At 37.9% G+C, this 72,089-nt stretch overlaps 2 protein-coding genes across 4 annotated transcripts; one reads left to right on the forward strand and one right to left on the reverse strand.

Annotated features, from left to right (window-relative positions):
- The first annotated feature begins 6,920 nt into the window (after positions 1–6,920).
- Positions 6,921–42,343, forward strand: fbxo11a (F-box protein 11a). Of its 2 annotated transcripts, XM_079635392.1 has the most exons (23): positions 6,989–7,324; positions 14,062–14,204; positions 24,195–24,322; positions 25,032–25,113; positions 25,208–25,352; positions 27,002–27,131; positions 27,507–27,590; positions 29,967–30,099; positions 30,637–30,743; positions 31,384–31,495; positions 32,516–32,622; positions 32,712–32,849; positions 33,701–33,918; positions 34,458–34,638; positions 35,937–36,059; positions 36,215–36,300; positions 36,774–36,850; positions 36,951–37,094; positions 38,749–38,859; positions 39,756–39,863; positions 39,942–40,050; positions 40,133–40,231; positions 41,099–42,343. In XM_079635392.1, the coding sequence occupies exons 2-23, from the start codon at positions 14,183–14,185 to the stop codon at positions 41,226–41,228; spliced, it is 2,574 nt and encodes an 857-aa protein (XP_079491518.1). In that variant the 5' UTR covers positions 6,989–7,324; positions 14,062–14,182; the 3' UTR covers positions 41,229–42,343. The 2 variants fall into 2 exon arrangements, with proteins under 2 accessions (XP_079491517.1, XP_079491518.1); XM_079635391.1 differs by lacking the exon at positions 14,062–14,204 and having other exon boundaries at positions 6,921–7,324.
- msh6 (mutS homolog 6 (E. coli)) lies at positions 41,415–56,390 on the reverse strand. 2 transcript variants are annotated; one of them, XR_013800224.1, is made up of 12 exons: positions 55,970–56,336; positions 55,030–55,235; positions 54,048–54,223; positions 48,790–51,352; positions 47,640–47,929; positions 45,698–45,815; positions 45,534–45,623; positions 43,967–44,121; positions 43,560–43,759; positions 42,365–42,526; positions 41,742–41,787; positions 41,415–41,551 (listed from the first exon to the last, which is right to left on the reverse strand). XR_013800224.1 is itself a non-coding variant. In XM_079635389.1 (10 exons), the coding sequence occupies exons 1-10, from the start codon at positions 56,200–56,202 to the stop codon at positions 42,445–42,447; spliced, it is 4,113 nt and encodes a 1,370-aa protein (XP_079491515.1). In that variant the 5' UTR covers positions 56,203–56,390; the 3' UTR covers positions 42,312–42,444. The 2 variants fall into 2 exon arrangements, 1 of the variants encoding a protein (XP_079491515.1); XM_079635389.1 differs by lacking the exons at positions 41,415–41,551; positions 41,742–41,787 and having other exon boundaries at positions 42,312–42,526; positions 55,970–56,390.
- Positions 56,391–72,089: the final 15,699 nt, after the last annotated feature.

The raw sequence follows: 72,089 nt of genomic DNA on the forward strand, positions 1-72,089 counted from the left end.
CACACAGCAAAGAAAGGAGAAAATGAGACCAGTTGATGTTTGCTGACTATTGATCGAAATATAATCATCATAATAATCTGATTCTCTGATCTCATGTTAAAAACTGATCAATAAAGTGCTGTGCCATTAATACATGTTGCATGACCAACTCTGTGATATTCCAGCATGTGATGAAACCGTGTTGCTGCTGAGAACCGTTATTATGAGGGATTTTTACATCAACTTCATTACTGTGAAGTCACATGCACAGTTTCTATAAGACGATAATGACTGAATCTTCAACAAGTAGATATGAACAACACTTTCATCTGATGAGGACAGAACAATGTAGACTATTAGAGTCTGCGACCAGAATAACACTGAACTCTTCAACTCTTCTTGTGCCAATAAGAAACCACACAGAACAGCAAAGAAAACACACATATGGGCAACAATGAAAGATATTCTCTAGTCTAGTTGGTGTGTTGTAATACGGTGATCTCCAGGGACATCTAGTGGCCAAACTATAGAACAACATGCCAACTCACAAGGTCAGAAATAGTTCATCTTATCTGAAAGATTTTCGTTTTACAGTTTTTTCCTATTGCTAACACACAATCCTGCAAAATGAAGCACTGCAACTAAACCATATAGCATTATCAAAATCTAACTTTTGCACGAAATGGTACTTCATTCATATTAGCAGATTTGTGTCTAACCAACTACACACTGTTGGGCATAATGAAAAGCACTCTCATCTTTAGTATGCTTTACCATAATACTGAAATAGTTCAAATTGTAGAAAATTCTTCAGATTGTTCACATGCACAGAAATATTACACATGCTGTTGAAACAAATTTTTTTTCTCCAAACAAGTCAGTGCAACATATGCACAGCAGATATATTTACATTAGACTGAACAAAAATATACAAAAAAAACAACAACAACAACAACAACAGTAAACTGAAAAAGAAAACTGAGGCAATATATAAATATACAAAAAGAGGCAAGAAAAATAATAAAGTGGTCTTCTCATAGTGCTTATCCTGATTGAAGTGTTAACATTACCGATTGAGGTGTTTGGAGGTGTCCATGCAGAGAACCGTGTTCAGTGCCGTTTTGAACTGCAAAATGTGTGTAAATCAGAAAATGCTCTCTGTGTGTCAGTTTAAATAATTGTGCTGTATATGTCATTTTAGTGTGTTAGCAATTGGGAAAAACTGTAATGTGTTGACAACATCAAGTCTGATTATGAAAAAAGTTGGCTTTTGAGTCGCACTTCAGAACACAGCGTCTCGTCGCCATGATGTTTTCCCCTGGCCTTGGAGCGCAATAAGTGGGCGTATCGTATTCAAATAACTTGACAAGTTGACGTCATCTAGTCAGAGAAAAAGCTTCGGTCTTCTAACGATTCATAAAAATGACTCAGAGTCGACTCTTACTTTTGAAAGACAATAACTTTATATACGGTGCACTTTCATATTTCAAACTTTGCAGGATGTTTTTGTTCACTTAGATCTATGTTACACACTACATGAAAGGTACATTTCAAAATTCCATAATAGGTGCCCTTTAATGTTTTTTTCTTGTAAGTGGTTATCATTGAAAATTCTTGAGTAACTAATATTTTTTTACTTATCTTGTTTATATTGTTACTTGCATCACTATCATAATTAAACTTACATGATTGATTGATTGATTGATTGATTGTTTGATTGGTTGATTGGTTGATTGGTTGATTGGTTGATTGGTTGATTGGTTGATTGGTTGATTAATGATTGACTGACTGACTGACGGACGGACTGACTGACTGACTGACGGACTGACTGACTGACTGACTGACGGACTGACTGACGGACTGACTGACTGACTGACGGACTGACTGACTGACTGACTGACTGACGGACTGACGGACGGACTGACTGACGGACTGACTGACTGACGGACTGACTGACTGACGGACTGACGGACTGACGGACTGACTGACTGACGGACTGACGGACTGACGGACTGACGGACTGACTGACTGACGGACTGACTGACGGACTGACTGACGGACTGACGGACTGACTGACTGACTGACGGACTGACGGACTGACGGACTGACGGACTGACTGACTGACTGACGGACTGACTGACTGACTGACGGACTGACGGACTGACTGACTGACTGACTGACGGACTGACGGACTGACGGACTGACGGATTGACGGACTGACGGACTGACTGACTGACTGACTGACTGACTGACGGACTGACTGACTGACGGACTGACTGACTGACGGACTGACTGACTGACGGATTGACGGACTGACGGACTGACTGACTGACTGACTGACTGACGGACTGACTGACTGACTGACTGACGGACTGACGGACTGACTGACTGACTGACTGACTGACTGACTGACGGATTGACGGATTGACGGACTGACGGACTGACTGACTGACTGACTGACTGACGGACTGACTGACTGACTGACTGACGGACTGACTGACTGACTGACTGACTGACTGACGGACTGACTGACGGACTGACGGACTGACTGACTGACGGACTGACTGACTGACTGACTGACGGACTGACGGATTGACGGACTGACTGACGGACTGACGGACTGACTGACTGACGGACTGACTGACTGACTGACTGACGGACTGACTGACTGACGGACTGACTGACTGACGGACTGACGGACTGACTGACGGACTGACTGACGGACTGACGGACTGACTGACTGACTGACGGACTGACGGACGGACTGACTGACTGACTGACTGACGGACTGACGGACTGACGGACTGACGGACTGACTGACTGACTGACTGACGGACTGACGGACTGACGGACTGACTGACTGACGGACTGACGGATTGACGGACTGACTGACGGACTGACGGACTGACTGACTGACGGACTGACTGACTGACTGACGGACTGACTGACTGACGGACTGACTGACTGACGGACTGACGGACTGACTGACTGACTGACTGACGGACTGACGGACTGACTGACTGACTGACGGACTGACTGACTGACGGACTGACGGACTGACGGACTGACGGACTGACTGACTGACTGACTGACTGACTGACTGACGGACTGACGGACTGACGGTGACGGACTGACTGACTGACTGACGGACTGATTGATTGATTGATTGATTGAACAACAGACATGTTGTTTATAAGAAGGCTGATGCATTATTAATTTCTCTCAAAACATATATGATTTAATTTTGTGATTGTAAATTACTGCTATGTAACTATCACCTGCTGCGCAAAGGGGGCACAAATGACTGCAACATTAATATTTTATGAATAATAACATTACCATTAGCAATCTGTCATTTTGTTTCTAAACATAAGGGTTGGGCTAAATTCTCAATTGTAGAATTGCTCTATTTATTGGGTGTGAATTTGCATTGAATCGGCCACAACACACAGGAAGTTGAATTGGAATTTAAATATTTTTTTTTATATACGTTTATCAAACCTTTTCAAATAACAAAAGGGCAGCATTATCATTGTTAAACAGTTACAATAAATTCAAGCAGCATACAATGAAAAATTACATACAAATAATGCACATAAAAATACGGTATAGAAGCAATTTTCCAGTAATTTAGAGAGTTTTAAGGTACTCTTATTTTTCAGTTGCTTCCTGAGTGACAGAAAGTGGAATTTACTAGAAGACAATTTAAAAAATCATTAAAAGCAATGCATTCTGGGCAATGATGTGTTTTTCAGATCCGGCCCACACCTGACACGCGTGTGCAATGATGATCCGGCCCCAAAAGAGACGAGCGAAAACAACTACAACTGACTTATAGACACACAACCTTGGATGAAATCAACCGCAAATAAAGAAGATATTAAACACCAAGATCTGATGCTGTACAAGACTCCATATGCAGCATTAACAGCTTCACTCACTACAAACCAGTACAAACAAGACTACAAAAGTTCTTATTGAGAATTACCAGGGGTTTCGATCTATAAAATGTTGATGTTTTATTGAATTTGAAGTCACCATTATGGTGATTAGCATATGCTTTAGTTCAGCTCTTAACCCTTGACCTTTTATATTTGTCTTGTTTGGCCGCTGTAATGGTGTTTATAAAACATATTTGCCAGAGCAAAGAAAGGAGGAGAAAATGAGACCAGGTGATGTTTGCTGATTGATTGATAATCTGATGATCTTATCACATCTGAGGCCCTGTTTACACGAGAACGCTCGCGGGTGAAAGCGTAAAAATATTTAATCAGATGTGCCTTTCGTTTACACGGCGACAGCGTTTTTGGGGCTTAAAAACGCAAAAAAGTGAAAACACCCTCCAGAGTGGAAATCTTAAAAACGCTCCACCATCACATTCCCGTCTAAAGGGTAAAAACGCAAAAGTCTGCTAGACTCTCACGTTTTTTAGCAGTTTACGTCACAGGCATGCCCCAGTACAGGAAAATAACAAAACATTATCAAACTAAAATAGTATTAATTTCATTGACAAAAAAACTAACAAAAATCTGTCATTTTTGAGCGACACGTGAAGAGCACAGAGGGTTACAGCAGCAGCTTTACCGTATTAAACATGAAAAACTGTGTCAGCGTCTCTTTCACTTTCAGTGCTCCACATCGCCACCTAGCCGTCTGGAGTGCACACTACATCCAATGTGTACTCCCCCCCCCCCCATAACGCTCGTCTAAACGCAGAATAAAAAGTGATAACGCAACGGCACTTTTGCGTTTTCTCTTCAGATCGTTTCCGTGTAAACATAGCTTTAAAAATTGTGCCATTAATACATTTTGGATGACCAACTCTGTGATATTCCAGCATGTGATCCAGCAGTGTTGCTGCGGCAGAGGTGGAAAGTCCAGGTTCAGAAAGTAAAAGTCCTCCTCAGTATTTTGTTCCAATCATGGATTTGCTAATAAGCACAGTTTTTCAGCCAGGAGATATAACTAATTAGTGAAATCAGCTGACTGAGTTCATGGGTGGAATAAACATATGGCAGGACTTTTACTTTCTGACCCCTGGACTTTCCACCTCTGGCGATCAGTTATTATGAGGGATTATAGAAATGTGCACAAAAGTTTTGAGCTACTGTATCATTCATGAATATATGATATGAATCTCAACAATGGTGACAATCAACAAAAAGCTTCATGCTGCAATGCATGCTGGGTGCCAGCGTAGTACAAAACTCCCAGCATGAATAAATGATGGAGCTGAACTGTCCGATTATTTGTTGTTGTTTTTCTTGTGACTTGTTAGTGGCTTGTTTTATGATGATCTTTATCTGGATATTCTGTCACCAGTGTTAAGGTTTGCATGATGAGATGTCTAAATGTGTCCTAATGCCTAACTTCTGTTCACTTCTTCATATATTGATGTATTACTGTGATATTTATATCACAGCAGCTTTAACAGTTCAGAAACATCTCAACCTCTGAGTAAATCATCAAATTACAGAAAAACAGTGAAAAAAAGTGATTAAACCATTTTATGACACTCCTTCAAATGTCAAGCATTCAACTCCAGCTGTTTTTCCCCCTTCAATCTCTTTAACGACATAAGTGCCTTTAATAAAACACTTTTGTAATTGTTGGAAGAGAATTAACTTCAAGGATCAAGAGCTCATCTAATGGAAACACTGAAATTTTGAAACACAAAATTAAACATTTTCAAAAAACCATCAACATTATCTAGATCTAAACCGCTGTTAATTCTCACTAAGAACTTTTGAAGACGAATGACAGAAGTAAAATCAAACTGGTTTGTAGTGAGTGAAACTGGTAATGCTGTTTTTGGAGTTGTGTAATCAGATCTTGAGAGATTTAATGTGTTTTATTCGCAGTTGATTTGATCTGAGGCTGTGGCTGGAAGTCAGTTCCTGCGTTTCTGCGCGTCTCTATTTCTGTTCTCTTCTTTCCTTCAGTGATTCTGCTTGTTAACAGGCACTTTTTAAAGCTTTGTGGCTCAGATAAGGTCCGGTTCTGGTTTATTTCTCTGCTCTTGGCTGACATGTGGCTTTGCTTTGGCCCGATGGGATTTGGTTCTGGCAAACAGGAGCGCCGGATCAACATTTCACACTTGTCAGGTGTGGGCTGGATCTGGGCCGACACAATGTTGCTATCCGTCTCGTAAGCCGATGTTGAAACTATCATGCCAATGGTTTCTACTATTGGCTTACAATGCTTTTGGAAATGCTACCCAAAAATGAGAACCACACTCTTCTTCTTTGTCTTGTCATAAAAAGTACCTTCTAACCAGCTGCAACTTGTTCATATCAAACAAATACATGCTTGTCTTCATACTCAGATCACAGTTTTCATATAAAATAGTAAAACCCTCCAGCCTACATCAACGGCTTATTATTCAAAGGTCTGTACAAAAGTCTGTACAAAAATTACATCAGATTATTTTAGTTCATGCACTAAATATGAAAGATCTTAAACATATGAAACTAGTTTGTAGTTTTGTAGACAAATATAAATAGATGGATGAAGATGCACCTCATGACATTGCATTGTTTACTAACAAACTAACTTGATAATCTAAATATAAATATAAAGTAGGCTATTAGAATTGTATATATCAATATCTATCATCATATATAAAATTGTATATATCAAAGTACTATGCCTTACCAGTCCATTACTTGGTACTCACCTGTACCATGTTTCTGCCATAACAAAACGAACTATGGCACTATGTTTTTTTGGATTACTGTGTTATTTGGACATGTAGGCCTACTTTTTGGGGGGGTATACAGGCTTCAGTGTCATGGTGTAGTCACAGTGTAAATTGTTATTGCTATAATGGCACATGGTTGGCAGTGGCACCATGCTAGTGAATGCTTACCATTTTCCTGTATTTTCATGGTATTTACTATAGTATACTATGGTAATACTATGGTATTACCATGGTAATTTTTGTAAGGGTAAAATGTACTGTGATTGGTGGTGTGCAGCACCATGTGGTTGTTTATGGGAGTGTGTGAGTGTGTGTGTAAGTAAGTGTGTGTGAGTGTGAGTGTGTGTGTAAATGGCTCCTCCTGCCACTGAAAATCGAAATCGGAGCTCTCGGACCGGAGCTCCTGGACAGTAAAGCCTTTTCTCCGGAGCCTAGACCAAGCAGATTCTCAGTGCAATGCACTTTAGACTTTTATTTACATTTCCCGAGCGCAGCACAGTGTAAGGATACAGAGGAAAGGGCTGCAGCGGTGTGTGTTTTAAACAGAAACCCGTCAAATGAACTCCGTCAGAGCGACTAACCGCAGACCCCGGCGAGTGTCGAGGCCGCGCCCGGTACCGCCAGACAGAAACAACGCAGAAAGGGGTGAATATATCTCTAACAAACACCAAGCTGGGCTTGATTCACACCAGTCCCTCTTCTTTTAGACGGCTTATGTAGATTCCAGCAGCATTCGGGTGGCGATGTTGTATTTTGAGGTTATTTGTGTTAATGTTCATTCGTCAGGAAACACCGAGGCTTCTGATCCCCCCGCAGGCCGCGCTTTGTTTAACGGGGCTTGATTTGCTCTCCTGTCTACCATAAACCCCATTTAACGTGTACATTTTGACCACGTACATTTCAGAATGAACTAGTCGTGATTTAAAATCTGGCATTAATCTAAATGGTGGCACCGACGATTATATATTTGTGAGAAATGGCAGCGGTCAGTTGTTCAACAGCCCTGTGATGGTTAGCATCTGGTGTTAGCAGCATAACAGCTAAGCCAACAAAATAAAGCACAAACCTGAGTAAATACCACTATCACACCATTATTTATTAGATTATAACGTAAACTCCTTAATTCTTGCATTTGCAGTGAATACACCTAACACAACCAGAAGTACCATGGTAATACCATGTTTTTACTATGGTATTGTTTATGTATTTTGAATTACTATGTAAATGCCGTTGTACATGAATGTGTTTTCTTCCAGTACCATAATATACTTCCATGCACCATGGTGTTTGTACGTACCATGGTAATAATTTCCTTTACAAAGATGTACTGTGGCAGTACCATGGTATGCCTACAGTGTCAGTGGTGTGTCAAATGATAATACTATGGTACTTTGATATTTACCATGGTACTGACATTTGTATAATATGGATTTCCAGGGTTGTACCATGGTACGTGTCCAAGAAACTTTTGAATTACCACAGTATGTCTAAAAACAATGGCAATCTATGGGGCTTTTTGTAAGCAAGACATTTTGTGGACGTTCCATGGTATTAGAGGGGTATTCTTTGAGTTTCATGTAAAATCATGGTATTTATTAAGTGCACCATAGTATACATATTTATATTATACCATCAAAGCACAATGATTCCATTACAGTACTCAATTTGTAAGGTCTATGTCAAAGTTCAACACTACTGCTATGTTTTGGTTTGGGTATTTACCATGGTAATTTATTTTTCAACTAGTGTCATGGATGTACCATGGTATTCTTTGAAGTATGTAAATTATGAGTGCCATGCACTTACAAAAAAAGTACGGTGGCAGACTACCATAGTATACACATGATACTTCCAATCCAAGTGCACCATAGTAAATGCCCAAAAACATGGTACGCTATTACTTTTTTTGCAAGTGCTTCCTGTTTACTTTTTCCCTTGGTTTAATTTGTCAGCTGTGCTGGATGTTGTAAACTTGATGCCCTCATTAACTTGTTTATTGTTGTTGGGGGTTGATAGGCTTGTCGATGAGTTGTAATGATGACTAGTTAACAGTTTTGTTTGACCGGCATGGCTCTGGTGTTGACAGTTGGGTCATGAACCTTTCTGATAAACAGTGTTGTGTTGATCATGTGCGTTTCATATATGCACACATAGTCATTGATGGGTTATTTTTTATGGTTATATGACTTCGATAGCTAAGTGCCATGGTTGTTTGACCATCCAAATGTTTTCAATGGTTGTCCAATAATCCCTGATGCACCTCTAGTCCTTTTGGTCACCCAGTCCAGCAGCTGTAATAGTTTGGTAATTTGTTATGCAAATCTAACAGCAGGACACCTTGTTTGGGATTCAGGCAATCAAACTCGAGATCTGTTTGTACTAACCACATCTTAACTTGTAATTAGAGTGTTGTCATGGGACTGAAGACTGAAATTGAAGGATGGTTTCAGCGCATAGGCCTAGAGCAGCTCTGGGTATGTAAATGAATGGCTGCTGTCAGCTTATGGGAATGTTCTGTAATCAAGGTTGTAAGACAGGTGTTGCATATTGAACACTTCTTTAAACGGCCTCCCTCATGCAGTTGTTGAGGTGCGCAACGACATTTTGAAGATGAGAATGTCATTGAATACAATACAAAACAGTTGTCCTATTTTTTCCCAGTTAGTCAAGTGTTCCCTCTGCATTAGCAGATTCTTCTTACAAAATGTGCCAACTATTTGCAATTTAATTGTGACTTTATATAATATCTCTTGGTAGGGTTGTCACAGTACTAAAATGTCAGTAGTTTGTACTAATATCAGTAAAATTGTGTGGGTCTTCTTGGTACCAATTTCAGAACTTAGGACAAAAACTGTTGAATGAAGTACTTCATTTTTTTTCTTGTCCAATCATCGCGATTTCCGTTTCAGTCGTGCATGTAAATACGGTTGTCAATCCAGGAGCTTTGCAGTGTACTTGGCAGCATTAAAAACTAAACTGGTATTCAGATTGTGTATGGGTTATAAACAGAAAGCAAAAGCACCGTTTAAAACCAGTCAATCTCTAAAGCGCAAGCTCACTGAATTCTGCACACTCTCAAAAACTCCCATTATAATAAAAAAGCTGTCTTAATTGTACAATGAATCTCTTATTTACATTGTGTTTACACTTTTTTGGTTATAATGAAAGAGTGTGTGGCTCGTGTTGATCAAAATACCGCAGATACATGCAAGCAGTTATGAACACAACTCGCTAAATTGCATGTTAAGCGTTTTCTTTAATGGAGGAAAGGAAAAACTATGCATGTTGCGTTCATATTCTAGGCTATTCTGCTATGCATTATAAAGCTATATACAGAACTTGAGGCATTAAGCATTGTTAAGCGTTTTCTTTATGGTGAAATACATATTCTGGGCTCATTTGCTTGCTTGTATATAGTATGGCTACAGCCAATTTATATGCGCTTCTCATTACATATAATGAAGATGTTTGGCACATGTTGTGTTTTTAAATACACATTATAAGTGACGCAGACTCAGAGCAGATGGATAGATAAATGTGGACACTGAAAACACTGGATCATGACCTGCTCGTGTGTAAAGAACACAGTCTGTGCTTCTCTCTGAAACACACAGCGCATATATTTCATTTACTCGCAGCTTTTTCGATTTTATAATTGCTTTGTAAAAATAAAAAAATCGCTACAAAATATTGATTTCTCAATTTTAATCGATTCTCATTTTGATTATCCAATATCCCAAGAATCCCAAATAAATCACAAGAATTTTGTTCAGTTGATGAATGAACAGATATTTGTGGTGTGCCTCCCATTTAATAAACAAAGTGAGTTTTATTTAATAAGTGAAAAGCAAAGTTAAGTACTCTGATACCACAGCAAAAACTACTAGCCTAACTAATAAAGTTAAAACAATATTAAAGGCGTGAAACGTTAATCTTGCAATTGATCACATGCGTGCCGAACCGTGGGGCCTGGTCTGTACGAATCACGGATCAACAACGATCCGTTTGACCCCTACAGTTAATTTGGTTACACTTTATTTTGTCATTGTTAGTGTAATTATATATTTAAGTACTGGGTAATAATAATTAACATGTACTTACTATAGGGTTAGGATTTGTTTTTGAGGGATAGTTGCATGTAATTATGCATAATTTACTGTTATTGCTATGGTAAGTACATGTAACAAGGACACTAAAATAAAGTGTTACTATAAAGCGTAAATAAATAAAGCGTTTATTTTAACCACTAACGTTATAGTGATGAACCAACAGGGTTTCCTGTATAGTTTATAGCATTTGAGAGGGATTTTTTCCCTTGAGAAAATTTGCCTTGTACTTTATATAGCCTATCTCTACAAAATAATCAATATTGAATTGAGTAGAATTGACTAATTTCAAGGTTGTGGATTGAAATCAAAACAAATTGTGAAATTTGTGGCAATATCCAGCCCTAATAATACCACAAACTATATTTATTTAAAAAAAAAAAAAATTTGCAGACATAGTTTGTCCTACGTTTTTTCCTCCGCATTAGCAGAATCTCTTATAAAATGTGGCAACAGTTGGCATGATATAATGTAGCTCAGTCCTAATGTCCCATAATTCCCATATCTTACCACCATAATCCAAAACACTGAGATGATCAACAGAAGGCCTTCTCATAGCAGGTGCTTCACCTTCCAGAACACTTCCTTGAAAACTAAATGTACCGTGGTGGAAATACTCCAGGACGTGTGTTTTTTTGTCAGATGTGTTTATTGCATTGGTGGTGTGCCGCAGTTCGCCCCGGACACATCTGTGGGGTTTGTAAATAATAGTATTGATGCTACAGGAACTCTCACAAGGCATGTTAAGGTATTTTTATTTGGTCGGCTCCACTGGGGCACTGCAAGGGGATGTTTGGAAATAAGCTGGAATGTATCTTTCTAATGAAAACTGGGTCAAACTGCAGAGCTTTAAAACAGGATGGGCCTGAATTGGACAGAGTTACCCGTAACTTAGTGTGTGTGGTGTTTTGTGACGGCACGGTTTGCAATGGAGTTTGTGAGTTCTTGCTTAAATTGGGGGCATGAAGTTCACACTAGGGGCTTGGTAACTACCAGTTAGATGTTTCTTCTGTTTCCCAGTGGTAATCTTTTGTGTTGTGCATTGCGCTAGCAAGATCATGGGTTGATTCCTAGGGGAATGCATGAACTTATAAAATGTATAACTTCAATGCAATAAGTCTCTTTGTATAAAAGCATCTCCTAAATGTTTATCAATAATGTTAATTTCCACACAAACTCGTAATAATACTTGCTTTGCTGATGAACTACTGCTGTAATGAACCAGTGAAGCTCACAAGCTTCATTCAGTCAGATAGCTTGAGCTGATAACATCTAAACCCCATTCTACATCTATTCATGCGTGTCCTGTAGGGGGTCATGTATGTCTTTGAAGCTTAGTGGCTGTAGTCTGAAAAGAATATTAATGAAAGGTGGGGCGATCCAGTATTGTGATTCAGACATTACAGATTGTTTAAACGCTATTCAGTGAAGCTTAACATGCTGTCAGGCGTACTCCCAGCGTGAGACTTTCTCAAGAAAAGGGACTTTGATAGAAGCTCTTTTAGTCAGTAGGGTTAGGCTAAGTGGGATTTACTAGGTTTCTCTTTTTTCCCTTCTGTTTTTGGATGAATGGGTTTAAATTATCAAATGTTGCTTAAACGGCTAAAAGCAACACAAATATTTTAGTAGAATTCAAATTTGCATTTGTATTGGCCAAAATCTGACTAGCTTTTTGTGAGATTTTATGTTTTGTCTAGTCACATGTCCTGTGCATAATTTTTTGCACATTTTCAGCACTGATTATGTGAAGTTGCTAAAAGTTAGTCCTACAATATGTAATTTTTGGCCTCTACGCGGTAAAAAAAAAAAAAAAACCTGCATGCATTTTACTGAAGATCATTGTTTTGGTTGTGCTTCGGCTCTGCGTGACTGTGCGGATGATTATGGTTCTTATTAGAGGTCGGCCGATTCATCGGTTTTGCCGATATATCGGTACCGATAGTTGATTGGTGGAACTATCGTTATTAGGAATGTCATGATTCTCCAAATCCTCGATTCGATTACATTTTCGATTCTAAGGTCACGGTTCGATTAGATTTTTACTTCTTTTTTTTAAAGCACAGGTTGCTATGCCAATTTTAAACCAGGCTTGCATGACCTTTGTTCGCAATGTACCACACTACATTGTCAAATTTAAAACATTTATTAAGAACATAATGTAACAATAACTTATATCTTCAGTCAATTGGAAACTTGCGCAAAATAACCTGCCATCTAGTTTCTCTTTTGTAACTGGAGTCTTCTTCACAGAAGATGACATTCAAGTTCACAACAAAACAAACAAACAGTTGTTGGTTTAACGGATAGATCCGTCGCGCAGCGCCACGTCTTTAATTCTGCGTCCTGTGTGAAAGCAAGTCCCTTGACTCGCAGCACTTCAACAAGCGTGTTTTTTTCCGCTTGACAAGCCGACCGAACGTGACATGGGGGCGTCGCAGCATCGACGATTTCATTTTTTAATTCAAAGTTCGAGATTGTGACTTAATTTCAGTGACACCCTTAATCGTTATCTGCAAAAATCCATACCGATAGTTTTCCCGATGTTATCGCAAATGCAATTAATCGTTCAGCCCTAATTGTTACCATCTATTTGTCACATTTAAGCATTCATTAGCCAGCGAAGTTGCATATTTAAAGCTAGCGACGTGATTGCTTTCTCAGCATTGATATGTTCATGCAGCATCAGAAACACATTCAATTCTTTTTTATCACTGCAATACATATTGTTATTTTGATTAGATAATTATCAAGTGTTCAAATATAGAAGCAAATAAATTGAGAGACTACATTTATGCAATTTTGATGGTCTGGCCTTTGCAAACAAACACACACATATGTGTATATGCATGCATGCATATATATGCATACATATAATATAAATATAATAATATATACACACAAATATTATATAAACAAAAATGTTTGTTATATGCAATTAATTTGACAGCACTATATTCAACATTAAATGTTACATAGTGTACCTTTAATATATTTAAATGTTGTGGCCCTTTGTAAATATAATCCATGTAGTCTCTTAATTAATTTAAGGTCTTCAAATGACATGGTAATGATAAATAAATGATAAAAATGCTGTTTTAAATACTTCTTAGATGCTGTGTTGGCATGCTGCGGGACACTGCTCAATGTCAGTTGCCTAATATCAGACGTTTTTATTCAATAATAACATTTCCACAGTTTAAAAAAAATAATTATGGAACACCTGAGTGTGGATAATCTTTGTTTGGAGACAACATGCTGTCTGTTGTGTTGAACTAGTTGGTGGGACACCGTGTTTGTAGTGGTTACTGGACTAGTAGCCCTGGAGAGCCCCCGGTGCAACCAGAGCAACCGCGCTGCGTTTGCCGGATTCTCATTCACGGATGATCCTCCGTGCAGAATGGCATTCAACTCACCTGAAGGTAAACTAGACTTACTACAGATTATAATGCTTTATTAATAACATCCTCCCACAACATGCTTAGTGTAATAAAGAGCGTGTCGTGTTACAGCTGAGCATGTGTTTGGCGGCAGTCTTGTGGTAATATTGATGCTAATTTGAAATGTGGCGTTTGGATGACTATGACTTTCACCGTGATGCCTGTGAGAGTCTTTAACCACGCTGTAAATTTCACTTGAGATGTTAGTGGTGAATATTAGTATCGCTTTAAGTGTCTCTACCTGACCCTGGGCTTTCAATGCATATTATTTGTTGAGTATTTCCACTTGTCTCATGGTGTACGGATGCTCTCTTGGGTTGTGTCTGTCGTGTGTATTACTGAACCACACTGCACACATATGCTAGCTACAGATTTGAGATGTCAGACTGTCTTGGTGTTATTGATGAGAATGATGCTAAATTTGAGTGAATCGCTTTGTACCTCAATGCTTAACCTTTGTCCCGACGCTCATCTAAGTGTATTGAGTTACAAATGTGGCTGTTGGATTTGTTTGCTAATAGCTGATCGTTAAACAGCATGTTTATTGTCTAAATGCACTTAGAGCTGAAAACTGAACTTGGCAATCCACAGTGCAAATTTAGAAATGCATTATGTGGTGATGTGATGCAAATCTGTGCTAACAGACTTTGCCACTGAGGTTGTTGTAGGTTTTGGGTGCTATTTCACTGTTACTTTTCACTTGGAAATCATCATGAATGAACAAAACGTCTCTTAAATGCAGAGCCTGATATTTTAATACTGTTATAAAATCGTGCATGCATGAGCCATGAGGCACTTGCCACACTTTCATTGAAATAAATGTTTCTTCTTATCAGTTATGTTCATTAGGATTTTATGTTACACGTCTCATGTTGTTAAATTAATGTGTATTGTAGTGTTGAGTATGTTACCGTGATGGTGTTTGACACCACACACCTTTTATATTAGTATTTACCTCCGCTTCAGGAAAAAATACTTTATGAACTTTGATTCATGAACTTCACCTGTGCTTTTAAGGTGATTGTCAGTATTAAATAAGTAAAACAGATTTTTTTGTAAGTTGGTATAGGCTATTAACATGATTTCAGTGAATGAAATATGCCTTTTTTTTTTTTTTTTTTTTTTTACTATAGATTAAAGTCCCTATGAAATCAAATTTGAAGTTTTTTGGCTTTTAGTTTGAAGTTTTTAGCCTTACTGTTATCTATATGCTAGTGTGCTCCAAAACAATGACACAATTCACATTTAGAAGATATAAGCACTTAGTCTCTCACTTCTGACAGTATGAATGAATGATTTTGATGACTTCACTTCAGCTTCTCATCAGATTTTCTGTCCAATCAAATGCTCTCTAGAATCTGAAGCTCCGCCCCCTACACTATCAGTCACTCTTCACACATTTACTATTTTCTATATTGTGAATGGTACATACAAAGTGCACTATATAGGGGATAGGGAACGACACACTCCGGTCCAGAGACACGATACACAGAGCGGATCATGTGATCGAGTCGCTCAGACCAGAAAACATCGGATCCGTTTGAATTCTGCACTGAATGCTGTATGTTAAAGTGATATGGAGATTAGGAGAAGAAACGGTTGGAGATTAGGAGGAAACTGTGGCTTTACCGTTGTAATATAAACTAACCGCTATTGGCTATTTAAAAAAAGGGGAGGAGCTACTTGATATGTCCCGCCCTGTCTTCCTGTTTCAGTGGAAATTACATCAACACATTGAATAATGCTGTGCATTTCAAGGCACTTTGTTGGGACTTTAAAATGTTGCTAGAGTTCTGGTAACTAGCTTTTTTTTTTTTTACAGGTTCAGCCAATAACTAAGAATAAAAGATTAGATTTTTCTGTGAAAAGGTTGGATTTTTATGACCCTTAAACTTAAGCAAATCCAGTAACTAGCTCTCTTGTTGTAGACACACACAACTGATTACTGTTACTGAAAACATGTGCCAATCAGATTGTCCATGGTTAATTTTTGCTTTAATATTAATATGATAGTCTGTCAACAGATATTTAATTTAATCATGAGTCTTCAGCTTTAGCAGCTCTTCATGTTTCATGTGTCGGATGCTGGACAGTTTTTGGTTTCTGAGCGGTCTGTTGTCTTAATGATTTGAGGAAGCTCTTTTAAATGCCATATTAGAGGACATGATGTGGTCTAGAGACTTATTTACTGCATGACATTGTGATATGGGTTTGAAATCCCTTGTTAGTCTTGTTATCATCCGTTTGATTCGATTACTCTAAAATGTTTTGCTTTCAATTTCTTCACAACAGCAGTTGGTTTCACTTTCAGTTCGAAGAAACCTCATTTTGTGAAATTAAAGACGTTTAGAAAGTGTGAAGACCGTCCAACATACACTCAAGTCTTCATCCACTTTGCTCACAAAGTTATTATGGGGGTTTAAAGACAACATGATATCAAAATGAACCCTGTTTTACTGTCTTTGATTGTTCCCAGCTCTTATTGTGCTCCACTGATCAGTAAACGTCTTTCATTTCAACATTATAAAACAACAGCCGAGCGCTTGGGGGCAAAGAATATCTTAACTAATACTTGATGGTTTTATTAATTTGTGACATTCCTCAGTCTGTATTTTTACACTGACTGCTAAACTGCATAATCGACAATACGAGTTTCATGTCTCTTGTTCTCTTTTGATGGAATACATTTAAAGGGGTGGTAAAGTATGATTTCACTTTTCTAACTTTAGTTAGTGTGTAATGTTGCTGTTTGATCATAAACAACATCTGCAAAGTTACAACGCTCAAAGTTCAAAGCAAAGGAAGATATTTGCTTTTAAAGAAAAGGAATACAACAAACGGCTGGTAGGAACTACACGACATTCCTCACGGGTTAAGGCCAATTTATACTTCTGCGTCGGGTGCGCGCAGTAGGTACGGCGTAGCATACGCATAGACGTGTACCATACGGCGTACCCTTCGCCGTACCCTGGCGCACACCTCCTCAAAAATGTAACTACACGTCGCGACGACGCGGACCGCAAGATCTGTGATTGGTCGGCGTGGTAGCATTGCGTTTCCTCCTACGCGTTTCCGGCGTGTTCTTCTGCACCGCCCGGCATTTTTAAATTCACAAGTTCTGTAAACTCAGAAATTTCACTAAAATGTACTGTTTTTCCAACTCGATAAGCTCCAGCTCCAACATGATCCGCTCTCTTTCAGTCGCCATTGCTTGTAGTAGCCAAATCAAAACAGCCACAAGGAATCTGTACACAGTGGAACATTAAAACCCGCCCCCACCAACTAGCGTTTCGGCGATGTAACTGCAGAGCAACGCAGACATAAACGCAGAAGTATAAATGCTCACGACAGCGTCGCCTACGACGTACACTACGGCGTACACCCGACGCAGAAGTATAAATCAGCCTTTAGTGACATCACCAACCCTAAAATGTACATAAGCCCCGCCCCAGAACACGCAGTCCATGTTGAGAAGAGGAAGAGTTGTTGTAGTCGAGCACATTTGTGAGTCAGCTCAAACTTTAGCATCCATCTTTTCACACGCAATAGAAAGTCTCTCTGTGCATCTCACAACAGTTCCTATACGAGCGATTTATAGATTATCATGACAGAATATGCTAATTGAAGATAGTTAACTCCACATCAGTAACATAAATTCATCAACTAACCATTCAGAGACGTCCTGTTGCTTCTACATGTTGTCACTTCTTCTGGAGTCTCTCCATCTTTGTCTGAGTCCGTTTTAACATTAAAGACAGAATAGTTTCTGTCATTTTAGTGTGTGTGTGTGAGGTAATCGCAGCTGCTAACACACATGAGCTCTTGAAGCTCCGCCCCCTGTGCCGGGAGCAGCAGCTCATTTGCATTTAAAGGGCCAGGCACAAAACGGTGTGTTTTTGCAAACCCTCAAAAATGATATATAAAAATATCTGTGGGGTATTTTGTGCTAAAACTTCACACACACACACTCTGGGGACATCAGAGATGTATTTTACATCTTGTGAAAATGGCATTTTACCACCCCTTTAATTTCCAATTAGGGCTGTGCAATTAATTGAGTTTCGATTTCAGCTCCCAACGATCACCAAAATAGTACAATCGAGTAAAAACTATTATTTTGCCATGTGCTGTTGTGCAAGAACACTTATCGGTATTTTGTCTTGTGTATTTACATCCGCCCCCTCCCGAAGACATGACTTCTCTCAGCTTAAATGTTTAAACTGATAAGTGAAAATGATCAAGTTATGATGCAATTCTGGCCCGATTGTGCAAGATTTGACTGCTAAACGTGAGACTGTAGTTTCGACGCTTGCCTTGTCCAACCCATTTTGAGAGACAGAGGCTGCGTTTACACTTGGCATTAACATGCGATCACCATGATCCGGATCATTAGCCAATCAGGACACGGTGCGTTTACATTTGTTCATATTAAGTAGCCTCTGTATCTGGATAACCGATCGGATTTCTGTTTTTGCATAATATTTAAATTAGGTCTGTAGCACGACACCAAATTAAGAGTAAAGATGATACAGATTAAGCAATGTCCCGATTGCTTTCACTCACTCTACTTTACTTTCCTGTGCAGTCTCCAGTCTTAGATCAAATTACGTTTTTTGAATTAAGAAATACTTCCAGAGTTGATAATACACAAATGACTGGGTTGATCATGTTAAACAAGTCACATCATCGATCATCGGGGTTTAAGATTATAGCGTGCAATGACTATATGGGAGATTAATAAACATGCTGAAACAATAAAAACATTAAACATTTAAAATATTAAAAAATAAAGTTTATTCCCATTATTCCTCTGGCAAAGCAGCGCACGCTGTTCATTAAGATCTCATGATCACAGCGTTCTGATAATGTTGCACAATTAAAATGAAAAATGACACACACAGTATCATGTAAGTCTAAATAAACCGTTTTAAATATTGACGTTTATTGTAAGGTTCAAATAAGTTTAATTTCTTGTCTAAACTGCGTCTGGCCAAGTGGGGAGACTGCAGGGATTTATATGACGTCCACCTGTGAATGCACACGCACGCATACCGGTTGTCAATTTTTTTTTAATTTTTTTATTTAAGCAAATTTATTTGTTTGTTATTTTGTTGACACAAAATCACAAGATATTTTAAATGACAATATCCTGGCCGGATTACTGTTGTCAGTGATATAAGTATTTGAAATGAACATGATTTCTTAATGTCTACTTGCATATCAGGGCCATTTTATGATTAATTGAAATACATATCTTACATGCGGTTCCTTTAAACAAAAAATATCTGTAGCCATTTGAAGTTAGAGGAAATCACTTCATTTTAATCATGATGCAAACAAAGATGCTTTAAAAAAAAAAAACTTTTTTTCAAATTTGTTTAAACTGTCTTTATATACCAATACATAATTAAAATGCAAGTACTCTGAAATAGAGAGTATAAAAAACTGAGTGGCTCTAGTGTATTTAATCTTCAATAAACACAGCTCATTAATTACATTCACTCCCTCCTAAAAACGGGTGCGCGGCTGCGCGCATGTGGGCGGAGCCAGTAATAGCGGCGGTAGTCATGGCGACGGAGAGTGACAGTCGCGCAAGCCAATCACTTGTTTCGTCCCGGTAGGAATTAATGAGCTGTGTTTTTTGAAGATTAAACACTATAGTCACTCAATTTTTATACTCTCTTTTTCAAAGTACTTGCATTTTAATTATGTATTGGTATAAAGACAGTTTAAGCCAATTTGAAAAAAAGTTATTTAGACAATTCTTACCTACACAACCTTTAATGCAAACAAAAGAAAGGTCTAACTTTTACTTTGTGAAATTATGTCACATAAGACAGAAGTACAGAAAACAGCAGACGGACTGAATGAAAATGCACATTCACTCTCTGACAGTAGGTGGCGCTTCTGGAACTGCAATATAGCGTTTCCTTGGTTACCTCTGTACACAAAGCAACACTACATTTAGAAACACTGCTGTATACGGAGGTAAGAGGAATTTAAATGCTATAAACACACTTCTCTTGATAGATACGTTCATAAACCCCTAACCCCCATGTCAATATTTATATTTTTCTTCCTGTATTTCGCACAGTGAGCTTGCTGTGCTTGATAGGCTACAGTATTTGCTCTGCTAGCGCGTCGTTGCTCTCTTCTTCGTATCCGTCTTCACCGTGTCCCGTCTCTGCATCACATGTATAGAACAGATAGTTTGTAAAAAGGCACAACATGTGGTAATCAATGGTGTCTACTGATCAGTGGTGCTTCTCAGAAACGTGACAAACGCTGGCGATTGCTGTATGCCAGTGGTTCCCAAACTTTTTTTGTCTGAGACCCCCTTTTTCCCCAAGAAAATATTTTAGGGCCCCCCTTCACATTTAATGATATTATCGCTCTTGTAAGCTTGCAGCAAGGATGACAAAATATGTTGTTTTCAAACAAACGGTATGTTTACTATATGACCAGATATGTTTATGCACAAATAATAGCCTATAATATTGAAAATACAATAACAAAAACATCAGTAGGCCCTTTGTAATTTAAAAACGTAAGCCTAGTAGTAGCATATAAATTGAAATGCAATAACAAAAATATTCACATTGGTGTGTAGGTTAAAAAAAAGAAAGAATATGCTATTACTAAATGACTGCTGTCTGGGGCCTCAATGCTTGCATGTTATTTGTGAGGCTTTATTTTTGACGCTTTTGGCGCTATAGCGAGCGATAATAAACTTGCGTTTATTAACAGACCAATGCGTCTTTCGGAAGAACATTGTAGCCGGAACTACTTCTCTCTGTGTACGTCTATGACGAGTCACGCAGGTCCTGGGCTACTCCGCAGCGGCTGCTTATTATATACAAATATTATAGGAGTACCATAGAGAGCCTTAGTCTATGTGACTTTTGAGAGCCTTTTTATTCCGTCTGAACTGTGCCCTGAATTACACATATGATGTTAGTCAATTTAAAAGATAATTATGAAAGTCAAGAAAGTTGCAGTTTGTCATAAAACAGAAGAGTAATGTTTAGTTTTAACTAAGTGAAAATCGCTGAATGAACTACATCTCTCGTCTCGCACTATACGTCACCGTTGCTTGTGTGTGTGTGCAGTCTGGTACAACACACTCCGGCATCACGGCGTAACGTTACGATTATAACGTAAGACTATAGAAAACATGACAGACGTTAGCTTCAGTAAAGTTAGCTTTATTCATTGAGAGAAACGGTATGACGTCACATGTGCTTTTGGGTTTGTAGTCTTTGTAATGACGTATGTTCACAGTCTTACACCTCGACAGTTTTACATCAAACTGCGACTTTCTTGACTTTAAAATGTATCTTTTAAATTGACAAACATATGTGTAATTCAGGGCACAATTCAAACGAGATCAACATATTTGTTGTCTCTCGCCATTGACTACTAGGGCTGAACGATACATCGAATTTTCATCGTCATCGCGATATGAACTCCCGCGATGAACACATCGCAACAGACAGCCTGACACGATGAATAATGCCTGGCTCAGATTAGCACTAACTTACACGTTTTTGACTCCTAAAATCGTGGACAAGAAACATGTCAGACAACACGTTGCTTTCCGACCAGTCATCGCGTGCCGTCACACACACACATTCATTCGCAAACATTCACTCGCACGCACAGACACACAAACACACACACTCACTGTCCCTCGCTCGCTCACTCACGCACGCACGCACGCACACACACACACACACACACACACTCACTGTCCCTCGCTCACTCACTCACGCACGCACGCACACACACACACACACACACGCTCACTGGCGCGCGCACAGTCGCACACACACACTCACTGTTGCACTCACTCACGTCTCGCCTCGCTCACATATTCAACCCGTCGTGGAGGACCGTTAAAGAATTAAACATGGATAGTCTTTCTGTCGTGAAGCATCGCAGACGCGACGTAGGTTGTCGCCCACTATGACACACTATACGAGATGAAACGATCGAATCTTGCGTCCGGACGCCCGTTGTCGTTATTACGAATCTCCACGACACCCATACGTCAAACGGATCGTGCCAAAATCGTGTAGCCTATTCTGAACCAGGCAGGTAATAAACGTTTGACCTATCACGCAAAGAACCTATTAAACCACTAAGACATGGGAACAGTATAGTTAACAATCACATTTATCGCAAGTCATATCGTCATCGCAATATTAAACAATGTTATCGCACATCGCAGCTTTTCCTCATATCGTGCAGCCCTATTGACTACCATACAATATTTTTCCGAAATAAGGTCCCATGGTCCACCGGAAGGGGAGGGACTTAGGCTCTCGATAGTGGATCAGGATAAGACAAAAACACGATTGGATTGGAAAATGGATTCATGATGAACTCGCTCATTATATAAATTTTTTACAGAAAAATGTTAAGGACTTTTATTTAATGCTCATTGCTCAAAACTTTTCAAAGTATGACGCGACCCCTCTGTTGGGAACCGATGGTGTATGCGACATGTCACACGTCATATCTTTGACCATCAGCACAAAATTTGGTCCTCTTTGCATTTTTCCTCCTGACCGAAAAAGGTAGCATAAGATGGCGTTTAAGCGTGAAGTACGTCTTCACACTTCTTTTGAGTCAGTCAGACTTAAAAAAAACATTGAGATCACCATATTTACTTAAGTAACTTGGCTAATACCGCTGTGTGATGATATCTACTGTTACCGATTTCTGGCTTTTATGTTCTATTAGCATTCTCTGGGTGAAATTAATCTGACGTTTCTATTTGAAGAGGTGGCGTTCGAGCCGCTGGAGTCTGGTGAGGAGATACGGTATGTGTTTGGACGGCTCTGGTCTCTGGTTTCAGGCGTTTCATCAAAGGGATGCCACACGGCTAACTCCCCCCGGACGGGTGTTATTGCCGGCCCATTCAACCTCTGTCTCTCTTGACCCGTGTGTGGCGTCACCGGCTCCGCTAGCCACAGCTGCCGAGGAGATCAGCCTTGTGTCTCGGGTCACGGCCTCTCCTTCCCAACTGGTTTGGCACAGTCTGAGTCTCACAAGCGTGTCGTACAGTGCCTTGATGAGATTCCAATACGCCGTTAAACACTGAAGTCCAGCTTTTGCTGATCTGAGCGTTTCTCTCTGGAAGTGCGTCAGGACGAGGACTGCGGTGTCCTTAATCTTTAATTCGGCTTGAATTATTAAAGCTGCCATTGTTTGAGCTGCGATCGCCACTTTCACTGACACTTTGGATGTTTGGTTACAGGGAAAACATGAGTTAAAACAATTATGCAAATATTGATTATACATTCAACATATGTTGACTTGGGTGTGTTTGAGTACATAGAGGAAATACATTCTTCTGGTCTAGAGCATTGATACAAGACACTGGGGATTGATATAGTAGGGTGTTTTTTTTGTTATTCCTAATGACAATATTATTCTAGTGAACTGTTTTTTCTTGATGTGTGGAACAGCCTTTTGTATTTTGAATGTGTATTATCCCTGGCTGTATGTGATCAGTGTGCCTGCCATGGTTTGGAAAGTTAAAGTTTTACCTCAATTCACACAAGTGCAAAAAGTATGTTTACAAAACTATTTATTGGTGGGAGAATTCCTTTTTTTCTGATGCATATTTCCCCACTGAATCTTCAGTGCTTTATTATATGGGATAGCCTTTCCTAATTTTGCATAATATATAGAAGACAAGACATAGTTTATAATTAAATGCTGCTGGGGGCTTCTGTCCAGAAATGTTATTAAAAATAATAATTTCGCAAATATTATTTTGTCTATCTAATATCTGAGCAGTTTTTCCCAAAAACATGACTGTCAAGTTAGAGAAGTGCTGTATGTGGATGAATTCCCACTTTATGTGTTTGCTTTGAATGTTTTTTTTGTTTTGTTTTATCCAGTGTGACCCTTCGGTGTTTGTGTTAAATGTAATTTAATTAACAATTTTTTCTTTTCTTCCAGATGAGGCAGATCCTGCCGAGATGGTTGCAGAAGAATCTGGTCAAGGCGCTCAAAATAGTCCGTACCAACTTCGAAGAAAATCTCTGTTACCGAAGAGAACAGCTTGTCCAACAAAGACCAACATGGAGGTGCTTCATTCAAATGATCATGTCAAGAAGCGTTCTAGATTTAGAAGTGTTGTATGCATAAAGATTGTCTGCGATTTTATTAATTTAGGCTGAAACCACAACAGCAGTTTTAATGACATTCTTTTTTTCCCCTCAAATTACATTTTTTCCATTTTATTATATATTTTAATATTAGATTTTAGTAATTAAAAAGCATGTCTAATTAATTGAAATAATAAAACTTGTACAATGTAACATCAATTTATTTAAAGCAAAAAAATATATATTTTTTTAGGTTCCTGAAATCTTTTTCTCAAAAATTATCCCCCCCTTAAATTCTTTGTTTTCTGTCTTAATTTTTCTGATTTGTGTTTTAATGGTTTAAATGTTAACTACCGGTAATTGAATGAATATATATATATATATATAATATATATTTTTTATAAGAAAAGGGCAATGTGGAATTTTTATGTTCATGCTTTAATATTCACAGACACGAGTCCATATCGTGATTTAATTGTACAGCCCTACTTTTGATTAATTCATTTAAAATTTGCCATGATATTCCACATTATACTGTTAATTCCATTTTTAAGACTGGATTCTGCGATTCCCTTTGGGTTTTGTGCATTGCTGAAAATGATAGGTTCCTACATGCATGAAATAAAAACAGCATGAGTGTGTTTTGTATGTGCTGTGAATAACAGATGAAAACTCTTCTTATTCAAAGGGTGCTTCCACATCAACAACAGAAAACTTTGGGCATCGGGCAAAACGTGCCAGAGTGTCGGGAAAATCACAAGATTTGCCTGGTAATGGAGTCAGACTTGATGTTGCCTAGAGTTGAAATGGAGTGATCTCAGCTTTAGATGAGTGTTCATTAACACTGGTCCTCTTCTGTCCCAGTCACCCCAGCGGAGCAGTACCTGCAGGTGAAGCTTCCAGACGAGGTGGTCCTAAAAATATTCTCCTATCTGTTGGAGCAGGACCTGTGTCGAGCGGCTTGTGTGTGTAAACGATTTAGTGAACTAGCCAACGACCCCATCCTCTGGTAAGTTAGGTATTTGGACTAAACTGTATATTTTTTGGTTTTCTCAATCAACAAAACAGCCTTTGTACCCAAAAAGATTAAAAATGTTTAGTGCATTAAGTAAATGCACATTTAACCTCACTTAATGACTTATTTAGCAAGATTATGCCTGAAAAGTAGGGGTGTAACAATATATCGTGTCACAATATATCGCAATGCAACAATTTGTATAGTGGTTAGTGACAATATGAATTGTGTATAGTTCACCCAAAATAAAAATTACAGTGTGAGAAAAAATAAAATTTTCAGAGTTTTAGTGTCAGTACTACATTAAACTACTATATATATAATGTTGAATATAATGTATAATAATGCAATGGGGGAATATTTGTGGGTGATAATGCCAAATGTCTGATGTTACCAGTAAAAACTGGCCTATATTATTTTTAATATATCTAGTCCGTGAAAGAGTGCAAACATATTCATCTAAAAATAATTCTGTATTTTCAGCTTCAGAATCATGAATATTGTTATTCTGGTGTCTCTATTGTCCAGCAACAAGTCCAAGACTATTCATTTACACGCACAATGTAATATTAAATTTAGCATTTTAATCAGCGTACACTTTTTTTTTTCATTAACCTTTTATCATATGTCTTGCAGTATCGAAATAATATCGTATCCTGAGTTCAGTATCGAGATATGTATTGAATCGTGACATGAGGGTATCGTTACACCCCTACTGAAAAGGTTTTGGATTTTGGATGTTAATTTAAAAAATCTTGTATAATATGACTTGCTGTTTTTGTTTTTATTGTATTTATATGATATTTGTATTTTTGTAATTACATTTTTGCCATGAAAATAGCTTTGAATGCTGACATGGCACTAAATAAAACAAAATGCACATTTAAATGCACAAATTTTCGTCAATCGGAATGAATCTGATTTCAGATTCGGAAAGTTCTGTTTATATAAACCCTAAACAATTCAGTTCAATTCACATATTCATTCACATATTCATTTACATGTGCATTACATGTATACCAAATAAACCTTCAGTGCATCCGGTTTAGTTCATAAGACACGAGACATGCAGAAACATACGCACATTCCAATAACTTAATGTATGTAAATATGCGCAAGTTTGTTTTTTTGCATCCGATTGAGAGAGAGTTGGATTCAAGCATTTACATGCTTAATTTCTTTCCCCTGTTGATCAGATTATTTCAGGTCTGCACAATTTATTGAATCGAAATTTCATTGGGGTTGAGCTCAGTCAGATCGATTGAGGCGTTTACATGAAAGCTTATCAATCCTATTATAAACGGATTATTTGGGTGCATGTAATGAAATTTCATAAAATCAAAAAAAAAAAAGTGTCACTCGCGCACAAGAAAGTATATTGATTAAAAAAAAAAAAAGATATATACCAATACAACACATAAAAAGCAATAATGATCTACTTGAACAATTTATAAAAAAAAAAAATGCCTCATGGAAATGTCTTTGAACAGATTTGAGTGATTACCAGTTTATTGAATCAGCCCTTTTGAACTGATTCATGGATATGAATCAAATTAAGCAGCTTTTGAACCCCATTGAACCTTTTGTTCTGAGAGTTTTAGCATAAGGGTCATTGATCTCGATTCTTCTCATCTTGTTTGCAGGAAGAGACTCTACATGGAGGTTTTCGAGTACACGCGTCCCATGATGCACCCCGAGTCTGGGAAGTTCTTCCAGATCAACCCAGAGGAGCATGAACAGCCCAATCCCTGGAAGGAGAGCTTTCAGCAACTGGTACTGTTCCCCTGATTCATTTGTTATGCGTTTTGGATTAAAAAAAAGCACAAGTTAGTATTTAGAGCCCATTTTCCATGCTCTCTCTGACCTTTTACCATTAAATTAGCTATTTTTATCATTCTCATTTGACAGCAAGTGCTTCCTCTGAAGCTATTACACATTGTGTATTCAAGAGCAAGCACAACAATACAAATCTGAGAATGAGTGATTTAGTCTTTTCCCCCAGGATCCAAAAGTGGACAGATGGTGCCGTAATGTGATAATTAGGGAGATCTTGATGTGTCAGTAATCATTAGTTTCATCAGTGAGCTTTATGAGAGTATATTACTGAAGAAACACAGACTGATGGATCCCTGATCTTTGTGTTTGCAGTATAAAGGTGCTCATGTGAAGCCGGGCTTCGCAGAACATTTCTACAGTAACCCGGCCAGATACAAGGGACGAGAAAACATGCTGGTACGTTCTAGACCATCTGTAGATGGATTATATGGTTTGTTTATGAGATGCACCGATTACAATTTTCTAGACCGATTCCGATTTTTCATTGAGTTTGACCCGCCGATACCGATTTTAGCCGATTCTGATTACATTTTTTCTAACCACTTTACAGCACACAAATATTTATTTTCTATATATATTTATTTTTTTATAAAACACCATATACTTTTACCAAAACTGAATAATAAAAACAAGTTTAAATGTGTAAATTTTCTTTTCTGACATAGCCTACTCCAGTTCTTGTTAAAACACACTAGACATGCTAATTCTGTGCATTTTGGGCACTATTTTGTGTGAAATCATATTTATTTTGTCCATCTAAAGCAGTGGTTCGCAACCTTTTTTGGGCCAGCGCCCCCTATCCAATATCCAGGTCCCTGACCTCCCCCCCCCCCCCCCCCCCCACTCACTAATCCCATGTAATAAGTGAGTAGGAACAAGGGAGAGTTCATGTATTCAAAAATTAAAATTTTGTACTTATTTCATGTAATTGAACTATACTCCACACAGTGATCAATCCAAAAAACAAGGTATAAGCTGCATTTGCATGGCAGTACCAGTGTTTCCCACAGGATCTTTGGTAAAACTGTGGTGGGTGTTTCCACGGGCCTGGAATATCACGTCACACTCTGCGCGTATGTTTTAAAAAACATAATTTAACATATAAATAGTCCTAACACTTTTTAAATAGCCCACTTAAAGTGTTTATTACAAATAAATTACTAAATGCTTAAAATGAATAAAAGTAAATGGGTCTCATTCATGAAACATTCGTAAATATGTGAGTGATCTGAAGAGACCTTCCCGAAAACTCTTCTCCTGATTCACAAATATTTCGTAAACGTCAGATGTGATAGTGAAATGTGTGTGTGTGTTAATGAATTCCAATCAGTCGTAAATGGGACGTGCGTGCACGCTCATTCTCAATTACCATAAATCCCGCCCATTAAATCCGACTTACTATATATGGGCATCATATTATGACACCAAATTTCAACATGTTCTTAATGTTCTTAAAAGCGAATGAAAAAGAAAAATTTCTCATTATCAGATAATATTTTATTATCAGAAGTTCATTCAAAACGCCACATTTTATTTTCAAGCGTACATAGTGGCGTATCAGGTCCTAAAAAAGGAAGCTTGGGAGCATATTACAGAAGCAGTTAATGGAGTTTCATCTGTTAATCGAACAGTCCCAGAAGTGAAAAGAAAATGGTTCGGCATGAAGCTCGACTGCAAAAAACGAATTAGTTCACTTCGAAAAAATATAGCCCAGCCCTATTGAAAGCAATTAATTATGTGATTAAAGTGTTCCGTTTGCAGATGCTATCACTGGCTCTCATAATAAAAGTAAAAAGAAAAACCGAATGTAATTACTATATGTCATATTTTTTCAAAATGCTGTGTAAATATGTACACGATTAAGGTGAATTAAAATGCAGCCTTATTAATGAGCAAAACGTTGGATGTTAAACGCACTATTTACGCGTGGCTGGGAGCAGGTGTAGATTTCTTTCGTACCAACTAACATTTGGAAAATACGAACATTTTAATGAATCCGAAAATTTACGCCAGAACCACTTTACACACGATTTACACAAAAATGAGTTCTGCTCGTGTTTCATGAATGAGACCCATTGAGCAAAAATTTGCGTTATATTTAAACTTGTGAACGCCCCCTTTCAGAAATCTTGCTTCCCCATTGTTCTCTGAGCGCCCCCGTTGAGAACCACTAATCTAAAGTGTTCTTTCACTGTAATTGAGCGTGAGCAGCGCAGCAAAAATAGACCGAAACCCGCGCTTCCCTGCTGCTCACGCGATTCCAGCCGATCAATCGGTGCATCTCTAATGTGGATGATGTTATGCGTGATGCCTTGTAAACACCCCTGAACTGTGGTTAAAATCACAGTAACACACAGCCTCACGGAGCAAGAAAAATGATGACAAGAATAAAAAACAAAATTTTTTTCTAGTCCTTATGATGTTTCAATGTCTAGATATATTTTATTCCCTCCTTTAATGCAAGTCTGTAAGATTTTTTTGTTGATTTTTACCACCCATTAGGCAAAGATCATGCAATTTCAATTTACAATAAGGTCTCATTTTTTAACATTAGGAAATGGATTGGCTAACATGAACTAACAATGTATTTTTAAAAGCATTTATCAATCTTTTGAATTTGAATTGTTCTTTGTTCATGTTAGTTCACAGGGGTTTCTGTGATGATTCGCCCCTTTAATAAGTAATGCTAGGAGTTTGTTCAAACATGGCTGTCTTTGTTTTGTGATTACGAGTGAGAATGATTTGTAATTTAGCTTTGAACTCTTTCTCCAGTATTACGACACGATTGAAGACGCTCTGGGAGGCGTTCAGGAAGCCCACTTTGACGGTTTGATATTTGTCCACTCTGGGATCTACACAGATGAATGGATCTACATCGAGTCGCCCATCACGATGATTGGCGCTGGTATGAGAACATATGTGAATATTTAAGTACACTACTGTACTTTGGTTTGGGGTCAGTAAGATTTCTTCACTTTTTTGCTCACCAAGGCTGAATTTAATCAAAAATACAGTAAAAACAGCAATGTTCTGAAAATAAATAAATAACTATTTTCTATTGGAATATATTGTAAGATGTAATTTATTCCTGTGATAAAAGCTGAATTTTCAGCATCATTACTCCAGTCTTCAGTGTCACATGATCCTTCAGAAATCAGTATAATATGCTGCTCAATAAATATTTCTGATTATTTTCAATGTTGAAAAGAGTTTTGCAAATGATTGTTCAGGATTCTTTCATAAATAGACAGTTTTAAAGAACAGCATTTATTTGAAAAATAAATATTTTGTAACATTATAAATGTCTTTACTGCCAATCAATGCAATGCATCCTTGCTGAATAAAAGTATTAATTTCCTTAATTACTGACCCCAAACTTTTGAATAGTAGTGTGAATTTCTTCTGTATAACCTAAATATTAATCGTACATGTGCTTTTGCAGCTCCGGGGAAAGTAGCGGATAAAGTCATTATCGAGAACACTAGAGATTCAACGTTTGTGTTCATGGAGGGGTCAGAGGACGCGTATGTAGGATATATGACAATAAAGGTGAGTTTCTTCATATCCTGGCTTCAGTAAAAGGAGGTTAAAGGTAAAGGTCAGAATTGTCTAAAAAAACTTTTATTCAAATTTGTTTAAACTGTCTTTATATACCAATACATAATTAAAATGCAAGTACTCTGAAATAGAGAGTATAAAAAACTGAGTGACTCTAGTGTATTTAATCTTCAATAAACACAGCTCATTAATTACATTCACTCCCACCTAAAAACGGGTGCGCGACTGCGCGCACGTGGGCGGAGCCAATAATAGCGGCGGTAGTCATGGCGACGGAGAGTGACAGTCGCGCAAGCCAATCACTTGTTTCGTCCCGGTAGGAATTAATGAGCTGTGTTTTTTGAACATAAAATACACGAGTCACTCAATTTTTATACTCTCTTTTTCAAAGTACTTACATTTTAATTATGTATTGGTATATAAAGACAGTTTAAGCCAATTTGAAAAAAAAGTTCTTTAGACAATTCTTACCTACCCAACCTTTAAGGAATAATATGAAAATCATGGAATTTTCTCGACCTCATGTCTGTATGTTCATGCACAGAAAAAACAAAAAAGGCATTATTGCAACAGGGCCGTTTTTAGGCAGATGTGCATTATTAGATGTGCATATAATGGCTCTTTGTTGCAGTTCAATCCTGATGACAAATCAGCTCAACATCACAACGCTCATCACTGCCTGGAGATCACGGTCAACTGCAGCCCCATCATTGACCACTGCATCATCCGCAGTACCTGCACAGGTGACCACAGCTTGCTTCTCCCCACAAATTAATTGGTTTTCCCTCCATTTATATCACATTTTTTCTATTCTCATAGTACTCTGCACCCTGTACATGCGTGCATTGAATCTCTTACTTGGCATCTTCTCGCAGAGCAGGAAAAGATACCATGTGCAGAAAGTTAATAGTTAATTTTACATGGAGAATAGACTTAAACCACATAAAGGCAGCATGCAGTAAACCTGTATATAGTGCTCTATGTACATGAATGTATCATTTCTGAATGGAAAACTAACCAAAATGTCATTTACTAGAGTCGAGATCCTCTCAAAATGTCAATTGCCGCGGTCTATTAAAAAATATTTTGTTCATTTGAATAAATATTTTTACCTTGGTTTGAATGAATGATTCAATGACTCACTTTTAAAGACTGCGTCCCAATTTGCCTACTTAAAATTAGAATATCGTGCAAAAGTTAATTTATTTCAGTAATTCAACTTAAAAGGTGAAACTAATATATTATATAGACTCATTACATGCAAAGTGAGATATTTCAAGCCTTTATTTGTTATAATTTTGATGATTATGGATTACAGCTTATGACCCCAAATTCAAAATTAGAATATTGTGAAAAGGTTTTCATAAGCTGTAAGCCATAATCATCAAAATTATAACAAATAAAGGCTTGAAATATCTCACTTTGCATGTAATGTGTGTTAGGTGAGTGTTTGAATCGAGATCCCGATCTTTCAACGATTAATCATACTGCTTTACTGCTACTACTACTAATATATTGCATGTTTGTTTCAATAGTGAATGTCCAGAAGTCAAGCATCATCATAATTTTGGTTATGTATTTAAATCGGCACGTTTTTGCGTTCCACAGCACTGCTTATTAATTGCTTTTCGTGAGTAAACATGCATATGAGCTCAAATCTTGTGTATTAAGATTTTAAATAGCATTTTTTATTTCTGAAAGCCCTTCTGTTGAGCTGTGTTGTGTGTGTGTGATGCTGACAGTTGTGTGTTATCTGTGTGCAGTGGGCTCTGCAGTGTGTGTAAGTGGCCAGGGAGCTTCACCCACGATCAAACACTGTAACATCAGTGACTGTGAGAATGTAGGGCTCTATATCACGGACCACGCGCAGGTAATATGCAACTCTGTCCCGAATATCCCGTCAGATCGGTCGTCTGTAGCCGACGAATCACAGCGTCACGCTCTCCGTTTGCTCCGCAGGGCATTTACGAAGACAACGAGATATCCAATAATGCTCTAGCAGGGATCTGGGTGAAAAACCACGGCAATCCCATCATCAGACGGAACCACATCCATCACGGCAGAGATGTCGGGGTGTTCACGTTTGACCACGGCATGGTAATAAACACACTCTTTTTCTTTCTTTCTCTTAATCATCCACAAACTGATATTAAACAAAGTCATGAGGGATATTCAGAGTGAAACGGTTATAATACCAAACATTTTAGTATTATTTATATACTATTATATTATTTATGAATATTTTTTTAACATATATTTTTAGTTTTCCTTTTATTTTTGAGTTAACCTGCTGTTATTAGTAGTTTATGTGCTTTGTAATTTTTATTTGTTTTTTTTATATTTCTATTTGGCTTTAATTTATTTTTTATTTCTGTTTTTAGTAATTTTGGTCCTTCAACTTATTTTATTTTACTTAGTTCAGTAAGGCTATTAGAGGGCTAATAGAAACATTTCTATTTTTGTATTTATTTATTTTAAGTTAAAGTTTATCATCTAATATTTATATTTTATTTCAGCTCTGTATTTAATTAATTACATTTATAATTTTTTTTGTTATTTAGATATTATTTTAGAATTTATTAATGTTTAGAATTTGCTTTTAGTATTTATATTTAGCTTTATTTTTACTTGTTTTATTTCAACTAATTGCTAAGGTAACTATTTTATTTCAGCTTTATTTCAATTAATTTATTTCAATTAATTGCTAAGGTAACTTTTATTTCAGCTTTATTTTCAATAATTTTTAATAGTTAAAGTTATTGTTATGGTTATTTAGTCATTGTTTAGCAACACTGGAATGGAATACTTAACATAATAGATATGATCATAGTATCATTATCATACAGTGAGCACAGCATACTGCATTTCAAGCAAGAGTAGTATGTAATTGTGAACATGGCAAGCACAGTTGAAGTGTGCTTCTCGTGACTCTCGGGCTCCCTCTGCAGGGCTACTTCGAGAGCTGCAACATCCACAGGAACCGGATAGCAGGTTTCGAGGTGAAGGCGTATGCTAACCCCACAGTAGTGCGCTGCGAGATCCATCACGGGCAGACGGGCGGCATCTACGTGCACGAGAAGGGCCGAGGCCAGTTCATCGAGAACAAGATCTATGCAAACAACTTTGCGGGTGTTTGGATTACCTCAAACAGCGACCCCACGATCAGGTGAGGGAATAATAGACATGGAGTAATGTGACCCTGGACCACAAAACCAGTCACATGGGTCAATTTTCTGAAATTGAGATGTATACATCACCCGAAGAATAAATAAGCTTTCCATTGATGTATGGTTTGTTAGGATATGACAATATTTGGCCGAGACACAACTATTGTAAATCTGGAATCTGAGGATGCAAAAAAATCTAAACATTGAGAAAATCTCCGTTAAAGTTGTTCATTTATGTTCACGATTGTGCTGCATTCACTCACAAAAATAATTTTTTAATATATTTACGGTAGGAAATTTACTAAATATCTTCATGGAACATGATCTTTACTTAATATCCTAATGATTTTTGGCATAAAAGAAAAATGGATAATTTTGACCCAAACAATGTATAGTTGGCTATTGCCACAGATATACCCGTGCGACATGTGACTGGGTTTGTGGTCCAGGGTCACATGATTTCTGCAGTCTAATCATATCAGTACATACAGTAATACTGTTCTTGCAAAGTGATAATCTCCCTTCTGATCAATCGCAGGGGTAACGCCATATTTAATGGCAACCAGGGTGGTGTTTACATATTCGGCGACGGCCGAGGTCTCATCGAAGGGAACGACATCTATGGCAACGCTTTAGCGGGAATCCAGATCCGGACCAACAGCTGCCCGATCGTCCGGCACAACAAGATCCACGACGGACAGCATGGAGGCATCTATGTGGTGAGTGAACAGACCAAAACATCTAGCAGACATACTCCAATTCATCTTTTAACAACACTTGTTCATGGTTCTCTGATGTTGGTTGATGGTCATATGACATGCAAATAAACTAAAGATTGAATCTAAATACAAAAAGTGCTTCTGGGTTTGTAAAGTCTGTATCTCAGTGCTCTTTGGATACGGAATAGTTCAACTTGCAAAAATCATACGACACCAAGGCATATATATATATATAAAAAACCTTTATTCATGGTTATAACATTTTAAAAACGCACATACATCTGCACACCAGCACGTTGCAACTAATACGCATTCATCAGGATGTGGTAAAATATCACTCGGAATCATTTTATACTGCAATCAATAAGTTATGACATGTTATCAGAATAACGGCTTAGTATTTTCTTAAAGGAGAACTCCGGCGCAAAATGAACCTTTGGTCTAATTACACATTGTTACCTAGTCAACCGTTATCTGAGATTTGTTTTCATGATTGTTGAATGTAAATAGTTTTATCTCTAAAAACAGTTTAGCCTATAACGCTAGTATAACGCTAGTATATAGGGCATTGAGTAATGACAAATAAAAATCGCTTGTTAATACCACTAACAAGGCTCAAAATAGCCCCACACTAACACGGTAGCATAATGAGGGTCCCTACATGCAAACCGAAGCATTGAGAACTGTGTAAGTGTCCAGACAGTTTAATAAGAAGATACTTTATACATAGTCAACTTCGCGTATACAAGCAGAAGCCATCTTTGAAAAACAGTCTCTATCAGTCGATCTATGAACGCCGATCCAAGTGTGCTAGACCATATGAGATTCTACACAGTTCAGCGCATTTGGATCGGCTCATTTAAGATCGGCTCCTTTATGAGTTCTCCTTTAAGGGGAAATATAAAATCTTTAACAATATCAAGAGAATCTATAAATTCAAGACACATTTAAATCAAACTCTATGCAGCCCAAATACACCAGCAATCTATGACATCAAAATGTAAAAAAGATACATATCAAAAATTCACTAATATCCACTATATTCCAAAAAAAACCGCGTAAACGCGTCATCAGAGAAGAGATTCTGCAAGAGGGAGGGATTGAATTTTTTTATTACAAATTACGAGGGCGTATGAATGATAATAATAAAAAAAAGATGTCCACGGATAAATCATTTATAATAAATACTGCAATATTCTAGGAATTGTGATTTCATGGTGACTCGTTTGGGAAACCCTGTTCTGGTCTTGATGACCAGGTTGTTCACTACAGTCTCTGATTTGTCTCTGGTTTGTCAGCATGAGAAGGGTCAGGGTGTGATCGAGGAGAACGAGGTGTACAGCAACACACTGGCCGGTGTGTGGGTGACCACGGGCAGCACACCTGTGCTCCGCAGAAACAGAATACACAGTGGAAAACAGGTGTGTACTCTCTGTGTTAATCATCATTCAGTGTGTGTATCCTGCTTCCAAACACTCATGCAAACACTCCCATTCAAAAGACCAAACGTGGCGCAAGCGTGAGCACATGGGTGGACTCGTTCTCGAGATAAAATCTGAAATGTTTTTGTCCGCAGGTGGGCGTTTATTTCTATGATAACGGTCACGGAGTGCTCGAAGACAATGACATCTATAACCACATGTACTCTGGAGTTCAGATCAGGTCAGTGGCGTCACTGTATCCGAATATTCAGGTGTAAGCACCATCATGTAGAGCTGGGCGGTGCTTGAATATTATTTCAGTTACGAATTGTATTTTCAGTTATGATTTTGGCTTTCAGCTAATATGATGATCGAGACAAAATTATTATTGTGCCACTTTCCATTTCGCAATGATGCTCTCACTTTCAACCCTTTTGTATGTATTTTTATATATTTAATTTTTTTTATCATTTATTTAGTGTATTTTTATCATTGCATTTATTGTCAGTCCTTCTAAAACAAACTTGTCTTTTTAACAGAAGTTTAATAAATACATTTATAAATAAAAAACATTTCCAAAGTAATTGAGTTAAATAATCGTGATTGATTTTTGCCATAATTTATACATTTTTAAAGGTTTATAAAATGACTTCTTTCTTTTTTTTAAAGTAGTGACGTAAATATATATTTATTTTTTTGCATTTATTTTTGTAGAACTGGCAGCAATCCTAAAATTCGGAGGAATAAGATCTGGGGTGGACAAAATGGAGGAATTCTTGTTTACAATTCAGGTAATATTTCCATCATAACCTTTTGATGTCTTTGATTGATATAAAGGCTGATATTTCTGTTTTAATCAGAAAAATAAGCGTCCTCGTAATCTCTTCTCAGGTTTAGGCTTTATTGAAGACAACGAGATCTTTGATAACGCCATGGCGGGGGTTTGGATCAAGACCGACAGCAACCCCACACTCCGCAGGAACAAGATCCACGACGGGAGGGACGGGGGAATCTGTATATTCAACGGAGGACGAGGTGACGCTCTTCTTCATGCTCCATTATTGCTCATGTACCGTATTTTCTGGACTATAAGTCGCATCAGTCAAAAAATGCATCTTGAAGAGGAAAAAAAACATATATAAGTCGCACTGGACTATAAGTCGCATTTATTTAGAAATTTATTTCACAAAATCCAGGACCAAGAACAGACATTTAATCTGGAAAGGTTATTCAGCTCCACAACAGCACACAGAACAACAGCTGAATAGGTGTCCGGTATGTTAGCGTAACACATTAACAGTTATTCAGCGACACAATAGCATAAAGAACATATTTCTGGGAGACTGAATAGACTAAATTAACATTAGCCAGCGAGTCCAACAAGTTACCGGTCAGCAAGTTCACCAAGCTCCCGATCTCATCACACAACACTGAATACATTGAGTTCTTCCTCGGTGTCGCTTCTGAACAACTCCGCTAACTAGAGCGCCCTCTCACTGCTGTAGACGGTAATGTTTCCTCTTGGTTCATCTCAGTCAGTATGAATTAATGTTGATATATAAGTCGCACCTGACTATAAGTCGCAGGACCAGCCAGAGAAATGCTGAAGCGTTCTTTTTGAGCAACGTAACATTGCACTATTTTTCTCCTTATATCTAAATATATAAAACTATGATGAAACGGATGAGAGTACTGGGTGTTTATGTGAGCTAGATTCACTCTCGATATTGTGAACCGCAAAACAGAAATGCCACACTAGGCGCGTTTCCATTACAGATTTGCGCAAAACTTTAGCATTTTTTCTTCTTCTAAATGTCGACAAAAAACTATTGCGAAATGACGGCGTTTCCATTAACCGATGTTATGCGACTAAAACTAAATTTTTTCCTCTCGCGATCAGTCATTCCAGAAATCATGGAGACAGATGTGGGTGGGTTTATGTATATCTCAGCCGCCACACTAGCCATTATTATTAATGGAAGGAGACGTGTGTGTGTTATCCAATCATTAATGGCAAGGAAAGACTCTTATACTGTGAGCGACACATATGAGGAGTTTCTGGTGTTTCTCCTCATCTCTGCTTCGAGGTCTTGATTGTGGCGTTTCTTTGAGGTTTAGAATCCAGTATTCCTGTAATTCTTTTGTCTTTTATGGATTTAATAAAGAACTCTGTCTCGTCTTCTGTCCAAACACACCGCGTCATCTTCGTCAGGTGACTGTAAATGTGCAAAAACTGTTTCCATTGCAGTTTTGCAAAATAATATTTATTTTTCGAATTGCCTGAATCACCTCATGCGAGCGTAAACTTTTTTGCGATTAAATGGGAGGTTTTTTGCGCAATTTATGTTTCCATTGGGTGTATTTTCAATTTGCGCAATTTGAAGGGTAATGGAAACGCGGCTACTGCCTGCACAAATACTGGGATGTGAATGTTGTTTTAGACTGTTACAGTCAGGTAAACAACACATTACAGCATTAAGTCTGTGGAAACACACAGTTGGTTTGTGACCTGGACAAGAACAGGCTCTTGCTCCAGAAAACACACACAGACACGGTTGCATACTGAATAGTTGCTACAGTCAATCATTTAGATCAGATTCCAGTCAGACACTAATAATGGTGTTTGGACTGACAGTGTGAGCTGTTCCTCTGCACGTCAGCATTATGATGTTGTGTTTGTATGTTGTAGGGTTGTTGGAAGAGAACGATATCTTCAGGAATGCCCAGGCGGGAGTCCTCATCAGCACTAACAGTCACCCTGTGCTGCGCAAGAACAGGATATTTGATGGATTTGCTGCTGGTAAACTCATTTTTTGAACAGGAAGTGGTAACACTTTATTTTACAGTGTCCTTGTTACATGTACCATAGTAATAACAGTAAATTATGCATAATTACATGCAACTAACCCTGAACCAAACCCCAATCCTACATATAGTAAGTACATGTTAATTTATATCTCTGTAACAATGACACCTTAAAATAAAGTGTTACCCAGGAAATTTTTAGACATATTTAATTAGATATTTAAATTAACATCAATTGAACTTTTATTTTATTTAAAAAAATATTTTTTCCCTCTGTCTCCCATTCATGTTTCCCATTTCGGTGTTAGCATATGGACATTTTAAATGGGAAAAATTGACATAAGCTCTCTGCACATAATTTTTGTTTCAGAAAAGCTTTTTATTGTGTATATATATATATATATATATATAAATATAACAAATTGTTTTGCATGAAGCCATTCTGGTAGGACCATTAAGACAGTAATGGTCCAAATACAGAAGGCCAAATACATTTAAAAACCTATTTTATTGAAGTTGTTTCTTCAGATTATGCATTAGTGTTTTTACCATCTTACAGAGCCTTTAAAATAAGCCACTATTCTGTAAATGTAAAAAAAAAGATGACAATCACATCATTCTTTCAGGAAGTGAACAGGAAGCACATGGTTGAACAAGCCCCTTTATTAAGATTTTTTTATAGTAAACATTTTTAGTGCAGATTTGTGTGAGCATATGTTGATATTTATTGATTTACCTTGAAATTATTCAATGCAATTGAACAACACTTTGTTAAAACCTTCATGAAAAGTTTTTCGGAACTGAACATATTTTTTTTATAGAATCGCACAGATAAGATGTATTCTTAGTAGTCTTTATATGCAAGTGATTGTTCCCCTCTGTCTGTCTCAGGCATTGAGATCACCAATCACGCGACAGCAACTTTAGAAGGCAATCAGATTTTCAACAATCGCTTCGGTGGATTGTTTCTCGCGTCTGGCGTCAACGTCACAATGAAAGGTGAACTGAACACATTTTGAATTTGCCTATTTAATGATCCAGTGAACATGAAGTGAACCCCTTTAATCTTCTCCACAGACAACAAAATCATGAACAACCAGGATGCCATTGAGAAAGCGGTGAGCAGAGGTCAGTGCCTGTACAAGATTTCCAGTTACACCAGCTATCCAATGCACGATTTTTACAGGTAACGCTCCTCAGGAACACCCATTTGAACTCTGCGCGGGACGTTAGCGGCTGCTTTCTCACTGCTGTGTTCTTCCGTGCAGGTGTCACACCTGTAACACGACAGACCGCAACGCCATCTGTGTGAACTGCATCAAGAAGTGTCATCAAGGGCACGACGTAGAATTTATTAGACATGATAGGTCAGTCACGCCCTCTAAATCTTACTATGAGCTTGCTTTGCATTAAAAAAATAAGTCCATTTTTAAGCATGTTTTCTCCTGTAAATTGCTTTGTCGGGGGAAAAAAAATATTTTTAAGTAAGAGTACAAACTGTCTTGTAAAGTGCATTTGGAAGTATTAATCCAATATTATGTCCAAAAAATATTACTGTTATAGAGGTTTTGCATTATGATGACCATTGGAGAGAACGTGCTTAAGAGCCAAGCAAATTGACAATTCAAAAAAAAAGAAAATTATTATCATACGTGTGTGTGTATATATATATATTTATTTAATTCTGTAAAATAATTATAGGGCCATTGCATTTTTAGCTAGGAACAATTTAATAATAATAAAAAAGATTGAATCTCATTTTACAGATAAAAAAAACTATTATGTAATACATCTTTTTACCTGTAAAATATGATTCAAATTTTTTTCAAATTAAATTGTTACTAGCTAAAAATGCAATGGCCCTATAACTATTTTATTATATTTTATATAATTAAGAAACATGCATATATATTTTTATATACAGATTGACTGATTGAAAATAGTTATAATTGGCCAAAAAACAATTTCATAAAAAAAGAAAGAAAAAAGTTTGGTTTTTATTTTACACTTAAGAGATGTAGAATATGGTCATGCAGAGCGAGTCATTAATATGTACTTCATAAGTACTACTAAACAGCCAATAATAATATGCATGCTAATAAACAACTAGTTATTAGTGAGAATTGGACCCTAAACTGAAGTGTTGTCATGTATATCTTGTGTACTGATTGTGTGTGTGTGTGTGTGTGTGTGTGTGTGTGTGTGTGTGTGTGTGTGTGTCTGTCTCTCTGCAGGTTTTTCTGTGACTGTGGTGCAGGGACGTTGTCAAACCCTTGCACACTAGCCGGAGAGCCGACTCACGACACAGACACGCTGTACGACTCGGCTCCTCCTATAGAGTCCAACACACTGCAGCACAACTGAACCTACAGACTCCGAGTGCTCAGTCCAGTGCAGATGAGATTACACGCTAGAAATAATTCAATTTTATTCAAAAAAAACAAACATTGTGTAAACGTGGACAGAGAAAACATTTCTATTTAACAAATGCAAACACAGTCACTCTGCGATCCTGTTTCTCCTGCCGATGCTCTCGGATCGCGACTCAGGATTCGTGGGATGATAAACGAGGACGGTGAAGCGCATGGATCCCCAGTTTGAGCCACATACGAGAGAGATGGACCTAGAGCGTAGACTCACAATGCTTCCCATGATGCACCTGTTCTCCAAGCAGCCATCACCGCACTCTTGTATATGTACGGGGAAAAAAAGTGACCCAGCACTTCAGTTTTTGTTTTGTTTTTTTAAAAAGACTGAGTTATTGAGGTTTGATTTTAATGCTTTCTCATGTAGTTTTGTATTTTCAAGCAAAAATCTTAAATGTACTTGAATGTCTTTTTATTTTATTAAGTATATTAATTTTGGGGTTGTTTATACCTTAGATTGCTGTATTTGTTCTCATGTCGCAGGATGTATGTTCTTTCTGTGAAAGAGATTTGAGGAAAAAAAAAAAAAAGAGAGAGAAGGAAACACTAAGTATTCTCCAGCAATGTTTTGAGTTTGAAAGGAAAGTGTCCAAGTTATATATCAAGGTTTTTCACCAGGATGGTGGGTACAATTTGGCCAAAGTGATTTAGATAAATATCCCAACCCCTTTATCCTGATTGGATGACATCAGGAAAGATAAAAAAAATGCAAGGCTGACCAGATTTGCGCACGCGTCGCATTCCTGCGCCGCCTCACCCTGACCGCTGCGAGCCGAAGTGACATTGCTGGAGATTTTTAAGAGGCTTCTTGCTTATTTGAAGCTCTGATGAATATCTGTACAGCTTTTTTTGTGCTTTTCCCCTCCATCCAACTGTATTTGGTGACTGTGGGTTCTCATACAGCCTGAATTGTATGCATGTTCCATGACATCTAGACTTAATATATTGTGAAGTACTCAATAACCATTATGTAGCTGGTAGTAATTAATCAAAAGTTTAATTTCCTAGTCAGAGGAACGTGTTACATTTTTAAAAATAAACTTTATTAGATCATTTCAGTAGTGAGATGCTTACTTGCTTTATATGTGGTGAAAAATAACTCATGGAATATTGAACAGAAGTGCTCAAAACAAACAAAAACGACACGTTCTCCATCACAGGCTGCGGACCGTCTGAACCAGCGCTGAGAACTGCTCACGATCAGCGGTGGGGGCTTCAGCCAATGACCAGAGTTTCCTGACAAAACAAATAAAGCGATTAGATTCTCCAATGCATACTAGTATTCAACAGTTTGGAAAACGCATTAATATTAATGCATTCATGATTTTGTAAGTGTTTGAAATGACTTTGCACAATTTTAAGCAGCCATGACAGTCAACTGAGGAAACCCTGACCAACTTCCAGCAATTTTGAGATTTACTCAGCAAGTCCGTCTGGCCCATTCAAGCCCATTTCCAAATCGAGGCACCAATCACAAACGTCGAGGCGGGCTTTACACTATGACGATCGATCTGATTGGTTTTAGTTCTATCCAATTGCACCCAGAGGCATTTGAGTGACACCTCTTTGGAAATGGGCTGTGAATGAACCTTCCCCAGACCCGGTCTCAGTTACAACGTGAAGTGTCTGGTGTCAACCTGGCTACACTGCTCTAGTCCTCGAGAAACTTTTCTCATCATCACAATTGAACACAACTGCAGCAGTGTCACGTACACAATAGGTTTTAAAAATGGCAAAACACAAACACACTGATCTAGAAACACATCCGTCTGATACAATTACTGTCCTGAAAGAAAAAAGCAAACGGCACACTTAAAAATTAAGGTTCTTTATTGGCATTAATGGTTCCATTTAGAACCTTTAAAGCCCGGGACACGCTAAGCCGATGGTCGGCTGTCGGGCAGTTTTTGTTTCCTCAGTGTGTTCCGCGATGACGGCGTGCGGTTAAAAATCCTAAACGAATTTGAAAGTGGGGGGTGGGGGGGAACACAAACAGGATTTTTAAACAATCCTGACATGTCCCCCCTGTCCCCATAGGAAATTACGCACGTGATTAAGCACATCTGCAATAGTACTATATTACAATAATGACAAAAACTACAACACTAAAAATGCCCAGATGCAGCATGAGATTGAGCAGAGGTCAATTGATCAATAACGAAAAATGTGCTTAATTGTAACGATGCACTGAAAGAAAAAAGGCGTAATTTCCGGTTTAAGTGCATCTAGAATTTCCATTTCGGTGCATCTCTACTTAACGGTTTCTTACTTGAATATCCTGAGAGACACGGTGCTCCTCTCGAACTCACGGGCCTTCTTGTGGCCCGACTGGATGACTTCCTCCGGGATGTTTGCCAAGCGGGCTGCGTTGAAGCCGTAACTTTTGGGACACGCGCCACAGATGAACTTGTAGAGGAAGGTGATGGTCTCCTGACTGGGGTCCTCGCATTCATTCTCCACCATACAGGCCTGAGAGGGAAACAAATACAAATCCTTTCACTAAACAACTACTTGTTCACTGTGCGTGAGAACATGGTGTGGCGTGAGAGAGGCGTGGCTTGTCGGACATAGCAACAGTAACTAAAGGGGGCAGGTCATTGCGAACGGTCAATTGGTATACGTTTGTCTCTTATTCAGTGGTATAATTGCGCTTCTGATAAAGCCGGTGAAACTGACCATGTGTCCGAGTCTCACGGCGGGGTCCTGGACGTGTTCCTCCACCAGCGAGTGGTAATGAGTGGAGAACAGGGTCCGGCAGCAGATCTTCTCGGACAGCTCCTTCACCACTGCGCTCGCGATGGCTGTGCCGTCATACGTGGCCGTACCTCTGCCTGCAGTTCACACACAACAAAAGCTCTGAACTCGTTCAGTTTAAGTCAAGTCACCTTTATCTCTACAGCGCTTTTTACAATAGATAAGCAGCTTTAAATAGATAACAGGAAAATAATGCAACAAAGTTTGTTTCCAGAAGAAAATAGCGTCACAGTCCAGCTTAGGTAAGTTCAGCGATACTTCATTTTTGTTGTAAAAAAGTTTTTAATTTAGTTTATATATATATATATACGCAAGTGAAATTCAACTTAAAAGGTGAAACTAATATATTATATAGACTCATTACATGCAAAGTGAGATATTTCAAGCCTTTATTTGTTATAATTTTGATGATTATGGCTTATGAAAACCTTTTCACAATATTCTATATTTAGAATTTGGTGTTTTCATAAACTGTAAGCCATAATTAGTCTTGTCAAAAGTACCGACTTCGGTACCAAGTCGGTACTGAAATTTGAAAAATGTGACACCTCGTAAACACCTCGGAATGGCCGGCCATTGTCACGCGCTCATCAAATATGTCTGTGATTGGCTACAATGATCAGCGCTTCAAAAACATGTAAATATACATCAATAACGCTCTTCAGCGAGCGATTACACAGATACACACAGGAGCGTTTGAAAGCAGGCGTCTATCAGCTGATCGATCCACTGACGCTGATAGACGCTTGCTTTTTTTTTTTTAAACGCTCCTGCTTTCAAAACACTTTCGTGCGTTGATCATTATAGCCAATCACAGACATATCCGATGAGCTTGTGAACACAATGGCCAATCAGAGGTGTTTATGATTCCGCTCAACAGCGCTCAAAGAGTCACATTTTTCAAATTTCAGTACCGAATTTTGACAACACTAGCCATAATCATCAATTTTAACAAATAAAGGCTTAAAATATCGCACTTTGCATGTAATGAGTCTATATAATATATTAGTTTCACCTTTTAAGTTGAATTACTGAAATAAATGAACTTTTGCACCATATTCTAATTTTTCCAGTTTCACCTGTATAGCCGCTCTGGAGAAAACTGTGATATCATCGTCCGGCTCAGTTCAGTTCTCACATAATGGTGTTAATACAGGCAGATCAATAATACTGTTGGTTATTAAGTTAAATGTCCCCAACTAAGCAAGCCAAAAGTCAAAGGCGACAGTGGCAGGAACCCAAACTCCAGCAGTGACAGAATGGAGAAAAAACCTTGTGAGAAACCAGACTCAGTCGCTCAGTTCTCCTCTGGCCATGAGCCAACAGTGTACGATTATGATTCATCAGAACATTCAGAATATTTATCCAGTTCCACCCGCCGGTATGGAGACGGGTTTGTTGAGGATTTACACCCAGATATTCTCTAATAACCGCTGGTTTACATTTAGTGTGGTTACAAAGTTTAATGTGAGATGGACAGATCATTTACCCAGTTCATCGAGCAGGACGAGGGAGTGGTTGGTGGCGTGCAAAAGTATGCTAGCAGTCTCGCTGAGCTCCACAAAGAACGTACTTTCACCTAGAAAACACGATACATTAAGTACTGAGAGTGAAGCTCACACATGAACACTGAACGGGAAAGCCACAACTTACCCGACATTATTCGATCAGAGGCGCCGAGACGAGTGAACACTCGGTCCACAGGAGTGAGACGCAAACTCTCAGCAGGAACGTAACAGCCCAGCTGGGCCAAGATCACCACCAGACCACACTGAAACACAGCGACATATAATAAAGAATCAAATCGGAAATAATTTTTTTAGGGCTGTTTTCGACTAAGGATTTTCATAGTCGAATCTGATTCGTTAGATTTTGCCATAGTCGACTGATAGTCGAACCTTTTTTTTTTTTTTTTTTTTTTTAGATAGCAGCTAGATTTTTTCCATTTCAAACAAAAGAGCTAAAAAACACATATCACACATATATCATAACATTTCATAAACATGAGGAGCAATATGAGAGAGAAATTTGGTGATCGTTGTTTAGGTAGGCTACATTAAACCACGTAAAGCTTTTTAACGCACATGAGAACCGCGTGGAGTCAACTCACAGCCGCTCCGCAGCCCTGCTGAAAATGTGAAGCAGAAACGCTTAATATCAGATAACGTCCATAATAATTGGACTCCGGGTTAGATTTTTTTACCATTTTCAGTGGTTATGAGGAGCAATATGAGAGGGAAATTTGGTAATCGTTGTTTAGGTACATTAAACCACGTAAAGCTTTTTAACGCACATGAGAACCGTGTGGAGTCAACCCACAGCCGCTCCGCAGCCCTGCTGAAAATGTGAAGCAGATTTTTGAATATATTTTTATTTATTTACATTAGTAAGCTACAGGACATCGTCTTTCAAAACATGACCTGCGCGAAAGCGAAAAAATAAATAAAATTGTACCCAGCCCTTCTGAAAATGCGAATGCGTCTCTGTCCCCAGCACATTTCAAACCAAACTGACGCCCATGTATTCGACTATGAGGTTCATAGTCGAATCAGACCTCTCCGAATCGAATCGTCGAATCCTCGACTATTAGAAGTCAGCCCTAAATTTTTTTTCCGGGAATGAACAAAATGTTTTTTGTTTAAATAATCCATGTGTTGAAACTGGCGGTTATGGTAAGGGGCGGGACATTTCCCAAACACACGAAGTGCTTGACCAATCACAACACACTGCTCCAGCTGACCAATCAGAGCACAGTGTGCTTTCAGAAGGCGGGGCTTCATAGAGACAGGAACTAAACAGAGCAATACTGACAGACTGGAGGAGGAGCCGCAACAAATGGAGAATGTGTTTGTTGAAAATTCAAGCATGAAAACCTAATCCAGAAGACCTCAAAAACAAAATCAAGACTTAATAGGTCCTCTTTAACACTTTAGGTTACTTCAATAGTCCCGCAGTGGGAGAAATTAATTCTTAAAAGTACAAATATTCCATATTACTCTCTCAATGAATAGGCCATAAATCCAGTATGTGTAGATATACCATAGACTGAATACAACATTTTACAAATCTGCTTTAGAGTTTTCCATGCATTTAAAATAATAATAATACAAATATACAATACAAAAATGCCAAATACTTAATATTATGTTTATAGACTGAATTTCCAGGCCTAAACATTCTGAAAACATGATATAGAAACCTGCATTTCCAGAAATAGGAGCTCAAACCACATCCTTCTTCCTGCCTAAACAGCTGCTGAACACATTCACTTTGCCTAGATGTTTCTTGACTACATACAGATTAGGGTTGTATGGGTGAAAATATTTGCTCTGACAATGATTCGATTACAATTCTTTACTACATGCACAATGAAATTTGGCCACGATTCAGTTCAAATCAATTATTTTGGGCCGGTTCAGAATTATTTTCAAATATAAGCTGAAGACAAAAATTAATAATATTTCCTCTACTGCCTTTGCAACACTGAATGTCACATCAGAATAGACTGTGAATCTGGATTTAGAGGATTTTTAATTTAATTAACACACCATGAACATTGTTTTTGTCATCTTGAATATTGATTTCCAACACTCACCTGTCTCATTAAGGTGGACTTGCCTCCCATGTTTGGCCCGGTGACTAACACACACGGGGCAAGTGCTTTATCATTATCTTGACCTTCTTCTTCACCGCTAGGGCAAGCGATGAAGATGTCATTGGGAATGAAGTCATCACCGAAGAAGGTCTTGGTGACACAAGGGTGACGGGACGCTCTCAGATCCAGGAAGGGGTGCGACTGAGACCCGTCACCCGGAAGAACCATCTCCGGTCTCGCCATGGGCCCGTCGCCGCTCTGACTGTACCGGGTCATGCTCAACAGCACATCTGGTGGTAAGAACAACAGAAACATGTAATTTTACAAAATAGCATTCTAGTACCAATGTCACAAGTAATTATTTCTGCAAACAAGGGATTTTTTTTGGAAAATTGTCCACTTTTCTGTGGTCCAAAACATTCCATGATTCTGAAAAAAAATTAAATTCTGAAAAAAGAAAGAAAAGTCGAAGTCCAAATTTCCATGGCTTGTTGTATTTGCGCATACAACCATTCTATTTGTAGCTATTTTGAGGAAAAGATCGTTAAAATTTTTTTTTTTAGCCATCACTTAATTGATTTACATGCAAACCTTTAAAAAGGTTTTTAGTAAGATGTTTTTCAATCAGGATTTTGTTATGCATTTAAATGCACTTGTAATTAGAAACTAGCTCAAATTAATCCTTTGACAACCTATCCATAAAGAATAGCTGTATAAACTACAGTCGAATATGAAAAACAGCTTATTTTCAGCTAGGAGTTGACAAAATATGAATGAATAGAGCATGTTGGCATTATTGATGTAAAGTACGGTATACATGATATTCTGTACGAAACCATTTTTAATGAAACGGTAAAAACAAGTCTTATGAATACCAACATTTTGAACGTTTAAACAAAATAAATATAGGCCTGGTTTCACAGACGGGGCTTAGAGTTAGATTAAGCCAGGATTAGCCTTAGTTCAATTAGGACATTTACGTAGCTATAAGAAATGTGCCTTAGAAAAAAAAAACATTACTGGCCTGCATCTTGAGACAAAATTTTAAATGTCACTTTCATTTGAAACAGCTCAAACATGCATTTAAATCTGGGACTAGGCTTAAGCTTTGTCTGTGAAACCGGGGAATCAGTTTTTTTTTTCTTCTTACCAAGTACAGCCATGCACTCAACGGCTGTCTGCCAGTTTTTGTAATTCTTGTCGAAATTGTAGAAGAGTCTTCTCATGCAATCCTTAAGCGCTGCGTCTCTTTTGTCTTCCCAGCTCTGCATCTCTGAAAACAGCCGCTCGATCTCTTTGGTAGAGTAACGCTTCCAGCCCTTCTTCGTGGACCTCACCTCGTACTCCTCTGGCACGCTCCTCTCGGAAACACTGTCAGGGACTTCCAGCTGGTAGCGGTTCCTTCCCGTTCCCCAGTATGATAGATTCTTACAGCCCAATCTCTTCTTCTGTCGGTCCAGGTATTCCTGCAGGCCTTTCTCACAGTCTTTAACTCCGTCTAGGGCTTGGTCGTACTCCGGATCAAAGCCAGCTTTTGGAGTTATGACACCTGTGGTTCGAGCTTTCTGATGGTCGAAAGCTTTGTCCCAACGCTTGAGCTCTTTCGAAAGGTTGGGGAAAAGCCCATCTTCATTTTGTGTCTTGAGGAGCAACACTTGGCGCATTAGTTTAGATCGGAAGCCTTCGGCGACGGGCTCCATGATCGACACGATTTCTTTCATGACTTTAAAACCCTCAAGTGCTGCGAGAAAGTCAGCGATCTTACGTTTGCTGTAGACGACCTCCTCGTACAGAACGGCTCGGGAGTCCGGGTGGTCTTGTCCTTTTATAGGAGTACCCATGCTGTGGATCTTGCTAAGTAGCCTTTCGAGATCCGGGAGCTTCTTTAGTAGGTCGGTGACTTCGGTCACTTGGGATGGAGCGCCCATCAGGTCCTCCAGAGCATCTAAACGATTACCAATGGAGGATGGATTACAAAGAGGGGCGCAGAGCCATTGCTTCAACAACCGTTTGCCGAAGGGAGTGCAACACGTGTCCAATCGTTCAAGTAGGGTTCCCTCAGGACCGCCGGTCGAGCTATTCTGAAGGATCTCAAGGTTAGCAAGGGTCACTCCATCCAAAACCATTTTTTGATGGGTCTGGGCAAAAAAACAAGACGCCCCCCCAGCCTGCTCCATCTCCACATCGACAGGAACATACTCCTCAAAGTTGCCCATGGAAAAAAGCTCCTGGTCCACTAGACATTTCTTGAGGTAAAACATGCAGCCGCCAAGGGCAGAAAGAGCGAGTTCATAACCCGTCTTTGGAGTGAGACTTAGAGCGTCACATTTGGACGTCATAGCTTTGAGAGTTGGAGGAAGCACTGATACCTTTTCGTCATCAGCTGACGCTTTGCTTTCTTTAAAGTAGTCTTCCTCAGCAAGGACCTTTAAGGTCTTCTGGGCATCCCAGAACTGCGAACCAGCATTGAGGCCTTCTTGTAAAGTGGAAGACAAGAGGGCCTTAAAGATTTTCAATGTCTCGGCTGATGAGTTGCCCTTCTCGAAAATAACCTGGGCAGGAGAATAGTGTGCAACCAGAGTACGCAAACGGGAACAATGGCGGTCATCCTGGAATTGACCGATATGGAAGCGTCCCACCGAGGTGTCAATGAAACAAACCCCGTAGATGTGGCAATGGCCTGCGCTGTCCTCCTCGCTCTTCTCTTTAATGCTCAACAGATATTTACTTTGAGTTTCAGAAGGGGCGCCATCAAGCACGCTGTACGTCTGAGTCCCTCGCGTGATGATTCGGCAAACCTCTCGCTTGACGACACGGTCGAATTTGGTTGGACGCGCCAATTTCTTGCATCGTGCTTCCATCATATCAGGGGTCTCGGTCTGTTCCACGCGAGCCACTTTGTAGCCCTTTTGCACGAGTACGTCTGAGAAGCGTCCAAAGCCAATCTCGGGGAAGCCTGAATGGGCCCAAGCGCCCTTCATGAAGGTAAGGCCGAGTTCGTTGACGCCAATCACTGCGTCCATATGGTAGAGCTCGTAAAACTTTCCAACTTTGTAGAAAAGAACCGTATCGAACATCTCAGACTTCAACTGCCACCAACGGCGCATTCCAGGCGTTGTCCTGTTAAGGAAATCATCGGGAACGTATAGAGTCGTGGGGTCGTAGTTTTCATCAGATTGTCGCTTACGCTGCGCATCCTTTCTCTTGCCGTCCAGCAGCCAGTCGAGTTTCTCATGGTCCCACACAGTAGATCCTCCTTCCGTCCCATTTGCACTGGTACTGTGACTTTCGAAGTTGTCTGGGGCAGAGAAAGCAGAGAGTCGAGATTTGGTGTTGGACGTCACGGATGGTAAAGTCACAGGTGATCGTTTTGGGGTATCTGGTTTGCTCTGTGATTTTACAGGCTTCTCTAAAGGACGTTTGCGCTTGACCGGTTTCACAGGGCTTTCTGGTTCGGGCTCCTGCTCGCTTTCTTCTTCCTCAGCCTCGCTACTCACTACCTCCTCATCTTCCTCCTCGTCACTGCTTGCTTTTGCTTGCTCAGGTTTGAACTCTTCACCGGAGTCATCGCTGTCAGATGCCACCACAATGCGCCGGCGCTTCGACTTCTGACCATTTTCGGCCACAGCGCGAGATGACCGTCGGCTGGGCTTCACCTTTTCTTCAGCCTCTTCCTCAGACATTTCCAAATCTGATAGAGTTGATTTATCAACCTATAATAAAATATAACAAGAAATTAAGATGGTTGCCAAACTGCATGACTTTATTTCTTAGAAATTTAAAAGGCGACATTTTAAGCCCCTTTCACACAGCTAGTTGATCCTGGAAATTTTTTATAAAATTGCCAGAAAGCATTCAGTGTAGGGCTGCACAATTAATCGAATTTCCAATCGCAATTACGATTACGGATGCCACGATTACGTAATTGTTCAAAGCTGCGATTACAAAAGAAAATACACTCTGCGTGCGTGCGTTTAGAGCACGTTATGTTATGAGAGGCGAATCACGACTACTTCAGGAAACGCAGCACAACAGGAACTACCAGGCAGTGACGCAAGTGTACACTGAAAAATAATAATAATAATTTCGCCTCAGAAAAACGGACTTTCCTGTTATACTGTACTCGTAGCGCACACTTCAATCGCACGCGCAAATGCGGTGGCGCATTTAAAGTAAAGTATGTCGCTTCATTGTATATAAAGTGCAAAAGAAACTTACGAGCATGGAACGTCATTACGTTGTAAATTATTAAGTCACGAAATAAAAGTAAAAATACCAATAAATCACGTTACTGGTACGTCGTGTGTTAGCTGAGAAGGATTTGCATGCAGGTATGATGTTCATACTATTCACCAGGAGCAGTTTCCATGTTTCATTAACAGTTCTTGTTAGTAATGTTTATTCACCATGGTAACTGTCGTTTCCATATTAACCCCAAAATGCCACTTTATTTTCACTTTGTTTTATTTTTTATATTTTTAAGTGATGTTGGTGGCTCATACCAACATTGTATTAACAAAAACTAGTTTGGGACTGCCATTTAATAGCTTTAGCATAGGCCTAATGTTTATTTATTAGTAGTCAGTCATATTCTTACAATTTATGTGTATGTTAAGTAAAGGGGGACAGTACTTGTGTAAGGGGGGACAGTACAGGTTTTGTGTAAACATGTATTATATGCCTATTATATATATATATATATATATATATATAATGTAAATTGTGATAATCATAATTAATAATCGCAATTTCAAGGGAATAATCGGCAATTATGATTTTTGTCATAATCGTGCAGCCCTACTTCAGTGTGAATGCAAACACGATCAATCCCGGAATGGGGACCTAGTAACATTGCCGGGATCAGTTCCGGAATGCGCCCTGTGTGAACAAAAGCCGTAATCGTGTGTTGTAGTGATGACGCTGAAGCTGAGATCGTACGCCAGCTTAGTGGAACTGTACGTGATGCGCTAGTTTATGATCGAATCAGAAAAAAAATGCACAAGTGTGGTTTCTTAAGACGCTGTGGAGACATTACATGGCACATCGATGTCACGTGTCTTTACGAGATGCATGTGAATGCGCGTGAATGATTCCGGAAAATCACTGGCGAACCAAAATCAAACGATCCCGGGACAAATCCTGGGGCAAATTATTGGTGTATTTAAAGCTTTTTTCAGATGATGAAAATATAAGTGACCAAAAGAGACCAGTCTGTTTGCACGCTTACATCTTTTCAGTGAATAATGACTTTAATTCCAGTCGGTTCCTCACTCAAAGCGATTGAATGACTTATGAACTACTTTTATGGTGACTTGACTTGTAGACACTATATGCTGCTTGGTAACATTCTTCAAAATCATGGAAGAAAGAAAGTCATACAGATTTGGAAAGACTTAAGACAAGTAAATTATGAGAGAAATTAAATTTTTGGCTGAAATATCCCATTATGGATATTTTATGTGAATATTAACTTTTTTTGATCTAGTGTTTGCTCACTAGGGGTGGAAAAAAAAAATCGATATTGCAATATATTGTTGTGCTCTCTGTCGCAATAAATAATCGATACACTAACGCCCAATATCGATATTTTATTACAACACAAAATGATTAATTTACCCGTTGTCAGTGTCACTGTAACTACCCAATATCTACCATTCTGTTTGCGGGGGGCGCTGTTCGAGTAAATAGGGGTAAAGTGGCGCAAACAACGGCCGGTGAAGAACACAAGTAAAGGCGGTGGGAGTTCGGACACTCGGGAGGTCATGAGATATTGCACACATTACGAGTCAGTTAAACTGATAATCGCGTCAAAGCAGCTGGTACACAGCACGACTGTCCTGCACAAATTTTATTCCGAGCCGGCGGCAATCACGTGAGCATTCGCGCTAAACACAGAGACCGGAGCTTTCAATGTTGCAGGCAATAGCTTCAGATAGAACAATTACAGAATGTGTGTGCAAATGATTTGTTGAAAAGCAGAGAACATTAGCCATTCCGTTCAACATAAAAAACGAGAGAGAGAGAGAGAGAGAGAGAGAGAGAGAGAGAGAGAGAGAGAGAGAGAGAGAGAGAGAGTGCGTGCGTGTGTGACAGTGTATGCGCACGCTGTATGGTTGCTGCCACTGAGGTATAGCCCCATATGGATATCGTCAAGGCAGTGAGTTATTATGCAAATGCATATTTCTTTGTACAATGTTGGAAATGTTGGCATTAATAAATGCATAAAATTTCCATATTTCCTTATCCTTTTTCTTTTCAGTCACATATATCGTGATATATCGTTGATGAAATTTCTTCCAATATATTGAATATCGTAGATATCGCGAATCGTGATATCATATCGTGGACCACATATCGCCACAGAATTGAATCGTGAGGTTCCTGTATCGTCCCACCCCTATTGCTCACCTCCATATCCTCATCATTCTCCTCTTCTTCATCTGAGGGATCCATGCACACGGATATCTTCAGTCTCTGCTCAGGACTCTGCTTCATTGCAGCATCTGCCAGCTCCATTGCTTTACGTATCACAGGCTTACCGCTGAAGAACACGCCTCCGGATTTGGCATCTGCGCTATCAGAGCCTTAAAAGAATAACAAGAAATGATGTAAGGTCAGAATAAAAGTATTACACGCATTTGAATAATATTTTAGATTTTAAAGGGGTGGAATGTCCTTTTCACAAGATGTAAAATAAGTCTCTGATGTCCCCAGAGTGTGTGTGTGAAGTTTTAGCTCAAAATACCCCACAGATATTTTTATATATCATGTTAAAAATGTCCCTTTTTGAGGGTGAGCAAAAACGCACCGTTTTTGTGTGTCCCTTTAAATGCAAATGAGCGGCTGCTCCCAGCACAGGGGGCGGAGCTTCAAGAGCTTGTGTCCTTTTACCTCACACACACGCATGCACTGAAATTTTCAAAAACTTTTAGGCTTTTATGTTCAAACCGGAGTCAGACAATAATGTAGAGACTCAAGAAGAAGTGACAACATGTAGAAGCAACAGGACATTTCTGAATGATTAGTTGATGAATTTATGTAGCTTATGTGCAGTTATCTTCTAGTCATTGATTAGCATATTCTGTCTTGATAATCTATAAATCGTGTCCTGGGGGCGGGGTTTATGTAAATTCTAGGGTTGGTGATGTCACTAACCCGTGAGGAATGTCGTGTAGTTCCTAACAGCCGTTTGTTGTAGTCCTTAAAAAGCAAATATCTCCCTTTGCTTTGAACTTTGAGCGTTGTAACTTTGCAGATGTTGTTTATGATCAAACAGCAACATTACACACTAACTAAAGTTAGAAAAGTGAAATCATATTCAACCACCCCTTTAATTACAATGTTCGAAGACCATGTTCAAGTGTAAAAAAAAGCCTTGCTCTGCTCTCACCTTGGTACTCTCTTATGTATTTTGTGTTAACCCAGCCTCGGGTTGGTGGTTCATCGAAAAAGTGAACGTGAAGCCTTTGGTCTCGGCCACGGCCCCTCATCTGCTGTCCGCTGAGAGGTTGAGGAACAACCATACACGGCCACCAGGGATGTCCCTCCATCTTGGCCCATACCAGAGTGCCAGCACTAAACATGCATGACTGTTCCCTGGAGAGAAACAATGATCTTTGTGATGCATTCATTCAAACAAAGTAAGTGCAAAATCACAGATTCGCTTATACATATATACACACAGGTAACCTCGAAAGATTTTAATATCGTGCAAAAGTTAATTTATTTCAGTAATTAAACTTAAAAAGGTGAAACTAATATATTATATAGACTCATTACATGCAAAGCGATATATTTCAAGCCTTTATGTTATAATTTTGATGATTATGGCTTACAGCTTATGAAAACCCCAAATTCTAAATTAGAATATTGTGAAAAGGCAAAAATTCCCGCAAGGCGAAGGAAATTCGCCCCGCCCCCTCCACACGGTCTCCCGCCAAAAAGAAAAAAGTCTCAAACACAGGCAAAAGTAGCACGTGTCTTGGACTCATTTAAAGCAATCCTCCTCCGGTAAGTTTTCAGAATGAAACCCAAACCACAGGCAGTGCTGATAAACTACACGCATAGAATAACCAAACTAATCCTTGCAAAATGTAAATATGGCACATGACAAAACAGTACAGTAGTACCATGGTACTTTCAAGAATACGATGATAAAACCATGGTACATGTCCAAATAACCATGGCACTTTTTGTAAATATAATTGTAGTGTTATTGTAATGTAATGCACCATGATATTGCCATCACATGAGTACCACGACATGGTGTCACCATGGTAACCTGTACATTGCATTGCTATATTCTGCATAATGAGTTGCAGTTACTGTACCTCTCCTTTGCGGTGTCTGCTTTCTCTCCGAACAGTTTCGCGTGTCCAGCTTTAACTTGAGCTTTGGCAGGTTTTGCTGGTGTTTTCTTGCCGTTGACTTTGGCTTGTTCTTTCGGTGAGGTGTTGGATCTGCTCACTGCGTCTGCCTCCGCTGGAGAAGGCTTGGATTTGGCCTTCGGCGCGAGAGGAGGCGACTTAGTGAAGAAATTAAACAGGGAAATTTGCTTCGCCATGTCTCCCAAAGAGTGTTGTTAAATTATTCCGAAAAAATAATTAATCTATATTCCATTCCAACAGAGCCAGAGCTGCTCTGCTCAGCGGAGTTATTTGTGGAGCTGAGAGTTCGCGGGAAAATGCCGTGGCTCGCGCACGGAAAGGGAAGAGGAGGAGCCCGTCACGTGACGCCGCGAGAATTTGGACCAATAGGAACCACTGTGTATCCTTTTACACCACCCACGTGGCTGATAAGACACACATGTGTTTATTTTCATTTAGAACGCGTGTATGTATCATGCATTCTATTAGAATGTGTTAGATTCTCTTAGATGCGCGTGCGCAATTTCCCATTGTTTTTCTCTGTAAACTACATTGTTCTTTGTGAGCCAGGATGCCTTCTAATAGGACACAAAAATAAGTTATACATGTGATAAATATAAATGTTAAACAATTTGGAAAAGACAGAGAAGCGTGTTTACTAGTGATAAGTTCTTATGTATGGAAATCCAAAGCTGCCAAAAAGATAAATAAATATATACATACATAAATATACAAAGAAATGTAAAAATAAATAAATTAGTATTTATACTTTTATTTCCTTATTTATGTATAATTGTTTTTTTACAATATTTTTACTGTGTCACATCCGTAACGATGTAAAGATTAAGTTTATGCCTAAACTGTAAAATAATTATTAATACAAATAATGTGTAACTCTATGTACAAAATCAAAAATATGACTCTTATTGTCTATTTAAAGTAATGCCTATTATTGTCATGCAATCCTATGATACAAATGAAATTCCAAAAGTAAAAATGAGATACAAAAATTATATTTTTAATCCTTATCCTGGAATCACAATAGAACTATGATTTAATCCATCATGACCATCATGACCAGTTTGAAGAAATGTCAGGATGGATCAATCACTGTCGTTTGTCGTGGGTTTGGACAATACAGCGGATAGTGACGCTGAAAAACTTTATTATACATTGAATCAAAAATATGAAGAGTTGAATGTTTATTTTAAGAAGTTTGACATGAGGGGACTCTGAGGTCTGCGTATGTATTTATTTATTTATAAATGAGAAGATGTTCTCAAACAGTTTACCTGGATAAATAAAGGAATAATAATAATATTTGATGTAAAATATGAGAGAAGACAGTATATTAGTTTGAAAGAGATGTGATGGACATGTACTGGAAAGATATTATTATAACAATATGCTGTAGTTGTCCCGTTACGTCAGCAGAGTGCAGTGTTGGCCCATTTAACAACCAACATCAAATGTACACGATCACGCATCAAATGCTTGGAAATATCTCTTCTAGCATTTTCATCCATATTTTGTAAAACAAAAATCTAGTTATTTTTTTAAAATAAGATTCTGCAAGTAACATCTATGTGACGAATCTGATGTAGGCCTAAGCCCGTTCTCCTACTTTAACTGGTCATTCGTAATGTGGATGGATTGGAACTGTGAACTGTTGATTTGTAAAAAAATAAAAAAAAATAATGTGTTTTGGATCGGATAGGTGACGGTCAGTCATGATTTTGATATCACCATCCTACTAAAATCATCCTGTAAATCCATGAGTTTGGATTCATGGTAATTTTGATAAAATATCTTCTAATCTGGAAATACGGGTGAAACTCGAATTTTTTTTTAATATCATGCAAAAGTTCATTTATTTCAGTAATTCAACTTAAAAGGTGAAACTAATATATTATATAGACTAATTACGTGCAAAGTGAGATATTTCAAGCCTTTATTTGTTATAATTTTGATGATTATTGCCTACAGCTTATGAAAACCCCAAATTCAAAATTAGAATATTGTGAAAAGGTTTTCAAGCTGTAAGCCATAATCATCAAAATTATAACAAATAAAGGCTTGAAATATCTCACTTTGCATGTAATGAGTCTATATAATATATTAGTTTCACCTTTTAAGTTGAATTACTGAAATAAATGAACTTTTGCACCATATTCTACTTTTTATTCTAAAAGTGGTGTTTTTATTCTGTCTGAGGTGTTTTTGAAACTCCTGTTGTGTTGAGTGCTGAGCCGTGTGTTTCTATCTAAGGGAGGAAGAGGTGTAGGTTTCATCTTCATGACTTCAGTAACACTGATTATTAAATCTGACAGACTGAAGTATAATAGCACAGTATAAGCCAGCTGTACTTTCTCAGCTACACGCTGTGATGTGATTGGTCAGGATAACCTCGGTTGACTCTCTCATTAAGTCGTCTCCCTGTTCTCAGTATTCTCAGAGTCTGCGGGGTTTATCTGTCATGATGCATTGAGTGATGTTTGTATCTCATCTAATAGAGTGTCTTTATTTAACCTTGACACTTTCACACAGAAATGCTCCATACAGCACCTTTTAGCACCAGAACCATAACGGTCCATTTGGCAAATTAATAATTGATCCAGTTAAGTAATTAGTGTTTGCAGGAAAAGCACGTCCAATAACAAAAGTCCAAAGAGCTCTTTGGCACATGGATATGAAAACTCCCATAAGCTTCATAACAGGTAAAAATAACACGAGCCATGATGAGTCATAATTTAAAGTCTGAATCAGCATATCTATCTATCTATCTATCTATCTATCTATCTATCTATCTATCTATCTATCTATCTATCTATCTATCTATCTATCTATCTATCTATCTATCTATCTATCTATCTATCTGTCTGTCTTCAATGTAAACAATTAGAATAGAAAATAGAAATCATGCTTTCAAAAACATGGAAAATAGGCCAGATATAGATGATTGACACATGGCATATAAATAAAGATGAGTTAACATTTTCTTTGGCACAGAAAGTTTTCAAGCTATTTGCTGCGTATGATTTTAAAAACATTGAAGAATATGTTTTTGTGTATTGAAATAAAGCTGAAATAAAATATAAATGTTAGGTAATTCCTTAAACTCAAAAAAGTTAGCCTTGGCAACTACCTGAAATAAAATAAGTTTAATAAGTACTAAAATTAATAAGTAAGTACTAAAAATAAGTACTAAAATGAATAAAAACCAAAACTGACCTAAAAAAAATAAAGCTAAAAGAATGACAAAATCACATCAATTACTGAAAATCTGAAAATATAAGAATAAAAGCAAAATATAAAAAAATATTATATTGTGTAAATAATACTACAATACCACGTGTTTCCCTGCTCAGGATAATGTCATGTTGAGATTTGCATGTTTTTATTATTTAATCGTGCGTCACTGTACCTCGACTCTCAGTGATGATGATGTTGTGTTATCTTCGTACCCTGCCAACAGTAATAATAATTATACAGTTATGAGGGAGTGTTTAATTTGACCTTGCTTTATAATACTCTCCTCTCTCAAATGGATTTGTTTGGCATCATTGAAGCTTAATTGCTGTTTGTTTAATAGGTTTCCCTGTAGCAGTCACAATGACACACACTGTCTGTCTGGACACGGGTGTGTGTGTGTGTGTGTGTGTGTGTGTGTGTGTGTGTGTGTGTGTGTGTGTGTGTGTGTGTGTGTGTGTGTGTGTGTGTGTGTGTGTGTGTGTGTGTGTGTGTGTGAGAGTGAGTTCACTTCTTCCTCCAGATCTTCTCATGCTTTTGGCAGATGTTTCAGCCAAGATGACTTCCAGAACACTAATTGCAGAGAATATAATTATGGAGCAAGCTGTATAATACTTAACTCCAGGTCTCAGTCATGACCGAGTATTGCAGTTCTCTCAGGAACTCAGTTTCGGGGTGAATACAACACCGTTGTGTTTGTGGCCCAGATCCTATTCCAAGTCACATTTATTTATATACTGCCAAATGAGTTGCTTTAATGATGTCTTTAAACCTTTCTGGGGCTTGCGAGTGTTGAAAGGGACAGAAACCTCTCAGATATCATTAAAAATATCTTCATTGTGTTCCGAAGATGAATGAAAGTCTTACAGGTTTGGAACGACATGATGGTGAGTAATTACTGACAGAATATTTTTTTTTGTGTGAATGGACTTTCTGCACAGCGGCACTACTTCCTGAACTTTAGCCAGCTCCTTTGTTTCCTGTCTGCCATTATTGGACAAACTGATTAATCCAGGTGTGTCTGATTATTGTTGTTGGTCAACAATATCACATTCACACTGAATCAACATTGAACTAAATTGACATTGTCTTTTTAGAGCTGTTTTACAGCTGTAATTGTATCCGTTTCATAACTGAAGAACGTTGTAACATTAATATTATTATTTATTTTTCTTGTTAATTACTGTAAAGATTTAAACATCATAAACATTCTGCTAAACATCTCCTTTAGGTGGTTCACATAACTACAGGTTCGGTTTAACAAATGAATAAATGAGCAAACTCATCTTTAAGGAGCTTATCTTAAAGTCTCCGTAATTAATTATAATTAAGTGTTCAGAATTTCAATAGCATTCAGGGTTTGCCAAGCGTGAATGTGCATGTCTCTGACAGCTTCATCATCTCACTGTCTGAAGTGTAAACATTTCCCACAGCCCACTGCATGCTGGGAAGACATTTCAAAGAGAGATAGGGCGGACGAAAGCTAATCTGAGCATTAATACGTCTATTAATACGCAGAAAGAAGGTAATAATGAATCAGCACCTGTGAACGAGATGCTCCAGCATCACACTGACCTTCAGCCACATTCAATTCAGATAGTTCATAGTTCACGGGTTTGCTTTTATGAGATATGCTTTATAGTTGATATTTAGCGTGCGCTTTCATCCGAGGCGACTTGTAGTATGCTAATTTGAGGGATTGACCTCTTGGAGCACGCGGAGGTGAAGAGCTTTGTTCAAGGGCAGTCGAGACTGTTATCTCGATTACTCGGGTTTCTAGGTCACACATGACTAACATTGCAACCTTTCCTTTGTTAACACAAAACAAACAATGCGATCTGCAGGCTGAATGAAGATTTGGACTAAAACGGTTCTGGCATATTTTAAAATTTGCATTGTGAAAAAAAGTGATTTCAAAGCAGGATCGACGCAAGCAACTTTCTTCAGAAAGCAATTTATTTCGCAGGAATCTTAATCAGATGCTAAAGTAGGTTTTGGTCTTTATCGTATTGTTTTAGATGATGCAAATTTAATTATTATTACATTTCTGTGCAGCAAAAACATTGGATTTATGCATGTGAGAAACTTAATTTTGATATCATATTTTCCACATTTGCAAAAGCAGACAAACACTATGTTACAGCACATAACTTTCTTCTGAATGTTAGACTAAGACATTTGTTAATGTAAGTCTTGAAATTTATGTTGTAGGCTAATTTCTTTTTAGGTTATTAAAGATAAAGCATGTAATAGTTTAAAGTCCCTCCTTTAACGTCAGTCAGATTTGTTTTATCATCTGCATGGGAAAATCATAAGTCACATTTCTTATTAAAGTTGCAGCATGATAACTCATTTGAATGGAAACATGATGTAATTCACCTTTAATACACCTTAATCTGTTCAATTAAACCCGTAACAGAATGGATGACGTGCTCGTCAGAGATTCATCCGACTGTCCTTCTCTCCATCAGCATGTTTAATGCAGACACACACACTCATAGCCACTTGATGTGGTAAATGACTCCCTGTAGGCGTTCTGGATTATATGGTTATCACTGCGGTAATCCTCAGGTTTAACCTGCGCTTTGCTCTTACACCTTCCCTCAAGAGTCAGCAGATAATCATCCACAACATTTATCCTTCAGTGAAGTGCACAATCTGTCACAATACACATAAAAATGGCAGGCACGGAATAAAATGTGTCCTATAGAGAAGGGCAGTGATGTTACATACTCCTCATACACTCAGTAGACAAGGTTCCATATAGAACCTTTAAAGGTTCCGTTAGCCGCTTCATATATAGAACCTTTAAGTGTTCTGTTAGGCGCTTCATATATAGAACCTTTAAGTGTTCCGTTAGCCACTTCATATATAGAACCTTTAAAGGACAAGTTCGGTATTTTACACTTAAAGCCCTGTTTACAGATCGTATCTGATGAAATAGAACGGTTAGGATTAAAATTTGGACACATGCTCCTGTCCCGAGAATTTTAGTTTTATTTAGCGTTTGTGGACCTATTTTGCCGAACGCGTCACACCCAGATTCTTCCGTTGAGAGCTTGAATAATAGACACCAGTTGGTGGCGATAATGCACCTTTGCCGATTGCAAGCAAACCGCTGGCATTTCATTGAATACACAGAAGAAGCAGAAGAAGAAGCGGCGGAGGAATAACGTACCTCACACAGCACATTCAATACAATCAATGGAGTTGGACAAACACTACGATAAAACCTGTTGGAATGCATCTTTTTCAGCGTTTTTTTTTTGGGCCCGTATCAGTGAACACCCCTGACCACTCGGTGAGTTTCACGTCTTTGTAAACGAAAGTTTAATGTGTTTTAGGAAGGAATCTTCCAGTGGCCATAGACAACCATTGTGTGGGGGTGGGGGGGAAGCGAAATAAACCCAAAATTCTCGGGACTGGAACATGTGTCCAAATTTTAAACTTAACCGTTCTATTTCATCAGATACGATCTGTAAATAGGGCTTTAAGTGTAAAATACCGAACTTGTCCTTTAAGTGTTCCGTTAGGCGCTTCATATATAGAACCTTTAAGTGTTCCGTTAGCCACTTCATATATAGAACCTTTAAGTGTTCCGTTAGGCGCTTCATATATAGAACCTTTAAGTGTTCCGTTAGCCACTTCATAGAACCTTTAAGTGTTCTGTTAGGCGCTTCATATATAGAACCTTTAAGTGTTCTGTTAGGCGCTTCATATATAGAACCTTTAAGTGTTCTGTTAGGCGCTTCATATATAGAACCTTTAAGTGTTCCGTTAGGCGCTTCATATATAGAACCTTTAAGTGTTCCGTTAGGCGCTTCATATATAGAACCTTTAAGTGTTCTGTTAGGCGCTTCATATATAGAACCTTTAAGGGTTCTTTTAGGCACTTCATATATAGAACCTTTAAGTGTTCCGTTAGGCGCTTCATATATAGAACCTTTAAGTGTTCCATTAGGCGCTTCATATATAGAACCTTTAAGTGTTCCGTTAGGCGCTTCATATATAGAACCTTTAAGTGTTCCGTTAGCCGCTTCATATATAGAACCTTTAAGTGTTCTGTTAGGCTCTTCATATATAGAACCTTTAAGAGTTCTGTTAGGCGCTTCATATATAGAACCTTTAAGTGTTCTGTTAGGCGCTTCATATATAGAACCTTTAAGAGTTCTGTTAGGCGTTTCATATATAGAACCTTTAAGTGTTCCGTTAGGCTCTTCATATATAGAACCTTTAAGTGTTCCGTTAGGCGCTTCATATATAGAACCTTTAAGTGTTCCGTTAGGCGCTTCATACATAGAACCTTTAAGGGTTCCGTTAGGCGCTTCATATATAGAACCTTTAAGTGTTCTGTTAGGCGCTTCATATATAGAACCTTTAAGTGTTCTGTTAGGCGCTTCATATATAGAACCTTTAAGTGTTCTGTTAGGCGCTTCATATATAGAACCTTTAAGGGTTCCGTTAGCCGCTTATAGAACCTTTAAGTGTTCTGTTAGCCGCTTATAGAACCTTTAAGTGTTCTGTTAGCCGCTTCATATATAGAACCTTTAAGTGTTCCATTAGCCGCTTCATTTATAGAACCTTTAAGTGTTCCGTTAGCCACTTCATATATAGAACCTTTAAGTGTTCTGTTAGGCGCTTCATATATAGAACCTTTAAGTGTTCTGTTAGGCGCTTCATATATAGAACCTTTAAGTGTTCTGTTAGGCGCTTCATATATAGAACCTTTAAGTGTTCCGTTAGCCGCTTCATATATAGAACCTTTAAGTGTTCCGTTAGCCGCTTCATATATAGAACCTTTAAGTGTTCCGTTAGCCGCTTCATATATAGAACCTTTAAGTGTTCCGTTAGCCACTTCATATATAGAACCTTTAAGTGTTCTGTTAGGCGCTTCATATATAGAACCTTTAAGTGTTCCGTTAGCCACTTCATATATAGAACCTTTAAGGGTTCTGTTAGCCGCTTCATATATAGAACCTTTAAGTGTTCTGTTAGCCACTTCATATATAGAACCTTTAAGTGTTCTGTTAGCCACTTCATATATAGAACCTTTAAGTGTTCTGTTAGCCACTTCATATATAGAACCTTTAAGTGTTCTGTTAGCCGCTTCATATATAGAACCTTTAAGTGTTCCGTTAGCCGCTTCATATATAGAACCTTTAAGTGTTCCGTTAGCCACTTCATGTATAGAACCTTTAAGTGTTCCGTTAGCCGCTTCATATATAGAACCTTTAAGTGTTCCGTTAGCCACTTCATATATAGAACCTTTAAGGGTTCCGTTAGCCGCTTCATATATAGAACCTTTAAGTGTTCTGTTAGGCGCTTCATATATAGAACCTTTAAGTGTTCTGTTAGCCACTTAATATATAGAGCCTTTAAGTGTTCCGTTAGCCACTTCATATATAGAACCTTTAAGTGTTCTGTTAGGCGCTTCATATATAGAACCTTTAAGAGTTCTGTTAGGCGCTTCATATATAGAACCTTTAAGTGTTCTGTTAGGCGCTTCATATATAGAACCTTTAAGAGTTCTGTTAGCCGCTTCATATATAGAACCTTTAAGTGTTCTGTTAGCCACTTAATATATAGAGCCTTTAAGTGTCCCGTTAGCCGCTTCATATATAGAACCTTTAAGTGTTCCGTTAGGCGCTTCATATATAGAACCTTTAAGGGTTCTGTTAGCCACTTAATATATAGAACCTTTAAGTGTCCCGTTAGCCGCTTCATATATAGAACCTTTAAGTGTTCCGTTAGGCGCTTCATATATAGAACCTTTAAGTGTTCCGTTAGGCGCTTCATATATAGAACCTTTAAGTGTTCCGTTAGCCGCTTCATATATAGAGCCTTTAAGTGTCCCGTTAGCCGCTTCATATATAGAACCTTTAAGTGTTCCGTTAGGCGCTTCATATATAGAACCTTTAAGTGTTCTGTTAGCCACTTAATATATAGAGCCTTTAAGTGTCCCCTTAGCCGCTTCATATATAGAACCTTTAAGTGTTTCGTTAGGCTCTTCATATATAGAACCTTTAAGTGTTCTGTTAGGCTCTTCATATATAGAACCTTTAAGTGTTCCGTTAGGCTCTTCATATATTGAACATTTAAGTGTTCTGTTAGGCTCTTCATATATAGAACCTTTAAGTGTTCCGTTAGGCGTTTCATATATAGAACCTTTAAGTGTTCCGTTAGGCTCTTCATATATAGAACCTTTAAGTGTTCCGTTAGGCTCTTCATATATTGAACATTTAAGTGTTCTGTTAGGCGCTTCATATATAGAACCTTTAAGTGTTCCGTTAGGCGTTTCATATATAGAACCTTTAAGTGTTCCGTTAGGCGTTTCATATATAGAACCTTTAAGTGTTCCGTTAGGCTCTTCATATATAGAACCTTTAAGTGTTCCGTTAGGCTCTTCATATATTGAACATTTAAGTGTTCTGTTAGGCTCTTCATATATAGAACCTTTAAGTGTTCTGTTAGGCTCTTCATATATAGAACCTTTAAGTGTTCCGTTAGGCTCTTCATATATTGAACATTTAAGTGTTCTGTTAGGCGCTTCATATATAGAACCTTTAAGTGTTCTGTTAGGCGCTTCATATATAGAACCTTTAAGTGTTCCGTTAGGCGCTTCATTTATAGAACCTTTAAGTGTTCTGTTAGGCGTTTCATATATAGAACCTTTAAGTGTTCCGTTAGGCGTTTCATATATAGAACCTTTAAGTGTTCTGTTAGCCGCTTATAGAACCTTTAAGTGTTCTGTTAGACGCTTCATATAAGTGTTCTGTTAGACGCTTCATATAAGTGTTCTGTTAGGCTTTTACTTCACTGCACTTTTTTTTCACTATGCAAATGCCTGTTATACAGTGGGTATTTATGCAGAAAAATTGTGAAATAGGAGGAGAACCTGAGTTTAGACTTTTGATATTGAAAGCATATTGGATGTAAAACTACATGAAAGTGGTCCAAATTGTACGCAAAAATTTGATCTGATATGTGTTTTTGCTGTTTGCTTGCAAAAATATGCGATCTGTGCAAAAATCTGACATGTGGCCTATGATATTCTCATGTTCCTGCAATGTAAATATGCTTTTTTCTCTCATTTATTCATCACTTGTTAAAGTAACAGCAGACCTCTGTTTGATAACTCACTATTTGAAGAATAATTTCTGTCTCTATGGCAGAAGCACAAATAGTTGCGGACGAGTTGCATCTAATGTATAGTTTTAGGGCTTTGTTCCGATCTCTAACCCGAACAGCTGTAGCCTTGCCTTTTTATCCACAGGAGAAAATGAGAGTAACAGAAGGACAGAAAATGGAGTGAAGTCTCCAGCCGAGCGCTGCGGCTTTGATGATGTCTCTGTGCTCTGTACTCGTCTATAAAGTCGCTGAATCATCTTTATGTTCCAGGGAGGCTGATGCGGGATTCAGCAGAGGTTATTATAGTTCGATTTATTCTGAGAACTGAGACGCCCTGCATGTTCAAATGTGCCACCAGAAGCATCTCATTAGCCAGAGCCAAACTAACTGGACGCTCATTAGACAGTGTTTTACTCGCTGGTATATATTCTTATAAGAATATATTCTTCTCCATTGAATTTTCTTGAATGGACGGATGCCCATGCAGCATTTATACTTTATTAACTGGCATGGGTTTAGAAAAGCTGCTGTACTAATAACAGTGATTAATTATTGATGTAAAATAACTTTTGTATTATTATTTCAAATAACTATTGTAACTATGGTTGTTTCAGATCAAATTATGATATTTTGATTACAAATTTAAAAATTGTTTTTAAATGTAACATTTATGGATGAATTGTTCACAGAAAGATCAATATAGTTTTTGTCAGGTTTCATTTTTAAAGTTAAAGTTTTTGTAATTGTGTTACTTTACTGTGTTTTTGTCATTTAAAAAAATATATATCTATCTAGTTTTTATTCATTTTAATTTCAGGATGGATGGATGGATGGATGGATGGATAGATGGATAGAAAGATAGATCATTTAATTCGCTAATTTGTCTTATTCTTTAAAAAAATATTATCACATATGTATTCCTGTATTCACGCTCTATAAATTCTCTACTCTCATCCTCAGAGCTGAAGGTGTTCATTTACAGATCAATCTGAGAGTCGAGTGATTGAATTTATCGTCTCCTGAATATGAAACTGTGGAGTAAGTGATGTGGACGACTGATGTGATGTTTTGAGCAGAGACCAGCTCAAGTCAAGTGTGTTGAGGTGTGTGTGTGTGTGTGTGTGTGTGTGAGAGAGAGAGACTGAAAGATCAGCACAATAGGGTAAAAAAGAGCTTTCTTGTTACCGTACGGGTGAGTGATTGATGCTCCTCATTCCCTGTTATCCTGCCCTGCAGACGTCAGCATTGTCATCATAGAGATCGGGAATCCTGAATGCATTATTCATGAGGTTCTCCCTATATAACACTCATTCTGTCTATAAGCCCATTTACAATACCATGTAAAAGTGAGATTTACGGTAAGTTTTTTAATGTTTTTGAAACAAGTCTCTTCTGTTCACCTAGGCTGCATTTATTTGATCAAAATACAGTAAAACTGTTTTCTATTTTAATATATAATGTAATTTATTCCTGTGATCAAAGCTGAATTTTCAGCATCATTACTCCAGTCTTCAGTGTCACATGATCCTTCAGAAATCATCCTAATATGATAATTTGATGCTCAAGAAACATTTATGATTATTATCAATGTTGAAAACAGTTATGCTGCTTTATATTTGAATGGAAACATTTAATCATTTAAAGCATTTAATTGAAATAGGAATCTTTTGAAACATTATAAATGTCTTTTACTGTAATTTTTGATCAATTTAATGCATCCTTGCTGAATAAAAGTATTTATTTATTTATTTAACACAAAAAAATTTGTAATCATTGTAAGTATTCAAAATATCTCAGAGGCTTATTAATTCAGTGAGATTTGCTGTAATTTTTGTCCTCTGAGATCGTGTCTTGTTCTGTTCCTATATATCTAGAAGATCAGTGAGATTGTTCAAAGGGAAGCATCCACAAATGTTTAACTTTGAAATATACTTTATAATTATGTATTCAAGGGTGCAGCTGAAGAAATGTTCGCCTCTATTGAGTAATTCGACCGAAGGCTGGCTCCATGTTTTCTAGGAACAGTGAGTTATGGGAACATATTTTTTAAGGTGGGTTAATTAGTGGTATTTATATATATATATATATATATAGCAATATAAAATATAAAAAAACATTATGATGCATGTATTTGAAATACATATCAAATTGCATGTGGATAATAGTATTTCTGTAGGATGTGTATTGTGAATATGTAAATATGCAAATAAGATGCAAATTTTTATAATGCATTGAACACCTGTACTATAGATTTGCCATACTGTGCAGTATAATGCAGAAAGTGTGAAATTCTGTATCCCATAATTCAATGCAAAGTTGATCTTCCATTTCCATTGTGATGATTAAAGAATTATGATCTTCACAACACAATACTATAATAACTTTTTACACAAACTTGAAGATAGCTGCACATTTGAAACATTTATCATTTATCCGTTTCACATAATATTTTTCAAGAGAAGTATGCAGTGTATATTGTGCAGTATGAAGTGCACTAATATTGAATCATTATGAATGTAGCTTTAGTGTTACTCACGCTTGTTTGGGTCTTTATGGAAGTGTTGCCTATTAACCCCTTAACCCACTTTTTTAAATAGGAAATGCACGTTCTGAACTTAAATGGTTGTAATTCAAGAATGCTTTGGAATATAGATGTAAGATTGGTCTTGTTTCAGAGACATAAGGCACATTTTTGTAGAAGTGAAATAAATTAAGAAAGTTAAAAAGAAAAAAAGTTATAGAAGTTTGAGTTTATGAAAATGTACAATGTTAAAAATGTAATTATTCATATTTTATATAGCCTAAAATATATATTTAAAAAATCTGGTGGACTCTAAAAATGCAAAACAAAAATCAAAGCCAAAAATCTGAACAAGTTGTGTTTCACATTTTCGGTTGATATCTCAAAAAATCAGCTTTCAGTGAGATTTAGTTTGGGCGCAGTAAAGTTTGTCAGTGTGATGATGCATCGCCAATAGTTACATATTGACAAACCTGGTGGTATTTCCCTCAGGATTGTCCATCAAGCGTGTTTTGTAAAAGCAAGTATTAAACTGTGCGGTTTGTGTCATGTGTTATCGACGATCAGTGACTGAGTGACTTCACCTTTAGATCAATGCATTGCATTACACAACATCTGTGACGCTTTTTAGACTGTAAACATAATTAATCGCCAATTTGCTTTGAAGCACTTGCTTGTTAACATGATGACGCATTGTAACGGATAGCACTTCATTTCAAAGCACAGCTTGCATTGATTGAAAAGACAGTCGAAGTCACTTGTACAGCCATTAAGATGAACACAGCCCTGAATTATGTTGAACGGGTTTCACTTCAGTAATCCCTGCAGATATTGCTGGATTATCATGCACTTTCTTTTCAGATAATCCTCCGAGTGCTCATCTTCAGTTATTTCTTATTGACACGGTCACAGAATGAGCCATATGTATTCAACATGAACTTATAATATGTGTAGAGAGAAACATTTTCACAGACCACAGTTGAGGTTTGAAGAGATCGAACACTTTTGTTAATGAATCTGGTCAACAGAAAATGGGAAGCTCAATAAACCGAGGTCAATTCGCGTCACTCAGCTAGTTTTGTAGGTGTAAGATGGTCTTTTACCTCTTAAAGTGATGAATAATTCTTCAAATGAACTCATTATGTAAATGACGTATATGAGTGAGTGTGTAATCAGAGGCTTCGGGCCTGCCAATAACCGAATAAAACTGTTAAATCAGATATTGTGGGAGTTAGGTAGAATTAATGTTGTCCTCATGATTAAATTAATAGAATATATTGCAATATTAAATTATACATGTGTTTTGATCTGTAAATATTAAAATGTAAAAAAGTATTTTATTTATTTTTATTTATGTATTACATAATTTTGGATGGTATAAATAAATACATTTTAGAAATGTTACACCATCTTATAGGACAGTAAATATGAATGTGTATGTGTGTGTGTGTGCGTGTGTGTGTGTGTGCGCGCGTCTTATTAAAACCTTTTCATGCACACCTTTTAAAGTGCTTATGTTCTTTAATAATTTTTCATTAATGAAACAACTGCAGTGGGGACGGATTTTAAGACTTTAATGCTTTAATCTAAGCTTCCAACACTCTGCCTTCACAAAGAATTAACCACAACATTTAAATCAATGCACATTCCTGCATAAAGCACTTTACGACAATGATTTGATTTGTGTTCTGCGACCAGAGTTGATGTTTTGCAATCTCAAATCTTGTCTTTTGGGCTTACATATTCATAGATGAGAAATGCACCAAAGAAATATAGCAGACCAATTTTCATTTAATTCTCATCGCTTCTTTAGAAATCCCAGAGTTCATTTTAATTTCCACTTGTTTGTGTATTAGTTGTGCATGTTTCAAGAGGCCAATCCCTAATGGAGATGCATCTATTGTCTTTTTCTGAGTCGCGGTGGCTGTAAAAGCGCTCTGTCCCGGACCTTTATAATCATTTCATGGGTCACTGAGATTCACAGAGTTTGATGCAAAGTACAAAATGTTCCATCTGGCTGAGGTAATTTCTTTGGTCAGGGCATTTTCTTTTGTTAAAACCAGTCCACTATCCAAAATTAATGTGAAATGCATTTGCAAAACATTTTATTTCAATAATGTGTTGTAAATGTTTGAATCAAGATATGCAATGAAAAAATTATGGCTGAGATTTAATTAGTATCCATTAGGAATCAATTGGAATTGAAAGGTCAGTCAGATTGTATTGTTCTGTATTAATATGTAAACAATTTTTATTTTCTCATATGTGACCCACAAAGCCAGTCTTATGTTTGTTTGTTTTTTCAATTGAGATGTATACAGCATCCGAAAGCTGAATAAATAAGCTTTCCATATGGTTTGTTATGATAGAACAATATTTGGCCGAGATACAACTATTGAAAATCTGGAATCTGAGGGAGCAAAAAAATCTAAACATTGAGAAAATCTCCTTTAAAATTGTGCATTTATGTTCACGATTGTGCTGCATTCACTCACACAAATACATGTTTTATATATTTACGGTAGGACATTTACACAATATCTCCATGAAGCATGATCTTTACTTAATATCCTATTGATTTTTGGCATAAAATAAAAAAATTATAATCTATAGAAAAAATCTATGGAAAAAATCTATAATTTTGACCCATTTTGCCACAAATATACCCGTGTGACTTATGACTGGTTTTGTCGTCCAGGGTCACATATGAGAAATATCTGAGAAAGAGTTGATACGTCAAGAGCTATGAAAGAGCTTGGCTTTCCTTTGAGTTGAAATGTCATCAGTTCTGAACCTGTTCCTGTTCGCGGTTTATTTATTGTGCTCCAGTCAGTGATGTGGGGAAATCATTAGCATGCCTTGTTTTTCCGTCGACTTGAATTGATATCTGTCTTAGTTTCAAGTCTGTACGGCTATAAACTTCCAGAGAAAGTTGTGAAAGCTGGATTAACCAATCCAATTTCCAGATAGTATGGTATCTCTTCTCAATAAATAGTCCTGGAATTACTTCAGTCAAATTCTAATTTGCTCTTGGAGAAAGTGCTTTGTGAAGCTTTTGTTTGCAGCGCTGCAGTCTGAGAAACATAAGCTCTGTTCCTCCCTATCTAGACAGCATTTTAAGGCATCGTAGGCAAACTCCTGATGCATAATTACACTGCCTTAGTTGCTTTCTTTTGGCCAAATCCT

The sequence above is a fragment of the Phoxinus phoxinus genome (assembly GCF_949152265.1).
Source record: "Phoxinus phoxinus genome assembly, chromosome: 14".
In the NCBI taxonomy this organism is placed as follows: domain Eukaryota; kingdom Metazoa; phylum Chordata; class Actinopteri; order Cypriniformes; family Leuciscidae; genus Phoxinus; species Phoxinus phoxinus.

Bases quoted from the DNA above. Each gene is read 5' to 3' on its own strand.
- fbxo11a (XM_079635391.1), top strand. From the start codon at position 7,237: ATGAACTCCGTCAGAGCGACTAACCGCAGACCCCGGCGAGTGTCGAGG. The intron at 25,353-27,001 runs GTAAGTTAGGTA...TCTTGTTTGCAG, and splicing joins GCCAACGACCCCATCCTCTG to GAAGAGACTCTACATGGAGG. The intron at 30,100-30,636 runs GTATGAGAACAT...GTGCTTTTGCAG, and splicing joins CATCACGATGATTGGCGCTG to CTCCGGGGAAAGTAGCGGAT.
- msh6 (XM_079635389.1), bottom strand. From the start codon at position 56,202: ATGGCGAAGCAAATTTCCCTGTTTAATTTCTTCACTAAGTCGCCTCCT. The intron at 51,353-54,047 runs GTGAGCAATAGG...ATTTTATTATAG, and splicing joins AGAATGATGAGGATATGGAG to GTTGATAAATCAACTCTATC. The intron at 44,122-45,533 runs GTAAATGATCTG...TGTGAACTGCAG, and splicing joins CGTCCTGCTCGATGAACTGG to GCAGAGGTACGGCCACGTAT.